General features: G+C 36.3%; 2 protein-coding genes across 4 annotated transcripts in view; one reads left to right on the top strand and one right to left on the bottom strand.

The window, feature by feature from the left end:
* Positions 1-28,021, top strand: part of LOC121367911 — a 128,650-nt gene extending 100,629 nt beyond the window's left edge. For both annotated transcript variants that reach the window (XM_041492362.1, XM_041492361.1), the window contains 3 exons: positions 17,443-17,781; positions 25,290-25,436; positions 25,719-28,021. In XM_041492362.1, coding sequence (XP_041348296.1) covers positions 17,443-17,781; positions 25,290-25,436; positions 25,719-25,732 — 500 coding nt within the window. In that variant the 3' untranslated portion in view covers positions 25,733-28,021. The remainder of the gene's footprint in view (positions 1-17,442; positions 17,782-25,289; positions 25,437-25,718) is intronic.
* Positions 28,022-35,144: 7,123 nt separating this feature from the next.
* Positions 35,145-62,318, bottom strand: LOC121389864 (solute carrier family 13 member 5-like). 2 transcript variants are annotated; one of them, XR_005960107.1, is made up of 15 exons: positions 62,097-62,318; positions 61,823-61,972; positions 60,609-60,724; positions 59,812-59,966; positions 58,199-58,286; positions 57,837-58,043; positions 56,841-56,960; positions 56,243-56,344; positions 50,187-50,291; positions 46,807-46,904; positions 45,394-45,512; positions 39,768-39,929; positions 38,128-38,303; positions 37,761-37,898; positions 35,493-35,630 (listed from the first exon to the last, which is right to left on the bottom strand). XR_005960107.1 is itself a non-coding variant. In XM_041521516.1 (14 exons), exons 1-14 carry the CDS (start codon positions 62,193-62,195, stop codon positions 35,430-35,432), a joined length of 1,860 nt encoding a protein of 619 aa, XP_041377450.1. In that variant the 5' UTR covers positions 62,196-62,318; the 3' UTR covers positions 35,145-35,429. The 2 variants fall into 2 exon arrangements, 1 of the variants encoding a protein (XP_041377450.1); XM_041521516.1 differs by lacking the exon at positions 38,128-38,303 and having other exon boundaries at positions 35,145-35,630.
* Between the last annotated feature and the right edge of the window lie 9,771 nt (positions 62,319-72,089).

Below are 72,089 nucleotides of genomic sequence, written 5' to 3'. Positions count from 1 at the left end.
TTGCGCTGGACTCGCTGTCAAGTACGTTGCCTACAGAAGACTATTGATCATGATGCATGGTTCCAGTTTCATCTAGTGACACTACTGTGGACTCCAGTACAGGCGCAAAAACACCTACTATAGCTTTCGTAAACAGACACGTTTCAGTGAACACACGGATGGCATTAAATAATTCTAGAGTGGAACTGTAAGTATTTTACAGAAAAAAAATTCAAATTAATTTGAGGTCGAAGCATCGTTAATGCTAAGGGAAGCGGAGGCTTTGTTGTAATTTTCTATACTGAAGTGCCAGTCACCATCAAGTGATGAAGGTGGGATATCTAGTTTGACACATCCGAGCAGAAAGTACACTTGATGGCTCGTCAATTCAACAATCATGTTGTGAGTGCCCTAGTGTAGATGAATGTCAAGTGTTCGTCTTTCTTTTTCTCTCAGTTAACTTGCAAATCCAGCTTTTACCTAGGCATGTGTTGACCTTATCACTATATATACTATATACCTGTTGAAACATTCATCATTGTAACAGGAAGAGTGGTGCAAAGTGTTTTCAATTATACTCTCAAAGACTTTTGCATCAGATCCAGTGCATATATAAAGATGTATATCGAGCTTGTAACCATCCTTAGAATACAAATGTGTTTTTACAGTTTCCTCTTTAACTCAGTATCATCATCTACAGTATGTGCAACATGTGGAAATAACAATATCCGTGTATCTAGTAACAAAAATAGCAACATCAGTTATACCAGACATTCTAAGTTGGGTATAGATGTGTAAAATGTAATATATGTTCATGCTGACAGTGGGATTTAACTAATTTTGTGTCACCTACATCAACAGATTAATTCCAATAGCTATTTTGTACTGAATAAGCAAATAATAAACTGCACGGCAAAATAGTTATCATATTCAAAATAGATTTATCTGTAAAACGAAGTCGAACAAACTAACCCGTGAAACACTGTAAAGTGTTTCATCTGTAGAAGGAATACTCCCGATTCCTGGATCATACATTCGCCCTACTTTTTTCCAAATGAAGATTACTACTACCGTATTGTAAAAAGTCTCTGAACAGTGGGCAAAAACCAGTTAATTTGGCGAACACCAATTGTGTAATAAGTGATATTCTGTTGGGGAAATAACTATATGTTTAGCATTTTTAAGATAATTTGGCGAAATATTCTGATCACTCTGAGCAAACCCTGTATTTAGACTAGTGATGACACCAACTTATAAACCATAGTCAGAAGAATGGTGATACAAAGTGTTTGTGAAAGATGAGTATAATCTGCGGCTACCTCACTGATGGCATCCGTCATGACCACAGTTTACAGTTGAAAAATATGTTGTTATACTCAGTGATGAAACACATATGCACACTATATTAAATATAACCATTATGTGAATGTTCTCAAACTAGACTATAAAACAAATGTGTAGATTTCAGATCTGCAACTCTTACTTGCCTAAACCTGTAATGGTACGTCAGTCAGTTCGATCTGCTATGGAGGCAGCGAGTCAGGTTGTAGGCAATCATTGTCGCCCAGTGTTTTCACGAACGGTTAGGAGGAATTGGTTGGGGGAGTTCAACGTAAGGACACGACGTCCCTACTTTGTTCCGCAACTTACAATCAGGCGACGTCAAAGTCGATTGCAGTGGCTGTGTACACATGCTCCACATCGGTTTCACTTGGCCCACTGGGAACTTGTGTTATTCATTGACGAGTCTTGGTTCTGGCTTTACAGGTCAGATGAACGACAACGTGTCTATCGATGTCGAGATCAGCGATATTCAGACGTGTGCGTTAAGGAAAACGACAGATTTGAGGGAGTGTCTGTTATCGTTTGGGGGCGGGGGAAATTTCAGGCCTCACGTCCTTCCACTTATCCATGCACAGGAAATGGCGTGGGGTACCATATTTCAACGTTATACATGCAAATTTCGTCTGTGATAACACAACAAAACTTGTCAAAATTTATTCAGTAATGAAGACAACTTAAAAATCTAAATAATGAAATATAATCGTCAATAAAATATTTGAAATATTTACCACCGAAACAAAACTTTCGTTTGTTTTTCCATCAGTATAGTAGCTTTAAATTTAATGGATCGACGTTTCTGCTGGCGGGTTATTAATCCTCGAGTGCAGTAGGTTCGAAACTTGCCAATTAACACTTGCTGTTTTTAAATTTCGTAAAGTATTTTTTTAAATATCCGAAATGGATCTGTTATATAACTTGGCCTAAATAGTTATATAAATGGATTGAACACAGAAAGAGTTTCGAGCATCGAAATGTCACATACATGTACTTTTGAATGTTTCTATCTTTAGTTTTGTTATCTCTGAAAGGTGGGTGGTAAATGAATATAGTTTCGCATATGAGAGAGAGAGAGAGAGAGAGAGAGAGAGAGAGAGAGAGAGAGAGAGAGAGAGAGAGAGAGAGAGAGAGAGAGAGGATTAACACCCAAAGCATTTCTCATGTCCCTGTTATGCTGATAGGCCATGATCCAGAACCAAAATGTGTCCAATAGGCACCACCTGGGACCGGCAAATGTTCACACAGAAGAGAACGATGCATCGATAGTACATATATTTGTAAAATGTTCAAAAGTGACTTTTATTGTGGCGACATGTGAAATCATGCATTTTTGACGTTATTGGATGCCGTATTATTATAAACGATATAAAAATAATATTTAGTATCCAAACAGGACAAAAATACTTAATCATTTAATAACAAAGCTATATGCTGTTGGCATAATGTTTTGTTTTTAATTGTATTTTGTAAAATATGTTTTGTAAACTGTAGCATTCAAATATAAACAACAAATCAGTTACAAATTAAATATAAATATATATAGTCGAGCATCGTTATGTGGAACTTGTTTGAGTCAATATATCGCTTGTGTGTATATGGCTGGCCCGTCCTGGTCAAGGAATGTATTAACTACCTTTTTTTTTCGGTTAAGTCGATATATTTTTGGGGTCCCACCGTACACTTTTATAACGAAAAATGTCTGTATGTGTCGATATTAATAAACGCGAAATTTGCCAATTAACACTTGGTGTTTTTAAATTTTGAAAATATCTGAAATGGATCAGTGTTAAATAACTTGGCCTAAATAGTTGTATAAATGGATTGAACATGGAAAGAGTTGTGTTTTCTAGCGTCGAAATGTCACATACATGTTCTTTGGAATGTTTCTATGTTTATTTTTGTTATTTATCAAAGGTGGGTGGTAAATGAATATATTCTCATATATGGACAGAATAAACATTATATAAAATATAATGTAAATGTATTGCCACATGCATACACACATTACAGGGCCAGGGGACACAGGGTATAATCACAATAGTACCCGGTAAACCAACACTAGGTCAAATTAAATCCCAGTAATTGGATTATACTGACTAGAGAAAACAACTCTTTATGACAGCAATTTCTTTCACATAACTTACCAATGGCTGACATTATAGTATTCGGTGCTCAATTTAAAACTGCCACCAATGAGACGGTGACATGCATTCGATATATATATGTCAACATTCTTAAAGATACTCTATCAAGATTTGCCCTAAAACAATATATGAGATAACGGTATATAGCTAGAATAAGCAAAATATTGTTGATTTGGGAGGTTGTTTTCAGGTATACGTGATATGGAAAGCTGCAGAAGGTTTCGATGCATTTTTTAATGCAATGTCATCGCCTGAAACTATTCAGTGTGGGGTACTAAATATTTACCTTGGCATGCTAAAGTATTGTGGGTAAAAGTATAATTATTTTAATCAAATGCATCAGAGTATTCTGTAATCTAAACTGATTAAACTCTTAAACAGATATAATATAAAAAAATATTTTTATTAAAACCAACCATGTCTTACAAATAAATTCAAAGCATAAAAAAACTTCAAAATTGTATTCCAGGGACCACATAACACCAAGACGTAATTGCTCTTAATTTCAATAAAGAACTGACCTAAACATTGTCGGTAGCATCACCTCATACATAATGACAAGGGTGTCATTTTAATCACTGTCTACAATTAATACGGCTTCGATGCTATCACAGTAATTTAAGAGTGTATACCGTCTTAGTTGCCCTAATGTTCACAAAAGTCTGTCTTCTGCGGGTGATTTTGCCATCTTTACCTGTATTGCGGTTGAGATATAGCTCAGAAGTAGAGTACTTGCTCCAAGTGTAATGGGTCATACGATCCATCGCCCTTTGCAGACCTGTCATTTGTTATACCAATATCACAAAGGAATATCAAAGTTGATGTCCATGGTGCGTTCATTCCTGTTTTTAGTAAAGAGTATATACAAAATATCATATTACCAATCAGTAGGAGTAGCATTTGTGATTAGTCGTGTATGTGTAGGTCAGAATACCGTACTAAATTAAAAGCTTCTAATTAAGGTAGGCAATTAAAAGTAGTTGGTAAATTATGCTTTCTTGGGCATAAGTATTTCGTAATTGCAGAATTGTAAATGATAAAATTTAAATTATCACCTTATTAAAAATGTGACATCATAGTGAATACAGAATTATTTTGATTCCTAATATATGATACTGATAATACAGAAACACACTAGGGTAATACTTTCTTTATCAAATAATGTCAAGCTTACAGCCACGTGGTTTTGTAAACTGTATACGCAACTTGACTTCAAGTCAGACATGACTAAATATTCAACCTGGAAACTACATTAACTGAGACAGATTCAACTGGATACGAGAGCCAATCAGAACATAAGGCGTTGTCGCAGGAATTAACGTTACTATCTGGTTTACAATTAGTCGAGATCTATAGATAATGCTCGTGACTGCAAACAACAACCACATGGTAAGATTCCCATATAATTGTTAACGGTAGAAATCAAATTCTTAACAGGTTTTAGACAAGTGTTTGTGGCTCTTTTTTCGTCCTTTGGTAATGGTGGTGGTGGTGGTGGTGGTGGTGGTGGTAGTAGTAGTAGTAGTAGTAGTAGTAGTAGTAGTAGTAGTAGTAGTAGTAGTAGTAGTAGTAGTAGTAGTAGTAGTAGTAGTAGTAACAGTGATAACAGTAATAATAGTGATAGTGGTATGATTATTAGGAATCTGATTATGGCGTGAGTTACTCAGTTACCTGGGTATTTAAAAACCCGGCAACTTACATTTATATAGTTTGCCGTCTTCTTCAATATGTTTATTCTCTTACTGCTCAGTAATTCTTTATATGGGTATGTACTTGGACTTTTATAATAAAAATAATGATGTAAAACCTCAACTCTGGAATTGTGAAAATATTCATCAACAATATCACTTTCATTGCATACAGTTCACGTTCTATCTTGAATATCTTCAAGCAATATGTTATTCTACCTTCCAGTAAATAGTGCTTTGATGATATCAATTTATTAAAGCCCATAACCTTTAATGAATTATATTAAGATATTTTTCAAACATAAGGTTTCTTTTAAGAAGTTGATAGGTGTTCTATATTTGTAAATATTGAGCATATTTTCTGCACTTAATTTGTTGTGAATGCCAGTTTAACGATAAAAACGTATGTGAAATCCAAACATGGCTCATTCCTAAATGCTCAAAAATGTATTTCTGTAAAGAGAACGAGGCAACGATAAGGCCTTCCTGTAAAATCAGCTATACATACGTTTTAATTAGTTCGTTAATAATTGTCTGCTTTGTTTTTCTTTGTATTTTGTAACATATATTTTGTAAACTTCTCCATTGCAAATATAAACAAACAAACAAACAAAATAATAATATATATACAGTCAAACCTGTCCTAGCGGCCACCTGTACTCAGCGGTCACCTGCCTTAAGCAGCCACTTTTTTCTCTCCCAAACGATTTATAATGTAAATGCACCTGTAATAAGCGGTCACCTGTCTAACGCGGTCAGCGGCCCCGAAATCGGATCCCAAATCGCAAAAATATCTGTATTAAGCGGCCGCAGTAAAGTTTTACTATTATATAAAAAGAGATATTTTAACAACAGCGATAAGGTTCAGCAAATAATCGGTCTTCACACCATCAGGAATACTAGTACCCATTCAGTCTCGACATCTCTACTGTGTATCGATTATGAAAGTGTGAATCTGGAATGCATCTAATTGCATCTGGGCAGACTACGTTTGACAGTTGTAGATTCACATACTATGACAATACACCGCATGAAGTAGGAATTAAATAATTAAATGGAAAAAGAAAACAAACGGTTAATTTAATACATTCCATTTGCATTATTTCTGAAGGAGACGACATGTGAAATGTTGATTTAATGTCATCAGTGAAGAACACATCCGTTGACTAGCAGTACAGATGGTAAAACAAGAAACAACAATAAATGTTTTAAAGACTATATATGTGGCAACCTGTACTCAGAGGCCACCTGCCTTAACCGGCCACTTTTATCTACTTCTTGTGTGACCGCTTAAGACAGGTTTGACTATATGTTTGTGTGTGCGCGTGCGCGCGCTCATCTCTCTCTCTCTCTCTCTCTCTCTCTCTCTCTCTCTCTCTCTCTCTCTCTCTCTCTCTCTATATATATATATATATATATATATATATATATATATACAGCCAGAGAGAGAGAGACAGACACACAAGATTAACACCCCAAGCATTTTTCATGTCCCTGTTATGCTGATAGGCCATGACCCAGAACCAAAATTTGTCCAATAGGCACCACCTGGGGCCGGGGGGGGGGGGGGGGGGGGGGGATAACCAAAGGTTCATAGAGAAGAGAACGATGCATTGATAGTACATATTTTTGTAAAATGTTCAAAAGTGAGTTTTATTGTGGCGCCATGTGAAATCATGCATTTTTGACGTTATTGGATGCCGTACAATTATAAACGATTTAAAAATAATATTGAGTATCCAAAGAGGACAAAAATACTTAATCATTTAATTACAAAGCTACATGCTGTTGGCATAATGTTTTGTTTTTAATTGTATTTTGTAAAATATGTTTTGTAAACTGTAGCATTCAAATATAAACAAGAAATAAGTTACAAATTAAATATATATATATATATATATATATATATATATATGTAGTCGAGCATCGTTATGTAGAACTTGTTGAGTCAATATATCGCTTGTGTGTATATGGCTGGCCGGTCCTGGTCAAGACATGTATTAACTACCATGTTTTTATCTCGGTTGAGTCGATACCATTCAGTCAATAATAGATTTTTGTCGATATATTTTTGGGGTCCCAACGTACACTTTTATAACGAAAAATGTCTCTATGTGTCGATATTAATATTATGTGTTAAAATAAATAAAATATTTAAAAGGTAGATATGAATTGCGCGATCTGAAATCAGTGCCGTACCAGTGTTATGAGCATGTAAGCAGGCATCAAAAGAGTTGCCCGCATTTGACTGTACACACCTGATTTGTACATGTAGTTACTGTAACAGTTCACGTGTAAGATAAACGAATGAACCATTGAACAAGACACTAAAATGGTCCTATACTGCTGAAAAGAAAATGCCAGCAGACGACGATTGTTAAAGAATTCAACTAGTTTTGTGACTTTTAAAAAATTGTGGTCTAATAAAAGTTGGATTAATTTATCTTGATAGGTTAATTAGTTGTCAGTTGACAAAGAAGGCAGCGATCTCTGTGTTTATTCAGTAACAACACTGTTTCCTCTATGCTGAATTTCGTATGGCAACTGAGATTCGGGTATGAGGAGGAATATGTATGTGCCGATGACCGCCTAGCGATTTACCACCTCTGCTTCCCTATCGGACGACAGCATTGTCACGGAAAATGACGAGAAGTCGGTGTGTAAACGTTTTAGCTCTGAAACATTGGTGCCACGAACCATTGCGCGACAAACATTATTCCTAGACTATATATTAGCTGTGGAATTCTGTATTTATTCTTCTACAAAACATTTGGTGTAACTGTATTTTGTTATTATTTTATAACTTTCTAATAAATTCATGTTTTTTAAAAACAAAATTTAGATTGTTCTAACTAAAGTCGACTTTTATTTTAATTTTACAATTTCCGGAATTTTTTTAAGATGATTAACTTTGTTCAGAACGTGCACAGCGGTACAATAGATTGATTGATTAATTTATTCTTCATAGAAAAACTATTTTCATCGTCTTAAATAAAAAAAATTATGATTCAATAAAACTACATTTGTATTTCTTTTTTAATATTTGACTTTTTTTTTACATTATTCATTTTACACATTTCACGTAACGTTTGAGTCGATACTTGGTTAACTCGATATATATATATATATATATATATATATATATATATATATATATATATATATATATATATATATATATATATATCAAAGATAACAATTCAAAATATTGTGTTTATTTGTTTATTGGCTGAATTGGCCAAGGCTTAATTTAAGGTTACCACCCGAAAATAGGGCAATAGGGCAACCCAAATATAAATAAATGGACACAAATAGATAAATAGATAAAATGAGCAACAGTGTATACTGGAACCAGATGTCGAAAATATGCAAATAAATCATCAATGAAAATATAGCAAAATCCGATTCAAATAAAATCCAAATAAATAAACGGTACTGTTGTTGAGCGAGAAACTGCCACATGGCGAGATCTAGCGTCACCATGCGGCTCTCAGCCACCGTCAACAGAACCGCGCCGTGGCCAATTGTATATATGCTATGTCAGCCAGCGGCTACCCACAAAACTGCAATGGACCGACTTCTCCACATGAATGACATACATTATCGGTGGTAGTTACAAAGCACTGAAAAATGTGCAGTTGTTACCAGGAGAAAATAAATTAGAATTTGATGCTATAATTTCAAGGTATTTTATGTATCCATCCAAACGAATTTATTCTGCAACCTTAATTCTGGCTTTCTCAAGTACATCAAACCTCAATTTCATAATTAAAAAATCAATTAAATTTGTTCTCGTCTGCCTCATACTGGCTGCGGCATTGGTTCTGTGTATTTTTCGACCACCAAATAAATAATCATATAAATAATCCATCAGTTTCCTTTTGTTAATGAAATTTAAATATTCATTCTAAATATGAAGAACAAGGCACATAATGAACAGCCTATTGGCAAACATTTAATATTATAAACAAATATATGTTCAAAATCTGATGGAAATTGTGAAAGTGTTATAAGCTGATTTGATATCCATCTTGCCTTTAAAAGTACCATGTCCCAAACTATTTAACACTTTGATTGCATTATCAAATGTGCAATAATTAACGAAACTGCGGTCTGGGTAAATGAAATTATTCATCCAATTCAATAAATAGGCAAATAAATAAATAAATAAATAAACGGTACTGTTGTTGAGCGAGAAACTGCCGGTTCCTTATATAGTAAATATGATTAAACTCTCATCCAGGCTAGATCCCCAGTTTATAGACGTAAGACAGACATGTATACCAACTAACCAAAACTGTGCTTACGTGCCTAAATCAACTGAGGGTTCGTGTACGTCCATCCCGATCTCGATTGCGACATGAACATATTATATACAGACTATGATGTATACAAACGTGTACAATATACACTAAGAAAAATAAATAAATTAATGTGTTGTACATCAATAGCAAATGTGTAGCTTACATTTATGTAATATTTACACATGTATACACTCCGTTTTCACGTGTGATGATCTGTTTTGTATTTGGTAGCTTAATCAGAAATCCACATAGTTTAATCAACTGTCGTGTTATTAATGGACAGTAGTTGATTTAATTTATATATTGATAGTTTATTGTAAAGGAAATGTGGGTTTTCTCAGCTATTCTTGGAAGTAGCAGTAATCCTACATGTTACGAATCTCCTAAAGTTTTCCTAAGGACGAGCACTTGATATTGGATCATGGAAGCAATAATCTATTAAATACTTTGCGTAATATATTTTCGACTGCGTTGTACAGAGATATGATTTGTTTTGGTTTAATCTATCTGCCTCACAAATACTCTAAAACTATGATGAAATGCTAATTGTTCTTTACACCATTGATATTACAGAGAGTTGATTCTACCATGTATGTCTATACTATATCTGCTGTTTATATAGAAAGGCTACATGCAAGTATCTTGTATTTACAAAACACTGTTTGTATTTAAATGCAGTAGGTGTCTGTAGATAAGATTTAAAGGATACACTATTAGCAATATGTTTGTAAATTCATTACGGTGATGTATCTAGTACAGTAAACTAGTGAAGTTCCAGTGATCGATTATAACTGTAAACTGATCGGTTTGGCTGTACCGATGTGATGGTAGATTATAAAATTCATAATCGATTTTCGCGGAAAATGTTAACAATAATTGTTCCTACAGTTCAGACGATGGAACTGATGTAAATACGATTCCCAACACGACAGTAACACAGACCGGATAAACTGAACTGCTATCCTCTGTTTTAATTGTGAAGAAATACATTTCTCAGCACTTCTGTTGACCGTGATGCAAACGTTGAACAATAAATTCCGCACTTGACTGACCCAGTTACATCTAGTTGTGTGTACTTTTCTTATACATTCAACAACAAGTTATCGGCGTTTATTGGTTTTAACCAATATTTTACAATGCGGATATTTCTTCTTATATAAGGGGGGAACGGACTAATTCATCATATACTATCATGTGTGATGTGCTTCGTTTTACATCTAAGATTTGTTTACAGAATTGCATGTGTACACGTTCGTGACGATTGACTTAATCCCCACTTTTCACAGTCATCATTTAATACTGTGTAGGTGTCATCTTTCTTTGATTGCAAACCTATAGGAGATAGCTTTACATGTGCAATGTGCGATTAACAATTGGCTCACCAATGGCAACTCTACATATATCTCTATTGACACTTTCTTGAAAGGCTGATATTTCATCAGTGTAGACAAATAATAGATTATTACAATTAGTTGAGTTTTGGAGTTGGGTTTAACCTTGGTGGTGTAAAATGAAGTATTTCTCTCACAAATAACCAGGTGTGTGTGCCGCCTGTTGAACGGAATGGTCTACTCTGTGGTTACAAGACTGTATTTAGCTAAAGTGACGGAAAGTGTAATGCCACCCGATCTGAATTACATTTATAATAGAACTGTTTTTCTGATACCAATTCATAAACAGATGATTACCTGAATAGTCCAGGCATTTGTAATAACAAACTGGTTTGGAGACAGGTACCCCCAAACAAAAACTCCTATATCAATACATATATAAAGATTATATAACGTTACTATAACATATCTGACGTTATTGTTCAGGGATACCTATGGTTTGAAACAGGTGTCAGCATTCTTAAATGTATAACATTTCAAATACTTGCATAGAATATATGTAAACGTCCTATTAAATATATGTGCCCATCCCTTAAAAATATGTTTTTGTCTTCAAGGAACGTAGATTTAGTTAAGAGTTAGTTACCATTAGTTTATGCCTTATACATATCTGATACACGGACTCAAATTATCAAACACACGGGCTATGTGTTACACATCGTCATTTATGCCTACTCTAAGAGATGCACTGTTTCAATCTGTTTTACTGTACACGTAGGCCTACTTTGAAGCTCTAATAACGGGTAAGGAAATTACTAATCTCACCTTTATGTAACATAAGCGCCGCAAAGTAATTTACAAAATACCTACATGTACGGTATAGACATACCAAACATTATTCGAAAAAAGATGTGACGTCATTTTTATCTACTTTTTTTTTTTCAATTTGAACACCACACAACCGCAGCTGGTGAAAAAATACGGACGAGTAATTATACAATGGTCCTTTTACCAGCAAATTTTCGATAATTTTATAAACTTTATTGGAAATAAAACATCACAGTTAATGTTATTTGAGTACAACGTCCTGGGGCATAGCCAGAGAGGAAAAAACGCCGAAGGAAACCCAGACCTGTAAAATAAATATCAGCGTTATGGCGAAAAATTAAATAAATCTGGGGGAAATCCAGACGAGGCGAGCGCCTCGTCTGCCTCATGCTGGCTTCGCCATTGACGTCTTATAAATATATGACCGCCCTTTTATAAATTGATCGACGCGGACAGAAGAAGACAGCGGAGGCGGCTACCATTGCCATTGAAATTATAGAATTTATCTTTGTACACAATATTTTGCACGATGTGAATACGGTACCTGAGAGAAAAAGATCCTTGGGAAGTGCGGTATCGGGTAAGAACAAAGATGAATGTCGGCAAATCAAAAGAGAAGCAGTCACAACGATAGGAAATATAAAACGACCTTGCTTATTGTATAGGTCTTTATTATTATAACCATAATAATAATAATAATAATAATAATAATTATTATTATTATTATTATTATTATTATTATTATTATTATTATTATTATTATTATTATTATTTTATTATTATTATTTTAAATAAAAATTATTATTATTATTATTATTATTATTATTATATTATTTTGACTTAACTTTAAAGACATTTGCGTATACCTGTAGCAGGAGTTAGACTCGGTGATAAGGATTCCACACTTGACATTAAACACGTCACAAACTTTGCAGCTACTTCTATATCAGGTCCAGGGAGGCTGTGCAGATTTCAATGGTTCTACTGATGAAAATAAAGATGACTGCAGCGCTCGTTTGGAATTCCCTTTGTTCAAAAGATTATTCCCTTTTAAAACTGAAACACTTCTCCATCAATGATGTTGTGTTCAACTTTTAACACATGATAACGAAAACTTTCTTTAACGCCGTTGTTTGAAAAATACAATCCTTTCATTTGTTTGTAAATACTCGGCCAACACTTGAATTGTTTTACGTTTAAAAGTTTAAATAACTAAGTTACGTCATACCTCAATATGACGTCACTCATAACAATGTGATGTGACGTCACAATTGACAGCACACAAACCCTAACAATGTGTTATTTCAAGCCTCTGAATCTGCATCTATTACAATAGGTAAGAGTCAATAAAACAATTTAATTGGCAAATAATTATATCGTTGTTACTTTGATAACTTCATTTAATAGAAATATAGAAATTACCTGTACGTGTGTGTGTGTGTGTGATTGCAGACAAGGTTTGCACTCCCATTTCACAATCATTTTTCATGTCCCTGTTATGCTGATATGCCATGAGGCAGGACCCGAAATTTGACCAAGATAGCAGAGACAAAATAATACAGTTCCGTGACCAATTTTTGGGGACAAAGGTTTTAAGGTGTTTTTCATATCTTGAAAGCCTTCTAATTCAAAGTAGCGTCTGCGACCCTCTCAAACGTTTGGGGTAACTCCGCCAGGTGGCAAAATCCAAGATGGCAGCCAACATTATCAGAGCATATGTTTATCAGCTTCTTCTTGTCGTATGAAGACGGGTTTGATGTCAAAATATATGTTTTGGGATTCAAATGTTTTAATAGTACACACTAAAACAATAAGGAATAATAAATGCAATTAGTTCAGATGACAATACATAGTAGTTGCCAAAAGTCACAATTCGTTTCATTTTCATACGGCTGATCTGAAAAAGGTTGCATATGCAGTTGCTGTGTTATTCGTATTTGCATTCTACCTGATTTGGATACAATGGAAATGTAATAAAACTTATCCAATAAATGCATAATACATCAACAGTAAAATAAATCAGGATAACACTGTCCGACTCGGGCTCTGAATCAGTTAAGGGGCGGGACGTAGCCCAGTGGTAAAGTGCTCACTCGATGCGCGGTCGGTCTGGGATCGATCCCCGTCGGTGGGCCCATTGGGCTATTTCTCGTTCCAGCCAGTGCACCACGACTGGTATATTAAAGGCCGCGATATGTACTACACTATCTGCTAATCAAAAAAGAGTAACCCATGAAGTGGCGATAGCGGGTTTGCTCTCTCAATATATGTGTGGTCGTTAACTATATGTCTGATGCCATATAACCGTAAATAAAATGTGATGAGTGCGTCGTTAAGTAAAATATTTCCTTCCTTCTTTTACCTGACATGCTTCTGCAAGGGCGTATCCGCCGCCAATCAGGAACACAACAAGTTGATTGTGTCGTTAGATAATACATTTTCTGAATCAGTTAGTAAATATGACTATTTTTCTTATTCTGCATCATCTACCTCTTAAAGGTATTTCTCCTTCAAGCCAAAGGTATTTAAAACAAAATAATTTGCTTTAAATAACGTTCTGCCATTATAGCATGTTTTCGACTAAAATAGTATTTTTAACAAATAAAATTACATTTTAAATACATGTTATTGCTTAAAATATCAGTGTCTGTATATGCAATGTGTTTCGTATTGTCTTAATGTCTGTAGATAGCCGAAACTACATTTCGCCGTCAATAATGTCGTATATACGGAAATCCCCCATTAAATTATGAAGTAAAAAGAAAATTGAGCTACTACAAACATTATGATGGCAAGAATATAATAGAATAGATGTTTAACGATCACGAAAAATGCATCGGCTATTGGGTATGAAACTATGGTAAATGCAAACATTAACTTAAATAAAAATACAACAGTTAAATTAAAACACAGTGTAAATAACTACAAATATACAATATCACAGATAGATAAAATTAAAATTTGGAATAGAAGTATATTTGGAATAGATATATAATCACGTAGAAATTGTAATACGAGTCCTGGATGTAATCGCAATGATTCCATCACATTTCGTTGTCCAAATATATCTTTTTGTAGTTTCTTTGAGATGATTTAGGATGATCAGAAACATATTCGACATGGAGAAACTGATATTATTAACAATAAACTGTATCTAAACTGTACCTTCGGTTATTAAAAGTTTTTTCTTAATTAAATATATGTTGCAATGGTGGCAAACTTAGGATAGTCCATTTAATATACTAACCAGTAATTCACTAAAGCAATATTAAACTTAAGTTTGTGCTATAGAAGCCATAACATATAGAGCTATTATTAGTCTGCCATTAGCTTGTTCAATGCACTATTTCTGGACAAAATTGATTGCAAAAGAAGACATAATAGTCGCAAAGGTATCCAGCTGTCAAGTGCGTTGTCTTCAGATATATTGTTCCAGTTTCATCTATAGGACAGTGACTATACTGTGTATGCCAGTAAAGGCGCAAAAACACATACCATAGCTTCCGTAAACAGACACGTTTCAATGAACAGACGGATGGCATTAAAAATATTTCAAGAGTAGAACTGTAAGTATTTTACAGAAATATTGTTCAAATTAATTTGAGGTCGAAGCACCGTTAATGCTAAAGGAAACGGATGCTTTGTGTAGCTGCGGTTTTCTATCATGAGGTGCCAGTCACCATCAAGTGAGGAAGGTGGGATATCAAGTTTGACACGTCTGAGCAGAAGGTACACTTGATGGCTCGTCAATTCAACATTGATGTTGTGAGTGTCCTGGTTTAGATGAATGCCAAGTGTTGCCTTTCTTTTGCTCACTGTTAACTTGCAAATCCAGCTTTCAGCTAGGCATTTGTTGTGTTGACCGTATCACTATATATACTATATACTTGTTGAAACAGTCATCATTTTAGCAGGAATAGTGGTGCAAAATGTTTTCAATTACACCCTCAAAGACATGAAGATGTATATCGATCTTGTAACCATCCTTAGAAAAAATGTGTTTTTACAGTTTCCTCTTTATCCCAGTATCATCTACATTGTGTGCGACATGTGGAAATAACAACATCCGTGTATCTAGTATCAAAAATAACAACATCAGTTATACCAGACATTCTAAGTTGGGTATAGATGTATAAAATGTAATATATGTTCATACTAACAGTGGGATTTAACTAATTTGGTTTCACCTACATCAACAGATTAGTTCCAACAGCTATTTCGTACCGAATAAGCAAATAATAAATTGAACGATAAAATAGTTATCATATTCAAAATAGATTATCTGTAAAAGGAAGTCGAACAAGCGAACCTGTGAATCACTGTAAAGTGTTTCATCTGTAGAAGAAATACTATCGAGTCCAGGATCATACATTCTTCCTACTTTTTCTGAATGAGAATTGCTACTACCGTATTGTACAAAGTCTGACTTGACAAACCTGTATAAACATACTTTGATGGACATTTCAGGGCTATCTCTGCCACTGCAAATTTGCCAATTGCGAATTTTCTGAACAGTGGTTAAAAACCTATTAATTTATCAAACACCAATCGTGTAATAATTGATATTATGTTTAGCATTTAAAAAATAATTTGGCGAAATATTCTCATCACCCTGAGCAAGCCCTTTATATAGACTAGTGATGGCAGCAACTTATAAACCATAGTGGTACGTTTAATGGTACGCAGAGTAAGTTTTTGTTCGATCTGCAAATGTCTGTTATTCATTGACGAGTCTTGGTTCTCGCTTTACAGGTCAGATGAACAACAATGTGTTTATCGATGTCGTGACGAGCGATATTCAGACGTGAGCGTTAAGGAAATTAACAGATTTGGTGGAATGGCTGTTATGGTTTGGGGGCGGGAGAATTTCTCATGGCGAAAAAACATCTCTCGTGGTCACCCAGGGCAATCTAACATCCATGAGATATCGGGATCAGGACATCAGACCTCACGTCATTCCACTTATCCATGCACAGGAAATGGCGTGGGGTATCATATTTCAACCGTATACATGCAATTTCCGTCTGTGATAACACAACACAACTTGTCAAATTTTATTCAGTAATGAAGACAACTTAAAAATCTAAGCAATGCAATATAATCATGAATAAAATATTTGAAATATTTACCACCGAAACAAAATTTTCGTTTGCTTTTCCATCAGTATAGTAGCTTTAAATTTAATGGATCGGCGTTTCTGCTGGCGTGTTATTAATCCTCGAGTGTAGTAGGTTCGAAACTTGCCAATTAACACTTGGTGTTTTTAAATTTCGTAAAGTATTTTTAAAATATCCGAAATGGATCTGTTACATAACTTGGCCTAAATAGTTATATAAATGGATTGAACATGGAAAGAGTTTCGAGTATGGGAATGTCACATACATGTACTTTTGAATATTTCTGTTTAGTTTTGTTATCTCTGAAAGGTGGGTGGTAAATAAATATATTTTCGCATATGAACAGAATAAACATTATATAAAATATAATGTAAATATATTGTCACGTGCATATACACATTACAGGGCCAGAGGACACTTGGTATAAACGCAATCGTACCCGGTAAACCAACACTAGGTCAAATTAAATCACAGTAATTAGATTATACGGACTAGAGAAAACAACTCTTTATGACAGCAATTTCTGCCACATAACTTACCAATGGCTGACATTATAGTATTCAGTGCTTGATTTAAAACTACCACCAATGAGATGGTGACATGCATTCGATATATATATATATATAAGATAACGATATATAGCTGAAATACGCAAAATATTTTATTAATTGTATATATTTTGTGATTTTTACTGAATATATTATTTGCAGTGCGTACAGGGAGCATGACGACGAATGTACAGTTTGGGAAACTTAACACCATGACATCCAATAATACGAAAGCCCTTGAGACTGGTGAAGACAGAAATTCGTCGGATTCACGAAGCATTGTCTGTGGTGAAGACGTCAAAGAAGAGAGAAACGTTGACGAAGAATCAAACCAAGCAGCGTCACAGGATATGTCAAAACTAAGACATAGTAACGAATATGTATCTACAGCAAAGGACAATGAACTCGAAAATATTGAAAACTTCAAGTCATTAAATACTGAGCCGGGTAGAGAGGTCAACAGTGAAAGTCTGAATAACTCTGAAAAAGGAGAATCATTCGGTAAGCGTTCAAAGTATCATTTGTTAACACAAATGCATAACGTATATTAGTGGGTTTTATTTTGCAGATAGAGAAGTACTGTAGGAAATGTCTCTGTGGTAACCACAACAGCGAAATATTTTATCTTTATAGTTTGTGTCTATGATACTGTTTAATATTGCTACGTTGATGACATAGATGGGTATGCTATTTGATACGGATGTCGAATCATTATATTCTGTTAATGATAGGCTACAAGTTAGTCCAAGCTCCAAAATCCATTTTTCAGGTTTACCTGATATGGAAGCTGCAGAAGGTTTCGATGCATTGTGGAATGCAATGTCATCACCTGAAACTATTCAGGGTGGGGTACTAAATATTTACCTCGGCATGTTAAGGTGTTTTGGGTAAAAATATAGTTATTTTAATCACATGCATCAGAGTATTCTGTAATCTAAACTGATTAAACTCGTAAACAGAAATAATGTAAATAAATAATAAATAAAACCAACCATGTGATACAAATTCAAAGCATAAAAATCTTTAAAATAGCATTCCAGGGACCACATAACCCCAACACGTAATTTCGCTCCCCTTCCCCACCCCAGTTGCTATTAGTAATTGCGATCAATAACAAACTACCATTAGTAGCATCACCTCCTACATAATGACACGGGTATCATTGTAATCAATGTCTAAAATTAGTAGGGATTCGGTGGCATCGTTGTTAGGCCACCGGTATACAGGCTGGTACTGGTTCGGATCCCAGTCGAGGCATGGGATTTTTTATTCAGATATTGACTCCAAACCCTGAGTGAGTGTTCCGCAAGGCTCAATGGGTAGGTGTAAACCACTTGCACCGACCAGTGATCCATAACTGATTCAACAAAGGCGATGGTTTGTGCTATCCTGCCTGTGGGAAGCGAAACTAAAAGATCCTTTGATGTCTGTCGTAAACGAGTAGCCTATATGGCGACAGTGGGTTTCCTCTAAAAAACAGTGTCGGAATGACCATATGTTTGACGTCCAATAGCCGATGATAAGATAAGCTATACTAGACTATAACATCATATATCATTACAATAAATAATGTATTATAATTATAGAGAAATAGCATCGAAATATCTACAATAATCCTTTAAGACAGATTCAGGCATGCTTGAAAGATTTAATTCCAATGAAGTACGGGAGTCCAGTCAATTTATCTATGTTGGAGAGTCAGGAAGGTTTGTACATTGAATCTGATGTAAAATATGTGTAGATGTCAGATCTGCAACTCTTACTTGCCTGCGCATGTACGTTCACTTGTAATTTGCATACTTTTAACGGTACGTCAAAGTTAGCCCTTTGTTCAATCTGTTATGGAGATGGCGAGTCAGGTTGTAGGCACTCATGGTCGCCCAATGTGTCCACGAATGGTTAGCAATTGGTTGGGGAAATTCAACGTAAGGCCACGACGTCCCTACATTGTTCCGCAACTTACGCCCAGGCGATGTCAAAGTCGATTGCAATGGCTGCGTGCACATGCACCATATCGGTTTCACTTGGCCCACTGGAGACGTGTGTTATTCATTGACGAGTCTCAGTTCTCCAAGCAGAGTCACAGGATATGACAAAACTAAGACATTCTAACGAACATGTATCTACATCTGACATGTCAGCAAAGGACAATGAATTCGTAAATATTGAAAACCTCAAGTCATCAAATACTGAGCCTGGTAGAGAGTTCAATAGTGAAAGTCCAAGTAGCTCTGAAAAAACAGAATCATTCGGTAAGAGTTCAAAGTATAATATCATTTGTTAACACAAATGCATAACGTATATTAGTGGGTTTTATTTTGCAGATAGAGAAGTACTTTAGGTAATGTCTCTGTTGTGACCACAACAACGAAATATTTTATCTTTATAGTTTGAATTTATGTTGCTGTTTAGCATTGCTACGTTGATCTCATAGATGTGTATGCTATTTGATACGATATCGAATCATTATATTCTGTTAAAACTAGGCTACAAATTAGTCCAAGCTCCAAAACCCTATTTTGAGGTATACCTGACATGGAAAGATGCAGGTTTTGATGCATTATATATATATATATATATATATATATATATATATATATATATATATATATATATATATATATATATATGATAAAAAAAAACAAGTGTACAGTATATATGTATTTTAAAAAACAATTTAAAGAAATAATTATCCTTTTACATGTTTCAATCTTTACTTATCTTCAGAAAGGAACTAAATAACTGCTAAATATGACGTCATACATATTATGACGTTACTGTAGTAGAAGGGGATTGATTTAATTACGTCATTGTTGCTTTTATCTAACGAAGAGCATTAAGAAGTGGACAAAACTTTCTAATAAAATACATTTCCTTTGTTTTTCTTTTCATTTCATCATTGGTATCTATGTGATAAAATGGGAAAATGGTGAATTTAATATCTTTTTGTGCCTCACATGTATTTAAATGTGAACTCAAGGGTATGCATCGTGTTTCAGGTTGTTTTATTTGCTGTTTGTGTACGCGTACTCTGGCTCTCAGCTGAGTGGTATGACCAATGTATTGTTTTTTGCAACCTTGGCATTAATTATATAAATAACATTGTTAACCGAACAATCCATATCCCTGTGTACCCAAAATAAACCTTTGTGGTTGAATTCTATATATGTGCCTTCTAAAATATGTTTGCATGTACCACAGTTACTTCGGTTACACTTTTTGACACTGCATTTATGTTCTACTGTTGTAGATTCATATATTGGGACAGTATACACTCAAAAATTACTGTAATAGCATCGAAATATATATATATATATATATATATATATATATATATCAATCATCATCATCATCATCATCATAATAATCATCACCTAAAACTATTCAGTGTAGGGTACTAAATTTTTACCTTGGCATGTTACTTGTTTTGACTATCATTGTTTAGGTATTGTGGGTAAAAGTATAGCTATTTTAATCAAATGCATCAGAGTATTCTGTAATCTAAACTGATTAAAAGACATAAACAGAAATAATATAAATAATTAATTAATTAAACCAACCATGTGATACAAATTCAAAGCATACAAAACTGCAAAATTGCATTCCAGGGACCACATAACCCAAAACGTAATTCTCCCCCCCCCCCCCCCAACCCCACCCCCCTTACAGTTGCTATTAATTTCAATAACAAAATGACCTAAACACCATCAGTAGCATCACCTCCTAATTATTAACAAGGGTACCATTGTAATTAATGTCTAACATTAATAGGGCTTCGATGCTATTACAGTAATTTTTGAGTGTATACTGTCCCAATTGCCTTAATGTCCACGAAAGTCTGTCTTCTGCTGATGATTTTGCCATTTTTACCTGTATTGTGGTTGGAATATAGCTCAGAAGTAGAGTATTTGCTCCAGGTGTAATGGGTCATAAGATCCATTGCCCTTTCTAGACCTGTCATTTGTTATACCAATGTCACAAAATAATATTAAAATTGATGTTCATGGTGCTTTCATTCCTATTTTTTGGTAAATAATTTATACAAAATACTATCTCGGCCACGTTTCAAATAACTTTGTGTTAGATGTCAAGAGAAAACATACTTCAGAAACGTGCTGGGATTTGTCTGTTTTATTATCTTAGTTCAGTTATAACCATATCAAACAGAGAAGACAAAATAAATCAAGAAACATGTTTTAACGTCAAATATAATGGAAACAAGGTAATGTACGCAAAATCTTGTGGCTGCCATTGTGGATTATGCGGCCAAAATAGGCAATGTACGGTTGATACAATATTAACTTTTACCTTTTAACACAACTAAATGACAAAATTAGACATCACATTTCATATGCAAATTATATTTCCATGTTTAAAGAAACAGAATGCATATGGTCACTATATATATATATATATATATATATATATATATATATATATATATATATATATATATATATATATATATATATATACTTGTTGAAACAGTCATCATTTTAACAGAAAGTGTGGTGCAAAGTGTTACACTTTGAAATTTTTTGCATCAGATCCAGTGCATATAGGAAGATGCATATCGATCCCTAGAATACAAATGTGTTTTTACAGTTTCCTCTTTATCCCAGTATCATTATCTACATTATGTGCAACATGTGGTAATAACAACATCTGTGTATCTAGTAACAAAATTAACAACATCAGTTATACCAGACATTCTAAGTTGGGTATAGATGTATAAAATGTGATATATGTTTGTGCTGACAATGAGATTTAACTAATTTGGTGTCACTTACATCAACAGATATTTCGTACTAAATAAGCAAATAATAAACTGAACGATAAAATTGTTATCATATTCAAAATAGATTATCTGTAAAAGAAAGTCAAACAAACGAACCCGTGAATCACTGTAAAGTGTTTCATCTGTAGAAAGAATACCACCCGAGTCCAGGATCATACATTCTTCCTACTCTTTCAGAATGAGGATTGCTACTACCGTATTGTACAAAGTATGATTTGACAAACTTGCATAAACCTAGTTCGATGGACTTTTCAGGGCTATTTTTGCCACTCCACTCACCAAATTCGCCAATTGCGAATTTTCTGAACAGCTGGGAAACAAAAAATTAATATGGCGAAAAACAGTTGTCTAATAATTGATATTGTGTTGACAAATGACTATAAGTTTAGCATTTTTAAGAAAATTCGGCGAAATATTTAAGAGTGGTGACGACACCAACCATCGTCAGCAGAATGGTTATACCAGGTGTTTGTGAAAGATGCGCATATTCTGCGGCTACCCCACTGCTGGCACCCGTCAGGAGCACAGTCTACAGTTGTAAAATATGTTGTTAAAATCCGCGATGAAACAAATATGCACACTATATTAATTATTATGTGAACGTTCAAACTAGACTATCATCATATATCATTACAATAAATAATGTATAATAATTATCGAGAAATAGCATCGAAATATCTACAATAATCCTTTAAGACAGATTCGGGTATGCTTGAAAGATTTAATTCCATTGAAGCATCTAGTATGGGAGTCAGGTCCATTTATCTATGCCGGAGAGTCAGGAAGGTTTGAACATTCATTCTTTTGTAAAAATACACTTAGATGTCAGATCTGAAACACTTACGTAACTAAACATGTACGTTAATTGTGAATTTGCATACGTTTAATGGTACGTCAAAGTCAGTTTTTGTTCGATCTGCTAAGGAGACGGCGAGTCAGGTTGTAAGCACTCATGGTCGCCCAGTGTTTCCACGAACGGTTAGGAATTGGTTGGGAGAGTTCAACGTAACGTCACGACGTCCCTACGTTGGTCCGCAACTTACACCCAGGCGACGTCAAAACCGAATGCAATGGCTGCGTGCACATGCACCACATCGGTTTCACTTGGCCCACTGGAGACGTGTATTATTCATTGACGAGTCTCAGTTCTCGCTTTACAGGTTAGATGGATGAAAAGGAATACATCGACAGTCTTTACCATCACAAATTTCGTCCAAAATAATAAGGTTCCCATTATTTGATTTTAGTATCCCCCACCCTAGTTTCCTTCAGGGGATGGGTACAAATGATAAAATAATGATAAAGCTTCTGCAGCTCGCCATGTCAGGTCCAACTAGAAAGAGCGTACATGCAGAATCTGGAGCTTTGATTAAATGTTAGTATTCTGCATAAAATTAAAGTGCACTTATAACATTTTGAAAACATGTGCAGGATACACCGATAAGGCAAATCCAAACGCACTCGGTATTAAACTGCATGGAACTACCTAGCCCGAGTACTCTGACTGTAAGAGAGCTAGACGGACATTTGGACATAAACACGCTCTCATTACAGTCAGAGACCAACCTATGTCTTTTTTTGGCAATTCCTGACTACCAAACGGTAGGCAACGAGTCCCGCTCTAATACCACAACAATCCTATGTTTGACGTCAAATACCTTTACATCAATCATTTTCGAGTTAAGTGATACCAAAAAATCCACATATTAATCACTAATGCACATACTACAGAAACAAACCCGACAGCACCCACATTCAGCTACGCTTCGTGACACTCCGTCGCAACAATTACAAAGTTCGGCGATCTATTTCGAGACTGGGCGATTCCGCCTTGTGCAGCAGTTACAGGGGTCGTCTCATAAGAGGAGGCAGTACGTAGCACATACTTTTGCCGTATCCTGTCGATAACACCCCAAATGTATCCTTCAAATTCAAAATGGAATCAATAATGTGTAATTGTTTTGGTTTAATGACGTAATGAAATCCAAATTCATCCAAAACGGCATTAGCCAACTCTTCCATGTTGTAACTTCGCTTGATATGAGACGGCTCCTGTAACTGCTGCACAAGGCGGAATCGCCCAGTGCGCGATCACGTGGTCTACGTCTCGAAATAGATCGCCGAGCTTTGCAATTGTTGCGACGGAGTGTCACGAAGCGTAGCTGAATGTGGGTGCTGTCGGGTTTCTTTCTGTAGTATGTGCATTAGTGATTAATATGTGGATTTTTTGGTATCACTTAACTCGAAAATGATTGATGTAAAGGTATTTGACGTCAAACATAGGATTGTTGTGGTATTAGAGCGGGACTCGTTGCCTACCGTTTGGTAGTCAGGAATTGCCAAAAAAAGACATAGGTTGGTCTCTGACTGTAATGAGAGCGTGTTTATGTCCAAATGTCCGTCTAGCTCTCTTACAGTCAGAGTACTCGGGCTAGGAACTACCATGTGTGAAATTCTAAGTTATTACTAAAAGGATTATGACATTTCCCTATATTTGTGTTTTATGTGACCGTTAAGCCCACGGAAACAACCGGTAATGTCACATTTTTATTAAGGTGATATTTTTGTTAATTTTAACATTTACAACTCGTGGAATATTAATGCCTAAGAAAGCATATTTACCAACTGTTTTAATGGCTTACCACAATTATAGGTTTCTAATTTAGTGTGTCATTGTAACTTTGATATACACGACCGCTATAATACTGACTTTCTGTTTGGACATGATAGGTTACTCAACACATTTTTATAGGCCTATCCGGTGGAACTTTCAAGCAGAGATAATCACACGAAGTCCTTTAACCACGTAAAACCACGGGCGTTCGGGTCCTGGTCTGCGGTTATAGGTGTATGATTAGTACCAGTCGATAGAACACCAATGCGCGTAACACTATGTAGCTGTTGTTCATGTAACACTACTAACAGGCAAATCATAAAGGGGTCCAAATGCCCAAGCTCTGGGTTTTGTGCAAAGTTCAAACGTTCTGCGTTGCATACTTGTTCTACTATTCAATTTTCAAACATGGATGTTTTTTTGTGAATCACCCAACGCACGCGCGCACGCACACATAGAAAGAAATATGTGTTGTATTTTACGTCGCTCACTTTGTAATCACGGTTATATTATATGACGTGGGACACCAACAGAGATATGCATGCATGCTTTTCCAGTCATCTTCATTTTGGTAACAATTTGCCTCTTACTTTACAGACAACACCAAGAGATCTACACAGAATCCACAGTTAGAAAATAATAATAATGAAAAATGTCGCCAGTACAAATCTGAAAACAAACCAGTGCCAGAAGAAAATAAAGGACAAAACATCGCGGACAGCCTCGTGGAACGACAAGCAGATGGTAGGAACCCAATATCAGAATTCGAATTTTATAATACTATGAAATTTTTTTTTTTTCCAGTTGCGTTTTAAAAAATGCTAAACTCTTTCTCATTTTTAAAAATATATTATATATTTCCATTTTAATACAAACATTAATAATATACGGTGGAAGCTAATGTTGTTTTAGTTTATGACCTACCGTTTGAAAAAATGTATCATGTTCATACATTTTATGTTTTCTTATATTTTGTTAGTGTTTTTATGGGCAGGTGCTGATCTTTCATTTCTACATTTCTTTCAGAGACTGAAAATTAAAATGATGAAATACAACCATGTTTGACAAATAAAATATCCACCGATGAAATTTCAGCAAATGAGATGGAGATGTCCGACAAGCAATTTTTGATCACATCTGGTTTGAATGTTCAACTGTTAAATCAAGACATAAAATCCACTCCGAGCAACACATTAGTAAATGAGGGCTACAATTCTTAAAAAGATATATCATTTTAAATTTAATTACAGATGAGCATACTTTGTTAGGCTGATAAAAAGATAATACATTTTATTACACACCAGTGTAAGATATTACTCATGTCATAACAATTACTCAATATCTAACTAGTGTAATATTAGCACGCGCAGACTGGCGGGGTAATTTTTTAATTGGAATGACGTCGATATTGGAATGACGTCAGTTTGCATCTCCCTGCAATAAGATAAACTGGGTGCATGACGCGTTCTTTTCCCGAACGCTAGAAAACATTTCAGTGCAAAACTGCTGTTGAAAATGTTTTGTTCAGACACTATTAACGTATCTAACCGTGTTTGTACAAAATAGTATAATTTAAAAGTATATCATTACGAAATACGGCCAGTAATGGAAATTGCGATAAGATAGGCCGTTATATTTGGACCCACTGTGTACAAAGCCAAAACGATGTCGACATGCTACTTTTTGACGGCCTTAGGTATAAAATGTCATTGTCACATATAGTCAATCCCATTAACTCAGCTCAATCTTTGCTGGTCTGATCTACAATTCAGTCATTATTGTGAATTTAAAAACATTAACTAACAATTATTAATGCAAGCTTCGCGCCAAAATCTAAACTGTACATTGATGACGTCGCGTTTCTCACTATGACGTCGTATATGTTTACGTGTGACGTAGATCACTTGCTGACCCAGTTTGTTGAAAAATAACCTGTAGCAGATCTCGACATCTGTTTACTTCTGCGATGTGGCTTGTTTGTAATAAATAAAATACTAAACGAGCTTGCCTGTCATACCATTTTTATGACAGCCAAGCTCGTTTAGTATTCTATATTTATCACCCACCTGAGAGAGAGAGAGAGAGAGAGAGAGAGAGAGAGAGAGAGAGAGAGAGAGAGAGAGAGAGAGAGCACAATGTAATAACAGTTCCGTTCGTCATATTCAGTGGCGGATCCAGAAAATCCATTTTGGGGGGCCCAATGAGATTTCTGAAAAACACTATCGTGAAATCAGCTCTTTGGTTATGTTGATGTCACTGACCCCAGACGGTCAAGTAGACAGAACCCACATACACAAGCACAGCAGACTTCAAAATATAAAAGCATACTGGCCTGTAAACGGCGTTGTCTGCTCAATATAGAACTTGGAATTATCTTGATAGGGATCAAGGAAAGTAGACCAGTTTTATTTTAATGTGGCGCAGCATTGTATTAATATACCTAATTTTGAATTTGAATGATATCAGTTTTCCAATGATGTCACATGACATCGCCTTACAATAGCAATAAACTGGGTACATGGCGTTTCCGTTTTCAGAACGCTGGAACATTCCAGTGCAAAATTGCTATTGGAATGTTTTTGTTTGAGAATTACTAAAGCACCTGGGTGTTTGAGGAAAATCTTGTAAAATACTATTTACGAAATATGGATTTGAGCTGAAATTACTGTAAGATATGTAATATTTAGGCATATTATGTATTTTCTTAATGAATTTGGCTTTGCAATCTAACGAAAAAAAACCCATTTCTAACAGATTCCGTGTTGTCTGTTGATATCGATACTAATATTAGTTTTTATTTTAATCAATCGGTGCATTTTAAATATTTCAAAATAATTTATAAAACGCATTTTGTCAAATAAAATGACGTGGGGGTTTTTTTTGCTTGGTTTTTTTTTTTTCATTTCGCTACTATTACGAGTTATTTGTAAGTTCGCTGAAGTAGACTTCTATGTTAAACGGATACTCCATTAACATCAGCTGATGTATTCATGTGCCAGAAAAATGAGGTAATGGCGTCGTAAATGTTTATATTTTCAAGAGATACAACAAATTCCACGGTAATTGTCGGTGGGTGATAAACAGAATACTAAATTCGTAGCCGTTTGATGTGATTTATCTTACAACTCGTGCCCTAAAAACCCCAAAAACATTTTAAGCAACTCGTTGTAAGATAAATGGTATCAAACACATTTACTATCCTCTATATGTCTGCCTGAAACAGATGTATCAAATATTGCTTCTATGTCGTAGCGACAAATGTTGCTAGAAAGAATGAATGAATGAATGTTTAACGACACCCCAGCACGAAAAATACATCGGCTATTGGGTGTCAAACTATGGTAATGCACATAAATAAAGTGATGATCAACATCAATATAAAAATTCAAGGTTTAAACAAAAACAGTGTAAAGAACTGTGCCAAAAATACAAATACAAATATCACAGAATTTTACGGACACCGAATTTTACTCTAAACTTCAATTTGTGCTGTATTGGCCATTCTCAAAGAGAATGTTACACCCCTGCACCACGGTGAGGTTACAGCACGCGCAGGGGTAGAAAGAATGAAGAAACCTTTTTCTTGTATCAACCAGAACATAACCAAACAAAACCTACCGAATTTTGGTCAAAACGTATTATGTATACGTTGTATTTAATGTATTTTAATCACTTAGTAACATTATAAATTTACAATGTAGTACAGTACGATTACGCTGTATTTTTGTATATTGAAACAATGTTTTATATTCAATGTTAGATTGTTTAATAATCTGGTCTTTATTGTAATTTAACAAAATTGCTAAGAAATGTATTTAGGCCTGTGCACTATTATTATTATTATTATTATTATTATTATTATTACCTTTTTATACTTGAAATGTGACTTTGTACAATTTCAACATGTTTAGTTAGTTGTCTAATGTCTGTTCTCACGTCAATTTTGTTATGCATTAATATGCTAATTTTAGACTACGTTTGCATCTACTACAGATCCTCAGGGGCAGTGAAAAGGTAGATTCAGCTGCCAAGTCTGCTTTGGATTTGCCTCATGCCAGGGTTGGTGTGCCTAATACTGATTTTACATATAGTATCAACCAATTTATCTTTTTCACTTGGCAACATGATTGGGACGGTGTGGTTGCGAACTTGTAAGCTTCATGCCATCAAGCCAGTCTTGGGAGAGTGGCAGTCCTGCTATAGGCAGTACAGGAAGGATGAAATAGTCTTGTGTCGTGCTCGCATCGGCCATACTTACTTGACCCATTCATTTATCTTGAAGAAAGATCCTCCACCTCGGTGTGTGCACTGTCAGTGTATTCCGATAATACGCCACATTTTGGTGGAGTGTAAGTATCTGAATGAAACTCGAAAATATATATTTCGTCAAAGAAATGTGATGGAATCATTTCGATTTCCTCCAGAATTTTTATTACAATTTGTACGTGATACTGACTTTTACTCTACATTTTAATTTGATCTATCTGTGATATTTGTATTTTTGCAAAGTTCTTTACATTGTGTTTATATTGTACTCTTGAATTGTTATATTGATGTTGATTATCACTTCATGTTTTGAATTACCATAGTTTGACACCCAGTAGCCGATGTATTTTTCGTGCTGGGGTGTCGTTAAACATCCATTCATTCATTCATTCATTCATTCATTTTAATTCTACTAAAGATCCTGAATATAATTATAAAATGATATTACAGTGAAACCCCTCTAAACCGGACACCCAGTTGAGTTTCTACTTCTCCGGCGTGTGTGCCTTTCTTGTCAATAACGTTGCAGGCGCGTGTGCATAGAGAGTGGAGTTTCGGGGTTCAAAATTACCTCCCCAGAAAATAAAGTTCCACTTGCCAGTACAGACAACCCTGCATGATTTCGTACACACGCGACTGTGTAATCTATTTTACCCATTTACAAAACCTAATTTGCCTTAACATGTTACATCAGACACTGTGCTGTGTGACTTCCTAGAATGAGCCCACCATATTACCAGGTAACACTAAAAATATCAATGCATAAGACTGGGTTTTAACAGGTGAATAGGACACTATGCCCAAAGTTTTGTTTTTATAGACCTATTTATCCAGCACAGTGCACAAGCTGGCTAATTCAGTCCAGTGGGCAAGAATAGTATTTCTGTCATTGGTGTAAAGGGAATTTAGGTCCGGTAGGAATACAAGTCATAGAAAAGGAACCCATAAAAAAAATAAACCAAGTATGAACGTCCGGGCAAGACTATGCTTTCTAAAAAAATGGGGGTCCGATAGGATTACTCTTCCTAGGAACCGATGCCCGTATGACCTCGGTCCCATCTCGCCACGCCAGTGAGAATACATGTTTTGTTTTGTTTGTTTGGAGTGTTTTCTTTTTTCCATGCAGATCTACAAACATTTAGATGTGAATTTGAGTTCTGTGTATGATGCTTGGTGGTGGGTTTTGTTTATACATGTATTATTTAAATAGCTATTATAATATGTTATGATATACTGAACACAATTAATTAAGTGGCAGTAGACTGTTGGGTAATTACTTGCATATTATTTAAGCGATGATATCTAAACATTATTTTAGGAATATTTTATCCGTGATACACCCAAAACTTGCAGTCTGTACTGCTAATTAATGACTATAAATCAACTTTCGACACGTCGCCTCCTTCAGAAATAAGGTGATTGGGATGTATTATTTTAACCGTTCTCAGTAAGATTGTTTTCTTTTTCCACTGAATTATTTAATTTCTACTTGTGTATTGTCATGGTAAGTGAATATACAAATGTCAAGCTTAATCTACCCAGAGGCAATTAGATGCATTCCAGAGGCATACATTTTTTTAATTGATACACAGTAAAGATGTCGGGACTAAATGGGTACTAATATTACTGAAGGTGTGAAGATCGGTTATTTGCTGCACCTTGTCGCTGTTTTTCATTTCAACTTATTTCCGTGCGTATATCCAATTAAGGTTCAAGCAAGCCTTCTTGGGCACACACCTCAGCTATATGTCCAGGACAGAGGGTTAATGGTTAGTGGAAGAGAAGAGGGTGTAGTGGCCATTAAAACTCGCTGGGAGCCGGAACCGGGCTGCGAACCCTGTACCTACCAGCCTTATGTCCAGTGGCTTAACCAGGACACCACCGGGGTCGGTCACTGTTGTTAAAATATCCCTTTTCTATAGTAGTAAACATTTACAGTGACCGCTCAATGCAGGTTTTTAGCGATCTCGGATCCGATTTACAATTAGGTGGCCTCTGGCTGCTGAAGGCAGGTGACCGCTGATTACAGGTGGCCGCTAGAATAGGTTTCACTATACGTAAATGCAGTTCATAAAACAAACGAATATACACTTCACTATTTATAAATAAAGGGTTATTCAAGAGATTTACATTAAAACCCCCAAAAGTACCTAGTTTTTTGTGAAAAGCAAGACGCAGTACACCCTCCGTTCAATTAACAGTACACTACTAAATAATATAAATGCAATGCGCGGTACACATTTGTTTGGGGTTTTAGACAAATATTTATAAAACTACAAAATCTTGTATAGTACAACTTACACAATATATTTAAGATAAAAATAAAAAAAAGAACAATTTCAAAATAATCGTAGTATATTAAACAGGTTGATAATGTCAGTTACAAAATTAATTTGACAAATGAAAAATAATATAGAAATCACTTTTCTCAAAATAGGTCAGAATAGAATTTGTGTTCTAATATTTTTCATTGTGATATTAATGTGACATGTATGTGTAGCATATATGTAAACATGGTCGCTATAATCAGTGGATCATGATCGCGGTTGATTGCCGACCACTTAGTTGTTAATCTTAGCGCACCTGTCGAGTTGACCAACTCCGTCGTCACAGTTGACAGTCTGGACTAGCATTACACGATACTTGCCCTATCGTGCATTCTATATTGATGTTTAAATCATTACGTTCAAGGACACGCCACAACGTCGACACCTTACAACGGAAGAAGCTGTATTTTGTCTATCAATTTTACAGAAAAATATTTACTTGCTCTTAATTAATTTTGTTGAGTATATTATAGTTTTTTTATTCGAAATATATATTTTCGGCAGAATGCTTAATTATACATATAGCAGACTTGTATAAATGTATTTTGGATGCTATTTGATTATTTTGTCATATTACATAATACATGTCCTACTGACCGGAAGTGTTGTATTAATTTTGGCTCTTATCCAGATATTCAGAAATGGTGTCTGGTGTCTGATTAAGCAGTTGTTCCGGTTCCCCGTCTTTCCTGTTTAACCAACATAAACTACCAGAATTAATTACCTCACAAGTATATAGATATTAGACCTTAAGCTCATAACAAGGTGGTGGTGTTTCGATCAAAAGAACGAGATATAAATTAGTTTGAATCAACTGCTAGAAAGAAAAAAATGTTTAACATATATATGAAACGCCTTCATGCAAATCAAGGGAAATCCACTTGTTTTCAAATTTGAGTTAGGTATCTATTAAAATTGTCCACATATTTTGAATAGAATAAATTAGTAAACATATTTGAAAGTTTGTTCCCACCTCATCATCTATCTACACATTTTCTTTACGGCCCTTGGTTCCCATCTTCACTTACCACTATTAGAACCCAATAATAAACCAGAACACGCATAGTTGTACCTAACCAGTCCACACAGAGTTTGATCTAACCAGTCCACACATAGCTTGGAAGGACACGGTACGTCATCGGTATTTGTTATATTAGTATGTCCCTCTACAGAGTACAGGTACACCCCCCCCCCCCCCACCAAGTAACAACCGCGGGGTGGGGGCAATGCTACGTATAGATAATAAAAGGTATATATGACGATAGCATTATGGTTTGGGGATACATGTACCTCAGAAGTATGGAGTTCGTTAAGACGAATTCGAAGATGCGTTTGCTAAATATAAATCATTTGTGTGACGCTTTTTTTTCAAGCTTCTCTATGTTAAAATTTACGAGAAGGGATTTAACTTTTGAATTTTTAAATTGATGTTGATTATCACTTAATTTTTGCATTTACCTTAGTTTGACACCCGGTAGCCGACGTATCTTTGGTGCTGGGGTATTGTTAAGCACTCATTCATTCATTCGTTTATTTCGTTCATTCATTCACAATAAAGGTATAAGCAAGGGTGGTGGACGGGGGAGGAGCGGTAATTAAAAAATGAAGATAGCATTTTAAACTTTCACTCTTCAAAACAGTTAATGTTTCATCAAAATTTAATATGTTCATAAACATTTCAATGAATATAAATTTGTTCTTAATGTTTGTTTTAATTTCTGGACCAACAATACAGCATTATTTTAATATAAATCTTATATCACTGTACTTATCGTGGATATCTTAATACGTATGGTATCGTTACACTCCTAGCAAATATCCTTTCAGCCAGTCAGACATGATATTAAGCATTGCATGGCTATTCAGAATAAAACTGAAAGCTGCTTGTAAATATGTTATGTTTGCACATTCATGTACACAGCTACCTCCTTCCCATTTATATCATAGCTACTAGTTTAACGATGAGGATCTGACTTCGGAAAATTGATCGAGTCATTAAAATTACTACATTGGGAAAGTCATTTTATCAAAGTAAAGTCAATTTTACCACCAGTTGGTCTGACGCATTTCTCATTCCTTTCTTACCCGTAAAGTCGTACAGTCACAAAACAGTAGATGTTTATTAAAAATGTAATCAAATGACTCTGCCTTGATTTGCATGAATGATCTTCATATTTTATAGGATATTTAGAGAGATTCCATTTTGTATCGACCCGACTGACATAGTGTATAGATTTCATGAGTTTTAACAAAGGTCATATTTCGAGGGACACACAAATTAATACAATAATATAAGGATATTTTATTTGTTAGTATCGTGATATGTTGAACCAGTTGTGTAATACAATATTCTTGTTACACGAACAATGTTTAGATTGTTAACCTCACTGACCCTAGTTCACGATGTGCATAAAATTCTGTCTGGCCTAAAAAATTAAATATTTCGATTAAAACGATATTATAATTTAAGCCTAAAGTTGGAAGTAATATGTAATTTAGCGGTATAAAAAGCTGCAATAAAATTATATATCAAAACATATTTTACACTGCTTGTTAGTTAATAATTAGCGTCAGTGTGGTTAACATCGTTACAATTTCTAAGTTGCAGGCGAGAGATACATTTGACATTGGACTAATAATGGAATTTCTTACACAATATAATCAGATCATTTAGCTTGTGTTTGTTTTGGGATTTTTAACTTGTAATAAAATAATTAAATGGACATTCCTGAGTTTGCTGCAATTTTTAAGGTGTTATCGACCAACAGAGGCATTTTAACGATTGTAATTACATTTTTTAAATATTTTTTTTGCATACAATATTATCGGCTGTATATTAAACGTGTTTGTGATCGTTGTAATATTTGTACTAGGTTAATTTTCATTTTATTTTCTAAAATATTTTTTTTTCGTACGTACAAAATTATTGAAGACGAAATCCAGTTTGGGCTTGTTTTGTTACAAATATTAAGACGACCAGAAACACATTGAATATACTGATATTTTAAACAAGAAAATATATTTAATATGTAAGTTTAATTGTAGAAATATTTTATTAGTCGGAAACATCTTACAATGCACAAACTCAGGAATGTCCCTTTAGTAAAACTACCCACAGTGTTGTTGTTCTTCTGTAACAATAAGAAATTGTACAAACGTTTTTCTTCTTTGTTAAATATAGGACAAATAGCCAAACTTGTTTTAATTGATATCAAACTATGTTCTGTTTTACGACACCACTTAGACTGGAGTCACATGGTGACATATGTCTTCTAAACGAAGACCCTTTCTCTTCCAGGCTAGTCTTTGTAATTTGCTGTGAGACGTTTCTGTAGCGAGCTAGGAATGATAGCCAGACACATGCCTCCCCCTTGCTCTTTCGAGAGTGGGGCCGATCACAGCTAATTACAACTAGAGAATATTGATTAACTAGTCATCGAGTATTCAATGTCGAACATTTGGTAAATCTGAAAGGTAGTCTTCAGCACAAACCCTCTACATTAGCAGATAGGTAAATTTGATATGCACTTTTCCAAATAAAGGACATTACATACCACGTATTTTGATATATTTGCCGTGGGTACTGCTTGGGATGGAGGAAAACATATATATCCGCTGAAGACGCTTGATCCTATGACCTAACCACGTCAAGCGAGCGCTCTACGCCCAGATCTAAATTCCGCTCCTGACGTATATACATGTAGTTTGTTGTTTGAAAGCTACATAGTTAAATGTATTCACTTTATGTCAATCCTTACTGGTTGAAAGATGCTTACATGTTTGCTTTCATGTCTCAATATACTGAAAACAATACGAAAGTTAAGCTATTTCAAACAAGACAAATAAAACAAATATTCTGAACAAGAAAATATGTTTAATATAATTGTAGTTGTTAAAAAGACTGTTAGCCGAAAACGTCTTAATAACGGTTGATAATTGAGGACAGTCGACATTCTCTTACAGAAAAGGTAAGAAATTTCAAGAGAACACATGGAAGATGCAAAACGTAAATCAATCATGACTTCATAGTACATGTAGCATGCTAATCAACATCTTCTGTATGCACTGAAAAGGGTAGTCGATTAGCTCACCATATTTTACCATAGGCTGTTTTGTTGTTTTTTTCTTTCGTTTTTTTTTTTGGTCATAAGATACTAGATGATGTGTTGTATACAAGTCCATGTATTTGTGTTGTTCCATTGAGGCCTGACTCAACAGCTTCAATATACATCCTTTGAGCCCAGTCAGGAAACTGATCTAGATGAAAATATGCTGTTCCCCATGTATTGATAGCCATTGTCACAGAGAAGATGTTGACAATATTTAAAATGGCTCCAGTTTTCACCTGCAAAATTAAATTGAATAAGCTAAGAACCAACTGAAAACTCGAAATGTATTATTTAATAAATGATTGTTTTAGTTGTTACTTCGTTAATTTACATTCGTTGAGTGGCGCTACAGTTCACCCGATCTACGTGACTGGATATTCATACACTATTAATAATAATAATAATAATAATAATAATAATAATCGTTATCATCATTATAATAACCATATGGTTTGGCTGCTTTTGTTTTCTTTACTTTGTATTTAAAAAAAGATTATGACACTTGGCATCTCAAGAAACATGTTTCAGTTCATTCGATCTACATGACTGAATATTCATACTCTAATAATAATAATTAGTAGTAGTAGTAGTAGTAGTAGTAGTAGTAGTAGTAGTAGTAGTAGTATAAACACATTGTTTGGCTTTGTTTTAAGTATATATCTTAGCCAAAATCGTTTAGCAATTTGGTAAATTGGAGAGTTACAAAATAAAATCAGACACTGGATTTAATTGAATCGTCCTTTTGTCATTATAAGTAACACGATATTTTCAATACAGAATGAAATGTGTGACTGTCACGTCGTTAAATGGTGTTTGGGGGTCCACACACGAAAATCTGAAAATTGTCAGCAACGTGTCTTAGCACATTTGGCATTGACAGTGGTACAATGTCGCATCATGTACTGACTGCGACCGATATGGTAGTGGTAGCGTCATGGTGTGATCAGGAATTTATTACCTCATTTTGATCATTCATGAGAATCTGAATGCTCAGCATTAGTGACGAAATCATCACACCAGTTGTTGGCTTGCAAAATCGCCTGGCTTGTTCCCTATTGTGCAGGTATGGGATGTGTTGGGTAGGCGTCGACAACTTTAAACATGTTTTAACTCATAAATGGATCTCTATCACTATTCCATAGATCCACGGTCTCATCAGAAGCATGAGCCAATGTTGTACTTGTAGTGCCCAAGGTGCTCAGACACGTTTCAGATTTTCGTGTATGGTGCCCCAAGCACCATTTAAAGCCGCACGCCCTAGTTCCATCCAGCAAAAATAAATTATAATTTGGTTTATCTACAAACCTGTAACACACTTAGATCACGTTTTTATCAAATGGAGTGAAAAAGCAGGTTTTATATCGATAAATACCATGGGAATCCCCATGTCCCAATTGCTTGAAATAATTTTGAAAGTTAGTATTCTGATGTCACCGGTAGATGTCGCTCGAAGCACAACAATGCCTACGTCACGACAAATTTCACACAGTGCGCACAGACTTGGGGTGCGTTCCTTTCACCTCTCCTGGACATGTTCCAACTGTTCTGTCCTGATTGTATCCCCTCTCCAGATATCGTAAGACTTAGCAAAAGTATTGGTTTTAAGGATTTGAAACGTTTTGTATTGAGACACTTACTTGTCTGAACTTTATTGTTACTGAAAATGTTCACGAACTGTGAAGAAAAATCTCACAAATGAACAACAAGCAAACGACAACAAATCGGATGTTGATTGCGCGAACCGTGCACGAGAAAACAAACTGAACCAAAATGATAACGGTTACGTGGTATACCAACGTCTGTGACGTTTACACAGGAATATTCCCTCTAAAAACAGATTGGACTTCGCTTGCTTAACGGTTTTTTCTCGAGTGCGCGCGGCTTTTTAAGAAATACAAAAAATGCATTTCGTGGTTTTACAAACATCAGGATTATCAGGATTACCAAAAAGCACTTCAGGTGAATGGAATTGTGTATTCTAAATAATAAAATGTAAGTAAAGTGCAATTTTATTTGTGAAAAAATGGGTTTAATAGCGAAAAACAACGCCGTAATGGTTAACAACTAGCCGTAACTAGGGCGTGTCCCTTTAAAGACGTGAGAGTCACACATTTCATTTTGTATTGAAAATCTATCTCGTGTTACGTATTTTGATAAATAATGCCTCCATTAAATCCAGTGTGTGATTTTATTTTGTACGTCACTCGTTTTCTTTTATTTAAGCACATTTACCAAATTGCCAAACGTGTTTGGCTAAGTATATATATATATATATATATATATATATATATATATATATATATATATATATATATATATATATATATATACTAAGTAACCACTAGCATATTATAGACTGTACTAACCATATCCACGACCTTGACGTCACCGTACGCAAAGACCAAAGCATTGGGTGGTGTGGCAACTGGAAACATGAATGCGAACGAAGCTGACACTGCAGATGGCAACATGAAGTACAGAGGGTGTACTTTCATTGAAATGGCCTGAAAACAAATCATAGCCTATTTCTGTCGAGAAAGTGAGTTAATACAAATAAAATATTATGCTGCTGTGTCAAATATTTTAAGTGAGTTTGATTGTCTTTCGTTATCATTATCATCACCACCATGACCTTCCACATGATTCATCATTAAATGTCAGAATGTGTAAACTGATGTCACCATTGTTGATTGATCAAACGAAATGTCACTGGACACAATATACAGAACATACCTGAATAGAACTTCACCATTGGTGACAGAGGAATATGTATAACAATATGCTGACTTTGTGGTGCACTGGTTGGAACGAGAAAAAACCAAATCAGTTGAACAGATCCACTGAGTGGTTCGATCCGACGAGGCAAGCACGTCAGCCGAGCGCTCAACGACTTGGCTAACTCCCGCTCCCTTCGAACATATAAATAAATAATGAAATTAATCTTCAACATTAATATTACAGTATGTGCAATTTCTATTTTCATATAAAACGTGTCCACCTTCACCTTTCAAATGGTAAAAGGTGATTAAAAATACGAAATCGAAAAAATAAATGTGATATACATCGTTTTCACCAGGATACTATAGTAGAATTTCCAATGATTCTTAAAATATTCTACAACTTATTTCTTTGCTAAATGTAAAAATGTTAATTTTCTTGGTTTACAGGACCTGATCCAATACTCTTCTTTTTAACTACTTGTTTTAACCAATTCACTAATTAAAATGTCTGCTGGTCCCAAATATTATTCAAATCGAATTGTTAAAATTATATCTGATATTTGTAATCCATTTATAATTTGTGTCAAATTGAATAAAATAAAAATATAATAGCTGGTAAATTCTTACTGACGGGTTTCGACTTTTATCTGTTGAGAGTCGAGATCAAAAACACACAATTTGTAGATGTATGATCAAACACACCATACAGCATATATATAGGGGTACTTTTCCTCACAGGTGCTAAATATCGTAAGAACTGGATATGAATAGTTTCCACAATAACAATAGCATTGGGTTCATTTAGATTTACCAATGGAAAACCTACAGTGAACTATGATTTTAATTATAGCCAAATTCAAAAAAATTCGTTATTCTACGTTCACTGTTAATAGTCGTACGTTTACGAGTAGTCAGTATGTATTCCACGTTTTTAAAATGGTTTTCAATATAATTTCACTCTAATACAGCAGTCCTTTAACCAGTTTAAATTCACGATTATGTGAAAACTAGGCCACTAAATCCACGAGTAAAAACAAATAATCATTTTAATTATAATGAATTCATGTTGAAATATGTATAATTCTATTCCGTCTTTACCGTGATCCATATTAAATAGATACCAAACACAATCATGTAAACCGTAAAGTTACGATGATTTTTGAATTTGACCCCTGACTTGGAGTATTTTCGATCAGTAGGGTTAATTTATACTCACCATCCCACAAACAGAATAATACCACGGCCTTTGTTACACTAGATAAACGGCTAGATCGAGAAATACTCCAATGGGACTAAAAACGGGTATCGATCCTAGACTGACCACTCATCGGGCGAGCGCTTTACCATCGAGTTACGTCCAGTGCACCGTCCCAACCAATGTCCTACGACTGGTATATCAAAGGCCGTGAATGTACGTGTTCTATCTGTGCGAAAGTGCATAAAAAAGAGACCTTGCTGCTGATGCAAAAATATAGTGAGTTACTTCTGAACATTACATCTTACAATTACCAAATGTTTAACATCCAATAGCCGATGATTAATATAAAAATTATTAATAAATCAGTGCTCTAATGGTTTTGTGAAAGAAAACCTTTTTACCATTGCGCACAGGGCATGCCAACATATTCCTGATAATGAAGTATACTGACTTACTACTTCGGCTAATATTGGCATAAATATTGTTGTTATGACGGAATTGCTGGTTATTTCTGTTGTTAAGCACGTCAATGTTATGACAACAAGACTAGCCAACCAGAGCGGAAGATTTCCAATAAAGGACAGTTGCAAAGCCACGACTCGGGATAACCCAGATATCTGAAAAGAATTCAAATCATTATATCTATATATCAGTTATTACCTTTAAGATTTTTTATTTTATAAGTAAACTAAAATTACACTAATAGTCAAACTTTTAAATAAAGTAGACACACATTTTGTGTTTGAGTTTAATAATAACATTGCATAACATCAAATTCCTCAAAATATATTCGATTTGTTTTGTTTTTTTTGTAAACAAATAACTCAGTTACTATTCAAGTTATTTACAGCGTTTTTTGTTAGCTGTTTGGGTATTAAGAGTGCCAACAAGGATTCGGTGGTTTTACCCTCAAACTATTTCGAGACCTGTGTTTCGCAAAAGGAGACAACTCTTAGCGCCTTATCTTGCGTGTTTTAAACGTTTACGATTAAGTTGTAATCGTATCAGAAAACCAAATCTGAAAACAGCCGCAGCCGAACAAAAATATTTATCGTGTTGTACTAACTTGTAGAACATATAAAAAAAAGCATGTAGAGTTATTACTTAAAATATGTTCGTAATAATTCAGGCCCGTACACCCCCCATAGTCTGCCGAGGTCCGTCCGTCGATGTGTAAAAAATATAAAAATATGGGGTAATAACCTTTCTTCTACAATTTCTGTATAAAAAAATTTGACATATTTTGAGGCAAAGAAACATTTCAAATTTACTTCCCCATATAAAAAAAATTCTGAGTACGGGCCTGTAATTAGCCCAAATTCTACCACGGTAACTGATTACGCAATGCTATGTTCTCGCATTAGATTTTAATACGCGAAAAACTACAATCTAGCATAGTTTTTAGCCAAACGTGCTCAAGAAATCTTCAAATAAACAGAATTTTATTTTTTTTATCGAATTGTGGTATTCCCATTCATAATGAATTTAAGTCTTTTAACAAATTTAATCAGTGTGGCGTGTTGGAGAAAATTTTGTCGGTTTCATCCGCAGTTTGTATTTTCGTACAACCAGTAGAGCAAGTCACATGACATTTCGTGCACCCGGGAAATACTGTATTTTGCCGCAAATGAGACGGTGTACTTGTGGTATGCATTGGTTACTGACCAATCAAAATGCATAAAAATTATATATATACTGAACAAAATAAGAAACTTTCGCTAACTTTGCTTGAACATAACTTGATGAAAACAAACCGGGGGAATAATTGTTATATATGCGTTTAAAGAGTGTTCCATGATGCATCGTTTGGTGCAAAAATCATGGCCATAGGTTAACAGAAACTGGGAGAAAGTTTGACCAAGTGTGGTAGGGGTTAAAAAAAACCCACCCACTTAACGGGTATGACCACCTCTTGAATTGACCACTGCAGTGCATCGCAGGCGCATAGAATTGACTAAAGTGTTGATTTCTGCCTGTGGAATATTGTTCCATTCCTGAATGAGCGCTTGACGAAGTTCGTTGAGGTTAGCGGGTCGGTTGGGACGACGCCTCAATCGTCTGTCCAGACTATCCCAGACATGCTCGATGGGGTTGAGATCAGGACTTTTAGCGGGCCAGTCATCAATGAAATCAGTGTTATTTGTCCTAAGAAAATTTACAGTGTCTCTAGCTGTATGAAAGGTGGCATTATCATGCTGAAAAATCGAGATGTTGGCGTTGTTATGGAACAGAGGAATGACGTGATGAGCGAGAATGTCATCGCGGTAACGTTGAGCATTTAAATTGCCATCAATGATGACTAGTGGTGAACGATAACCATGGGCAATGGCTGCCCAGACCATCACACAACCCCCACCCCCGAAACGATATCGTTCAAGAACACAACAGTCTGCATAGCGTTCATTTCTCCTACGGTAGACGCGCACCCTGCCATCACCACGTTGTAAAGAAAATCTGGATTCGTCCGAAAAAAGAACGGTATACCAGCGTCGCCGTATCCAACGAGTGTGTACACGTGCCCAATTAAGACGATTTAGACGATGACGTTGCGTTAAAACGCATCCGACGTAAGGACGTCGTGCATGTAAACCGTTCTCCCGCAGACGATTACGAACAGTTTGCCCACGGATTCGGATATTACGAAGCCCAGGTGTGTTAGCAGCAGTAGCAGTGGCAGTTTGGAATCGATTGCGCAAATGCGTGTTCATGATATAGCGGTCTTGACCACGCGTTGTAACACGCGGATGTCCACGACGTGGCAAGTCGTTGGTGCTTCCTGTCGTTCGAAATCTTACGCGAAGATTTCGTATCGCTCGACTAGAACTCCCAACATGCCTTGCAACGTCTTCTGTCGACATGCCAGCATCAAGCATGCCAATCGCCCGTTCGCGTAAATTATTGGGTATTCTTGGCATACTAAAAATGCTACAATGTAAAAAACGTTAATTTTTTACAAATTTTGAAGCGTTTTCGTTCACTTGACAACAATGTCAGTAAGACAAGTAAAACAAATTGACCGAATACTACACGGGACATGTCGAACCATGCATGCACGTGCAAATTGAATTTCACGTTGTCGACGATTAACTGTGCAAAAATAATCGATAAAATTCATGAATCCTGATAATACAGCTCAAGGCTAATACTACCTATATAATTTCATTACACAATGAATTCTTTAACACAACAAATACTATATGTACAAATCGGAAGTTTCTTTTTTTTGTTCAGTATATATATATATACTACTCAAAAGAATTTAAGGGTCAGACGATATTTTCGACATTATTTTCTGAATGTCAATTATGAATGTCACGCATGGTATTGTTCCATTTTGACGAAAGTGGGTCTAAGCAACCCATAAATGAATTAAAATCCACTGTCATTGACACTGTCGACTAGTTCTAATAGCGAAAATATGCTTACATTTGCACGTAAATTAGGGCGAAAGCGAAAGGTCTGCTAAGTGCCCATAACTTGCTTTTTCACAAAGCGCTTCATTTGCACGCTTTGCACGTGTATTCCATGTTCCCAATGCTGAATTTCCGTATAATTGGAGCTTGCGTTCGTGTACCGTGCACACTCCAAATTCGACAATGGTACGACTTCAACTGACTATCGAAGATCGAGGAAGGGCTATTGCTTGGCTTCAGGATGGCAAAACGCAAAGAAATGTTGCTCTGAGACTTGGTGTCAGTCAGAGTGTCGTTGGCCGACTGTGGCAACGGTACCAAGCAACGAATTCTGTTCGAAATCGTCCACGTTCGGGAAGACCCCGAAGCACTACAAATAGAGAGGACCGCTACATCACCAATATGGCTCTACGTCAACGCACAACCACTGCACGCCGATTACGTGACAATCTGCGGACTGGAACTCGAGTGTCTGATCAAACCATACGCAATCGTCTGAGAGCCAATAATCTACGCTGCCGTCGCCAGGCTGTTCGACCACCACTCCTACCACGTCACAGAACGACGTCACTGGTGCACGCTTCATCTGCGGTGGCAACGTGTTCAGTGGGGTCGAGTGATGTTCACTGATGAGTCCAGGTTTAGTCTCCAGTTCAACGACGGTCGGGTTCGTGTCTACAGACGTCCTGGGGAGCGCTTCGCTGACGTTAACGTTAGACAACGTCACCGGTTCGGTGGTGGCAGCGTCATGGTGTGGGGCGGCATCTATATCCACCACAGGACCCCCCTCTATGTGGTGGATGGCAATCTGAATGGAATCCGCTATCTGAATGAGATTATCCGGCCGTTGGTTCTCCCAGGCCTTCAGCAGATTGGCGGCGGGGCAGTTCTGCAGGATGACAATGCCAGACCCCACCGCGCCAGGGTGGTAACGGACTTTCTCAGACAACAAGGTATCGCCAGGATGGATTGGCCAGCATATTCGCCTGACTTGGCCCCAATAGAGCACGCCTGGGACGAATTAGGCAGGAGAGTTCGGGATAACCATGCCCCTCCGGCCAACCTTCATGATCTGGGTCAACTTCTTATGGCAGAGTGGCAGGCCATTCCCCAAGAGTTCTTCAGACGTCTGATCAACAGCATGAGGCAACGATGTGTCGAGTGTATTCGCGCCAGGGGTGGATTCACACACTATTAAACGAATGTTCTAATGTGTAAAATCCATGTTTGACAACCTTCAACTTTGACAGCATGTCATGTGACTTTCTTGTATACAGTGACGTTTATTTGTGGTTTTTTGTAAATATGGAACAATAAATAAAAAAAATTGGTGTAGTTTACATCATCAATCTAATACACTCTGAAACTTATTTGGTTATAAATTTTTGACCCTTAAATTCTTTTGAGTAGTACTCTTCAAAAAAAGCAGGGGAACCTGATATATTAATGTTAATATCAACCATTAGACCGAACATACGTTTTAACCACAGACATCCTAGTAAAGAACGTTCAGGTCTGTTTATCAACACACCGAAACACATTCCATAGTTTGCACATGCATCACGCAGTTGCCCCGTACACGTGTGTGGGGTGTCATTCTCGATTTTGACCATTTCCAGGAAGGTCCATTTATCACTGTGAAACATTATTTCTGTCAATCTTTTTCATTCTGTTTATCATACAGTTGTTATAGTTTTGTTTTTAGTCATTTTTATTGTTTGAATTAGCGATTTACTTATAAAAAAAAACCCGTCAACTTTCAAATTTCACTTCTGACCCCAATCGTCCTTCACGATCTTTGGTGGTCATAAAACCTACTGTAATACTGAACTACCGGTTGTATTGTTTGCCCAATTAATTCACTATTATCATACAACCATTCCCCACAGCTAATATACTTTAGAATTTTGAAGAGTATATGTGTATGTGGGTGTGCGGGATAGATATATATATATATATATATATATATATATATATATATATATATATATATATATATATAAATGCATGCATGCATAGATAGACAAATAGATGCATACATGCATACATACATACATACATACATACATACGTACGTACATACATACATAGATAGTTGTCAACACAGAAATGTAAGTTGATTTATTTTGCATTATAATAATTATTGTAAAGGAGGTCAGCTTTTGAAAAACGGGGGAGGGGCTCACCTTACCCGCTCCCGACGCTTATTGTGCAGTAATACATTTATATCAAATATATTTTTTTTTAATATATACAGAGACAAAACAAACGAAATATAACAAGATAATAAATTATCATTGACGCCAATGAGACTATCAATATTTCATTTTACCAGACAGGGTGCGGAACGTAGCTCAGTGGTACAGCACTCGCCTGATGCGCGATCGATCTAGGATCGATTCCCGTCGGTGGGCCCATTGGGCTATTTCTCTTTCCAGCCAGTGCTCCACAACAAAGGCGGTGGTATGTTCTATCCTGTCTGTGGCATGGTGCATATAAAATACCCCTTGCTACTTGTCGAAAAAGAGTAGCCCATGAAGTGGCGACATCGGGTTTCCTCTCTCAATACTTGTGTGGTCCTTAACCATATGTCCGACGCCACATATCCATAAATAAAATGTGTTGAGTGCGTCGTTAAATGAAACATTTCCTTCCTTCCTTCTTTTACCTGGCATGCCTCTGCAAGAGCGTATCCGCCGCCAATAAGGAACACAACTCCCCAGGGGAAGGTCTTGCTGACTTGTGACCATTGCAAGATACCTGGTGTCTCCGTTGGAATATTGGTATCTATAAAGGAAACAGCGTTTTCATATATAATTAATTTCTAGTAGAGACAAATGTACAAAAACTCATAAAGTCATCAGTAGCTAATCTACATGCTATTAATTCTTTTCGTTTCCTTTTTCCCCCCTTTTTTTAAATATAAATTTGTAACATATTCAACCAAATTAATTAAGGGCCAATAGATGTTTGGTCATTCTTTGCAAGAGTCGCGTTGTTTTAGTCAATTTTGATCGCAGACGATTTATGTACAATGTTTCTTTAAAATATTATCCATGCTACACGTAGGGGCCTGATGTAGCCCAGTGGTAAACCGCTCGGTCGATGCACTGTCGGTGTGGGATCGATCCCCGTCGGTGGGCCCATTGGGCTATTTCTGGTTCCACAACTGGTATATTAAAGGCCGTGGTATGTACTACCCTGTATGTGGGGTGGTGCATCTAACGTTTGTTTTGGGGGTGTTGTGGTTTTTTAATGATTAAAGGGACAGACCCTAGTTTCAACCCGTGAAAATTAACACTACGTTTAGTTAATCTACAAACCTGTAACACATTTGGATAAAGTTGCAACTAAATGAAACATGAGTCTGTGATATTGAAATTGTGAAATACCGTCTAAAAATAGACTACAATTCGACTCCATAACTGTTACTTCTCAGACGCAAGTGCGTTTTTCAAAATATGAGAAATGTCTTTTGTGGTATTAAAAACACCAGAATGACCAAAAACACTTCGAATGTACGTAAATTGATAATCTAAACCATAAAATCTAAGTAAAATATTATTTCAGTTACCAAAAACGGCTATAATAGTCAAAACTATGCCTTAGTGTTTAAAAACTAGGGTATATCCCTTTAAGTCTAAGAACAAACCACAACCTCGATATCTAACACAGGATGAAACTGGTTTTTGACAACATTTAAAACACGTTCAAACGTATCAGATTCTACTGGCTCTTAATTGATTTTGTATATATACATGTAAGATATAGAAGGACAGAACACTTAACGCTATTTGCAATACACTCCGGACACGGACTTTTAAACAACAGTGAACTACTTGATAAATGCAAAAACACTGGTTTACAAAAAGGATTTTTCTGTTAGAATGAAATTATATTTAAGGGGCTGGAAACATTATTCCCACTGGACAAGACACTAATATACGGAACAAGACAGCACGGTTTATTGTGCTAAAATGGACAAGAAGACCATGTATTTGTTATGTTAATACACTTGGAGAGGACACACTATATTTTGTTTTGTTAATGCACCGAACACAATATCATAAGTAACATTTACCTCCTTTACGACGGAAGCACCAGCTGTTGGGTCTCCTTACTGGGAAAATGAAAAGGCTGACGGCAATCAAAATGGCAGGAACCGCCCCTGATATATACCTGTATGCAAGCAAAATAATATGTGATATTTAACTGTGTTCCTTTTGAGAGTGTTCCTCCTTACTAAATATGTAATGACATAATTACTGCAATTAGTAGAAGCACACTATGTTCGCCAAAACATTTTAAAAGCCAACCTATATGACAATTTTTAAAATTAAAATGTAACCTTGTGTTTCATTGTCTAAACCTTTATAGGGTAAGATAGTGTCGTTTGGCATGTTGCCTGTTACATTATGAGGCATGATTGAGCTCAGTCGGGGTTTAGCGCTCGACTGAGGTGGATCGATTCATCTGATTGGTTATATTCTCGTTACAACCAGTGCACCACAACTAGTCAAAGACCGTCGTATGTGCGTTCCTGTCTACGGGAAAGTGCATATAAAAGATCCCTTGCTGCTAATAGAAAAATGTAGCGGGTTTCCTCTGAAGACTACGAGTCATAATTATCAAATGTTTGACATCCAATAGCCGATGATTAATTAATCAATGTGCTCTAGTGGTGTCGTTAAACAACACAAACATTTAAATTACTTTATGGTGCTTCCTGCAAGTACTCCAATAGGTATGTAATTTCGTTTCGTTTAGGCCATCTAAACGTTTATTAAATATGTAAACGTTTAAACGAAAATATGTATTATATATACTCTGTCAAAAAAGAAACGCAAAGGTGATAGCGAAAGAAGAAACGTGTTTGATGTTACAAAATATCGGTTTGTTTTGTACAATGTTGCTGAATGACCATGTTTGTTAATGTTCCTGGAATGGGACAGCATGCCCAAATGCACCGTAAAACAAATTTAACGCACGTTGTGGCACGTTGTGCGACAATTGCAGGAAATCGGCGTGAAATGGTCAGATTTTGGCGAATGCTTGTGAAACTCGGGGAAAATATTGGGGTAGTGATGGGTATTTAACGCTGCTATGCTCGCAATGATGCCTCATTTCCATTTCGACGTAGACGAGTTACAAGATGCCAAGACTAAATCTGCCGAATCGAAACATTGCAACAGGCCGCCTCCAGTTAGGTGAATCGCAGTCAGCAGTCGCACGCCACATGAACGTCCATCAGAGCACCATTTCACGTCTCTGGGACAGGTACCAGCAGTTTCAATCAACTGAAGACCGGCCCAGAACTTGGGCCCAGAACTGACGGCGAGTATGGTTTAGCGACAAGTCACGTTTCCTTCTACAGCGACGTGATGGACGACAACGTGTTTACAGATGCCACAATGAACGTTTTGCCAAAAACTGCGTCGCCCAAGTTGACAGATTCGGTGGAGGAAGTGTCATGATGTGGGGAGCCATCTCATACACCGGTAGAATGAGAACATTAATGTGCTGCCATGGCCATCAAGATCGCCAGATCTCAACCCCATTGAACATCTATGGGACGAACTGGACAGACAGTGATTGCTGCTGATTACCGTCAGTCCATAGCAAGAACATTGTCACATACTTATGTCAAATTTGACTATGATACGATCATAAATAATGAAATTATGCCACTTTGTATTAAAGAGATAATTTCATGAATATTTCGCCTATGCGTTTCTTTTTTGACAGAGTATATATATGACTGGTCTTTGGTATTTTTCTCAGTTTCCTAAATAGGTAAACAAGATATAGGGTTTTTTTATAATGCAAGAATCTAGTGTTTTTATTTTTATAATAATTTTCTTCTTTTTTTCTCTTTTTATTAATATTTTCCAAAGGTAGCCTTGATTTTGTTTTCAAGCATTGCTGTTTTGTAAACATAAAATTATTTAGATATGGTATTATAACTAGATGATTGTTACGGTTCACAAATACAGTGACAACAAGTTTTTTAGTTTCATTTACTTTATACTGTTACTGTATTGGCACATGATGATAAAAGGTTAAAGCAGGGAATCCCGTATATCATTAGAGTTGTACTTTAAAGTTTATTAACCCCAGAAACAAGTTTGGTAGTGTCAGGGTTGGAGGACCCTAATATCACTACCTTACAGTCATGTTATAGGTTAGAAATTGTACATAATATATAAACTGATATAGTATATTACACTAGTAATAATGAATATTCGTACGTGAAAAAATAGAGATTTCTGGGGTTAACAGAAAAGGAAGAAAGAAAGATAGAAGAAAAGATAGATTGAATTTAAACATTCTATTTCAAAATAGAGAATAGTACAATTTATTGGATTAGTCCATGCCTATGGGGATACTGTTAAATGATATAATTTAACAAGAGAAAAGATGAGTCAATAGAGTTAATTTGATTCGCTTAATCGTATAATATAGTTGAGTTAAAGATTATAATAAAATAGTATTTTCCCTCAGTTTCAGATGCATTATAGGATTCCATGCCTATGGGGATAATATTAAATGATATAATTTAACCAGAGAAAAGAGGAGTTAACAGAGTTAATTTGATTCGCTTAATCGTATAATATAGTTGAGTTAAAGATTATAATAAAATAGTATTTTCTCTCAATTTCAGATGCTGTATAGGATAAAGGCTATAAGTAGTTGAGATATCGACTTTATTCTGGTTTGGCTGAAAGGGAATTCTCCATTATTGCCTTCACAGGATATATCAGATATCCTACGTTATTAACTATCTGTGTCATATCGTAAAATATACACATTTGATGTGGCTCCATTGCTATTATGCAGAAAATACCCTCAATGTGTTAAGCACATTCAGATAGTCATAGTACCACATTCAGTAATTTTCCATTTTTGAGGTTTGCGACTTGCGGTTGACATTCTATCTCGAAATATAACGTATTCAGTTTAATTGGTGATAAAATCGAGCTAGTCAAAAAAAGGAAATAAAGCAAAAGGCTAGTTGAAGCAAGATCGCAAGTGGAAACTCAATATACTTCACCATTCAACTGTACATGTTTTCTGTAAAGTTGAGGTATGGTATATATATTTAAGAAATAATTATTGTATACTGTATTATTCTTAGTAATTTGGTATGTCTATTTTGTCATCTAGCTTACTCAGCTAACATTGGTATGCACACCTTAGCATGAAGAGGAGCCCTGCATATCGACAAACGGTTTTTATGCAGCGGAATTGTTATAGCTGTATCAATGGAATAACTGTATCAATGGAACTGAATCTGACCACAAGTGAACCGACCTAAGAAACCCCAAAACCAAGTAACAAATCTTCACTTCATTCATTTTATCACTACACTATACTTCCTAACTTCTGATAATACTACAATTCAACATAAAAACATGAAAATAGCCACCCCATACACACAAAGAAACAGACGTTTAAACGTACCCATTGTTGAAGAGCTCGGCGTACCCAGGGAGGAATCCAGGATTGCGTGTGATCCACAGTATTATCAACAGCAAGAAGTGACACATAACAACACGCTCAGCAAAACTAAAAAAAATATTATTATTATTGTGCGTTTTATTTATGTATTTATTATTATTATTATTATAATTGTTTGGGGTTGGGGTTTTTTTTTGCATGAACATGAACATGAACTTTGCCACACATAAATGATGCAACTGAACAATAACTAATAAAGGTGGACATAAGTTTTAAAAAATAGTGTAGACTTCCTGTACCAAGTGTGTTAACATGTATTAATGCCATAAAATCAACCGTTTTCCATTACAACCAAAGTATATGTAATTACTTATTATTTCTTTGATCAAGGGTGCATATGTGTCCAGTGTTCTGTTTTATGGTAATGGCCGCTATATGCCATATAAACGTTTGTGCAGGGTCCTTTTGAAACTGGCACTACTGAACATAAAAAGTATCATCTTCAGCCCTATTTTGGATAATTATCCCTCGGTGCAATATTGAAAATAAATTAATCCATTATCTTTTCAATGGATAGGGAAATATTTAAATTTTTATACTATTTTATTTTCCAGTTAGGGTATTCACTTTGGAATGTGATAGTAGTCAGATAATTAGTAGTATAATTGCAAAACAGAGAGTGCCAATTCATGTAAAATTATTGCAGCACAAGCAATTGTTTCTAAAACTCCGATCAACTGACTCTTTCCCTTGGTGCATTTGCACATGCTAAGGCAAAGTAAAAGCACCTAGTTGGCACACTATATGACTGTTTAATATGACAGATTTCGTTGTATCTTTCCAGAACTAACTAACGCGGCCAATAACAAGTTCAGCAGTTTTGGAACAATGTTTCAATCTTCACCAAATAATGATGTATACTTTTCAAAAAAGTAGGGGAATGTAGGAAATAACAGCCAATTATAGAAGTACCAAAAGGTATCACTGCCTAGGAACAGATTCACGATAATACTAAAGGAACTGGGAATAAATGACTACCGACAATTTATGTTGGCAGCAGATTGTATGGCTGCAAACGATTGTGAAACAAGATAGGGATGATATCTGAAAATTTAACGTTCACGTCGTTTGATCAATAATGGGTAATACCCCCCACGATGCGTCAAACATTCTTTTATTTGACGTGGCATGCTACGTATGAATCTCCCAATGAAGATTTGAGGAACTGTACCACTCCTCTTGCAGTCTGGCCAAGTTCAACTAAAGTAGCTGGCGGTCGTTGACGTCGTCGTACACGTCTTCCGACCATGACCCAGATGTACTCTATGGAGGAAAGGTCAGGGTTGGTTGCTGGTCATGACATTCTGGTAACGTTTTGCTACTGAAGGTAGTCACTGCACGGCGAACAAACGGGACACCAATCAGTGCCAGTATGTTATTCCGGTAATACTGACCAGTGGCCCTCTTTTGAAAAATATGGTGTGGTGTTCTGTCAGTCAGACATGCCACACCACATCATAGCTGAACCACCACCGAATCTGTCATGTGGCCTGAGGTTGACGTTTGCTTGGCGGTGAATCTGGACTCCTCATAAAAATTACAAAACCAACGGCGATTCCACCAGTTTCCACGCCGTGTACACCATTGGCGCCTGTTTACCATGTGGCAACACGTGGTCGCCGAGGATGCAGATGAGCTGCATGTAGACAATTTCTAATTTTCTAACCAGTCACTTGGACCCAAGTAGCCTGGAATAACTGTGCCTCGATTTGAATCGCTTTTGGAGCTCGATTTCGTAGAACCTGTGTTTTTATGAATAGATCCTGGTCTCGTGTGGTTGACCTAGGACGCCATGAACGGAATCGACCATCAACATCTTGGGTCTGTTGGTATATGTTCCATAGTCTGCAGATCACAGACAGCGAAACATTGAACATATTGCCTTCATCACTACATCAAGTTGAAGCATACCAATAATCCGAAGGCGTTCGTTACGTCATAGACGCCGCATCACTAATTCAAAGACAAACAATGCATAGCATGCAAAGAACAGATATTAATTAATCAGGAGATTCAGCAAAATTAATAATAGTAATCAAACAGATTTATCGACCGGTCTGTGAAGTGTCAAAATCACAAATGCCTCCCTAGTCACGTATACGGGGTTACTGCGTGTTGCACGTGCACATTTTCGGGCATTTTTGGATGTTAGGTTGTGCAGCCATGAACATTCATTCCTAGGCAGTCATTATTGAAAGCTGATATCTGTTCCAATCATTGGTAATAACATTTGCATTTTAAATTCCCCCACTTTTTAAAAATAATATATACTAGTATATTGAACATTGCCATTTAATAGCATTGATCAATCCATAACACCAGGATCTTTCCATAAAACCAATATACATATACAGCATGTGGTAGAACTGAACAAGCAGAGCCTCATAGACAGAATGATACGAACGTATTAGAAGTCAACGTACTATATTGTCCCATGCGTAATTCGTGACTATGGTTAAGCATAATTGTTGTATGATACACGTAGCTATAGAAGAAAAATACAGTTTATGTGAATTAGTCAGTATTGTCACTGGCACGGAACATTACAATGGGGTCCATGTACATTGAACACAACATACTTCTAAGGCAGTCAAAGAACCTCTGTTTCTATTCTTCGATTAATCGAATCAATTACTATGATTCAGCACTCAATGGGCATAGTAGACGATGCAGTAACAATTCAATACTGGATAAGTTCATATGTGATTGTAAAATACATCCAGTGGATGTGGCTGGATACGTTTGGGGCTGATTGCTTTATTGTCATGATGGGTTGTCCCTGTGTAAAGATGTCGTTCTTAAAAAAAACCCAAAAAAAAAACCAACATTGGTTCACTTCTGAACGAGAATGACTGGACTTTGACACTGGTCGAAGCTGTAATTGCCACACTAGGACCTGCTGACTGTCTCCTGAAGGAGCTCACATCAGGAGTACAGCTTTTGCACATAAGGTTACTGCTTGAGCACAATGCCTTTTACAGGACTGAATGGTCAACATGTTTTTTTAATGTGACTCTGAAATGTTTTGAAGAGTATAACGAAGATTAAAGTTTGAATTGTGGAAACTGGAATAAAGGTGGATGTGCTGAAAAGATAGAGCCACGAAGAACGTCAATATCCTAACAAATATGCAATGACTTTCACGCGCTATGCACATGCTGTGATATGATTACACACACACACACACACACACACACACACACACACACACGAGGCATGAGGATTCTGTACTAGAATAGGGTAGTGACAGTACACTACTGACCTTTCATGCCCTGAGTGTTTTATTTTAGTTTTTAAATAATAAATATAAGGTTTTGAGTTATGGCCAAATATGGTAAAAGCCCTTATTGTGGGGTTCCAAAGCGTCTCATTCAGTATACACGGCCACAATCTACATGTATATGTGGGGTTGCTCCAGACAGACTGGTTCGAAAGTGAAGCACATCACTCGGTATGGTGCATTTTGCATATAACATTCACTTACGGACGATAAGCGATAATATTTCATACTGGTCAACATTAACCTATTTACGACAGAAACAAAATCGGCATGTTTAACGATAATAGGTTATATGCGGACACTTGTGATGACATAAGTTACGTTCTTGCGTCCTTTCAGAAAGTCTACGTTCGAGTTTATTTACCTTCAATGTGGTCTAGATAAATAAGCTGTATATGAAAATGCATACAGAACCCCTCTCAGCGACTAGACTAAATTAATTTGATACATTGATAACTATACATATTGAGGTCTTAATAATGTTTTCGTGGCTAAACCATACGGCGGAGACATGTTCAATAAAGTAATAAAAGTAATATTGGTATTAATTTTAACAGCAAAAAGATTTCAAAGTAGAACGACAGCTCTGTCATTGCAGTTAAACCCCAATGCAATTAACCAAAATAATACATTTTGTTTTTCAAATTTAGAGCTCTATTTGCACCTACATCTACAATCCAATGTTGTAAGCGTAACGCAATATTTAGTTCCTTCCACATGGTTTGGGTTGCTCTAGCCTCAGTCGATATCATAGTTGTCAATGGCATACACCGATGTCACATAAGTCTGCACGGCATAAAAGTCTGCAAATGTTCATTACGTTAGATTACGTCTTGAAACAAGGGCTATGTTTGTAAACAAACAACATTAATTGAATTAATAAAAAATGTCAAAACAACACTTCTTGATTGTGAATATATGTATAAAACTGATAGATAACAATTTGATTGAATAAAACTCTGAATAAATGCACTAAAGGCACACTTTGGCCAGCCTCGATCAAAGTGTTTTTGTATCACCTGTCAACAGAAGTTTACATAAAAGCTGCAGTATATACCTTATTGTAATTTATGAATCCATAGGAAGGTACGATTGTCGATAACACGTTGTCAGATCAATTCGGTTTTAACGAACGACTAGTACCGTATCCTCAACCGAACGTTCTTCGTACAGCGCAAGATTTCTCATTTCATTTTTTGAGACGAACCCTACAATTTGAAATCGGCAAACGCACGTGCTAACTGAAACTGATAACAGGCTGTCGTTTGTGCTTTGCCGAGCAATGGCGGCACAGGCGACGAATCGAGTGTATACCTTTGACAATCTCCGTTCATAGCGAACACACACGAGTTGTTTAAAAGTGCATTTCAGCTTGTATTTCATATTTGTACATGATTTTATAATATGGTACCCAGAGACTGTAACTTTAATAGTTGCCGTCGTGAAGGCCGGTAAATACAGGGGGGTGCCACAAAAAAACCCGCTCATTACTGGAGTTTGAAAAAAACCCGCTCATTACTGGAGTTACTTATTTTTTTACTTTCAGTAGTAACACGTTTATTGTTCGTTTGTATTGTGGCGGTAAAACAAATATGTTTAAAACTAGATTTTGCCTCTAAATATGACACAAATGCTTATGGTGCGCAGACTTTAGTGTCAACAGTGTAACCACAGTGCCTTGTCTGGGGACAGATGTCATGGCAGTGTTTTACGTCAGTGTCTTTTAGAACAAAAACAAGGGACTTGACTGTAACTAGTGGTGTCTGCCGGTGGTATGGGATACGCTTATTTAAAAACCAAATCTGTAAGACTTGGTTTCGTCACATTTGTAAGTGATTCTCGAGTCATAACGTGCCATCCACTCAGAACTGTCCAGATACCTCCTTGTTTATGGTAATCGTTTTGTCTTTCAAATTGTGTTTAGCGACCTGTCAGTCCTGTTATTGACAACACTAAAATACCCTACATTATTGGTACGGGGTGAGTTGTTTTTTTTATTGCTGGACGGGGGGAGGGGGTTGGGTGGGTAAGAGAGAACACGTGGACTATATGGACAGTTTATGCGGGGACAATCATTGGATCCCATGCCCCTTCGCTTGATCTCTTTTCTCGGTCATGACCTTACAAGAAGCAACTAATACCCAGAGCTTCATGTGCATTTGTATACAAATATAATGTGTGCCATGAAAACAATATACGTCACTATGTCACAAAGGATATGTAGATATTTTTAACAAACTAAATGGAAGCCATTACTAATTTTACAAACCTAATGGAAGCCAGTATTAATTTAACAAACCTAATGGAAGCCATTACTAATTTAACAAACCTAATGGAAGCCATTACTAATTTAACAAACCTAATGGAAGCCATTACTAATTTAACAAACCTACTACAACCCATTACTAATTTAATAAACCTAATGGAACCCATTACTAATTTAACAAACCTAATGGAACCCATTATTAATTTAACAAACCTAATGGAATCCATTACTAGTTTAACAATCTTAATGGAAGCCATTACTAATTTAACAAACCTAATGGAACCCATTTCTAATTTAACAAACCTACTACAACCTATTACTAATTTAACAAACCTAATGGAACCCATTAATAATTTAACAAACCTAATGGAACTCATTTCTAATTTAACAAACCTACTACAACTCATTACTAATTTAACAAACCTAATGGAACCCATTACTAATTTAACAAACCTAATGGAACCCATTTTGGCATACTCTCTTTCTATATACTCAGTGGAACTCTTCTCTGCTTCGGCATCATTATCCTTCCTTTTACTGCATCTGAACGTTTCTCTGAAATTGAAATTATGGAAACAAGAAAACTTCTCTAATTTAATCACCGGTTGTGCATATGATTTTTCTAGAAAATGAAATAGAAGATTGTGTACCCAGATTTATGTCTTGCTACTGTCGTTGTTTTGATGAGTTTGGTTAAAGTGTATTGTGGCGTTTTGGCTTCATTTAGTTTGCTGTTAGTTTTTTGTGTTTGTTTAGTTGTTGATTGTGTTTAGAAGGTCGCAATGTGAGTATTCTTACCACAAATATTGTGGTTATTTAGATTTGTGGCTACTGATATACATGCTTGTCTAATAACAGTATTTTATTTAAATAAATAGTGATTTATTTTTATTTTTTATTATTAAAAACATTTATTTTAATTTTATTTGTTTTTAATTTATATATTTATTATTATTATTATTATTATTATTATTATTATTATTTATATACGTATTTGTGAACAATGTATGGTTGTAGTGCAAATGAAAAAAAAAAAAAAAACAAATCGTACCTTGGTCCAAGAAAGACAATCTGCACCCAAATCCAAACCAGGAAGACACCAATGACCGACACCGGAAATGAGAATATCATCCACGATGTGAAGGTAATTGCTGAACTTCCGCCTTCGAGTCTTAACATAAATATTAAATAAATCAATATCAAAAAGGCTGCATGTAATTGTACTGTCCTAAAGTATCACATTTGATACTTACACCTCTAAATAATGTACACACTGGTGGTTTTGCAACCAAACAGTTAAAAGATAAAACAGAGGAGATTCACAAAAATGCTCTGATAATTAATGTTGTCATGTACACTCCATTTAACTCCCTATTTAGCAGGACAGCACACCAGCCTCTATTACAATCTAGCAATACCAGGGATGAATCTAGCCTAACAGTATTAGGGGGAGAGGGTAGTAAAATAAAGAATCGAGTCACAGTAATGTAGTCTTTTCAACATGACACACACACACGCGCACGCACACACACACATACACACACACACACACACACACACACACACTGATTTGTACACTTTCAATGACACAATTTTCGTATTTTTCTAAGGGTCAGTTGCTTCTCTTACCCACTCCCATTCCATGTTAGATACAGTTCTGAAAATGTTAACATAAATGGTCGTAATTTAGTGCAGACAGGTAATCATATTCGTAACAGCCCACATATACCACGCACTCACCGTATCATGTTGAGTCTGAAGATGGGGAAAACAGAAAAAGTTAAAGTTTGTTTTGTTTAACGACACCACTAGAGCAGATTGATTTATTATTCATCGGCTATTGGATGTCAAACATTTGGTAATTTTGACGTACAGTCTTAGAGAGGAACCCCGCTTCGGTTCTGCAATAGTAGCAAGGGGTGTTTTATATGCACTGTCCCACAGACGGGATAGCATATAACACAGCTTTTGATATACCAGTTACGGTGCACTGGCTGGAACGAGAAATAGCCCAGTGGGCACACTGATGGGGATCCAAAACACGTACTTGTCTGCATAGCCCTTTGCTATCATGTTGGGTCCTGTCCCAGTCAGTGTTCCAATCCCGCCGCAGTTTGCAGAATAACAGACACACAGAGAGACGGCCTTTACCAGGTTCTTTGATTCTGGGTCTAGATTCGAGAAGTCCGTTTCTTCGTCATCGTCGTCGTAGTTAACACCTTCAATGACTATAGTATCCTTGGTAGTCTTTTCGCTAAAACAAAGTAGAAAACGTTGAGTTATGTTGTGTACTACTAGTCTGAAAGGAGAGGTAAATTAGGTTATATAATGGATAGAAATCGAGTTTTCAGCGAAGTATGATTGATATCTTACATCTCACAAAGTCTGTAATTTTATAAAAACACTCACCTCATGGCACTTTGTAGAGGTTCTTCAATCACTATTTCAATGGCTTTGTTTTGTTCATTCGGTGGTGAGTCTGTCCCAAGAAGAGCTTCTAAAAGCGCAACACAAATACAATGCCAGTATGAATATATGAGGCTTTAAAATAGCATATTATGACTGGTTAGTTATTCTTAAAATTTAATCTGAAAATAGTGACTAATGCAGTGAAAAGGGTTGTCAGGAAGATATTTGTGCCTGGGTTCCATGGGTAGAGAACAGAAAAATAAACTGTCAGTTTAATTAGTCAACCAGGAATTATTGGTTTCATGTTATAATAATGTAAAAAAAATATATAGTACCATGGCAGGTAGTAGCGTCATTGGACAAGGTTCCTCTGGCCTTAACTCTCATTAAATGTCAGAGGGCATTCAGATTATGTGGCCGTGTGACGCTAGATGATAAATAATTGCATACTGCACTTCTGGTTTAGACTTGCAGTTTCTGGATTAAAATATTCGTTTCTGTCCATCAGACGCATAGTCAGGAGGTCGATCGATTTTAGTCATTCGCTAAACTGTTTTGGTTTGGGATTGTTTTGTTATTGACACTTTTTTCTCTCTTTTTTTCTGGGGTAGGAAGATTGGGGGTTTTGGCGACAAATGTGCCTACAGTGTCTGACCATGTGGCACGCACTAGAATTTAAATTGTATCGTACTAGGGTTCTGTAAGTACCTTTTAAAATAAATATATAACCTATTGAATTTAGGATTATGGTCGTCTGCAGATGGGGTAAGGGATAATTTGCCCACCCTAGATCTGGATCTGAAATTACTTGTCGTATATCAATACCGGTATTTGTTAGTAATAAATTAGCGTTACACTGTATTTCTGTCTGTCGGTCTGTCTGTCTGCTTCTCTCTCTCTCTCTCTCTCTCTCTCTCTCTCTCTCTCTCTCTCTCTCTCTCTCTCTCTCTCTCTCTCTCTCTCTCTCTCTCTCTCTCTCTCTCCGTATGTTTTGGTGTGTTATTTGTTTTGTAGCTTTGACTTGTTGGAATCCTTTACCCCTTTGTGTCATTTATGTCGCATTAGTATCAAACTTATTTTTGGTAATCTGAATGGAAACAACGACACATTAACATTTTATGCACATAGCAAAGTCAAAGGGAGGATTTGTCAATGCCATGACAGTTCCAGTGAATCGCTGTCAGATGATTCACACATCTGGTGAACAGCCTGGTCCAAGGACATACATGCTCCATACGTTGCCTGTATGATGACCAGGTTGGACAAATATTAAACTGCATAAGTGAAGCTCATTAGAAATTTAGACAGTTTTGATGGCATGAACACATGGATCACTGGTCGAAATCGTGATGAAATAGTAATAACTTAAGCAAATCCTGCGCCGAAAGACGTGCCCGCCATAAGTACATCCATTTTAATTTGTTTTAATTAAAACAATGAACATCGTGCACAAGGTTTTCACATAAAATATGGAAAAGAATGTACATAGTCAAAATCGGGTATAGCATCAGACATTATTTTAGTCAATTACGTGGCATGTTGGAATATAGCCTTTAAATTATTAACATATAACGTTTTGAATGTATAATTGTATTTTAATCATTTATACAAACCTGAACCACTGTATACTGCTCTTTTCGTTCTAGACTGAATCTTGAGGAGTCGGGAGAGCACGGCTCTAGCTATAGGAATCATCATGGCTGTTGACGCCGTATTACTAATCCACATGGACAGAAAGCTAGTGCCTACCGCAAAGGCCAGCAACAGTCTGAACAAAAACAAACAATGCTAACCGAAACACACTGAATGATGCATTATAATAATAATATGAAATTTACGGGGCATATGTCAATTTACTTGTATCGGTATACATCATGTCTTAATATTTATAAAGATATTGCGACGTATTGTCAAATAACTAAAACTCAGTGACTGATGTTGAGGTATAAAATACAAATAATAATCAATATTGATAACGTAGCCTATATTTTAATAGAACACCAGCCTTAAAGCTTGTGGTGTAGCAGTAGTTAAGCCATTATTCTAAACGTTAGAAAGTATTGGGAATCGTATTGGCTCCCAGCCAGTGGACGTGTAAGGGATTAAACATACATATCTTTCAGTAAGCATTAATAGGTAATACCCCCCCCCCCCCCCCCCTATTCTGGACATATAGCTGATGTGTGTACCTAGGAACGTGTACTCAAACCTTAATACATATAAAGCCAGACCTAGCATGTATGAATGTTAAATCCTCATTGGAGCATTTTGGAATCAAATTTGTATTACCATTTTTAAAACTGCAGCATAATTATGTAATTAAAACATTGAAGAGTGCCACGTCTCCTCGGCTATCAAGACCCTGTGATTATATTTTAGAATACTCCATTATGTCATGTGTATTGTTTACCTCTTAGGTCTGACCCCAAACAGAAGAAGAAGTTTCAGAGCAAATCGTCTGTGAAGATTACTTTTCTCTATGGCTAGCGCCACCAGCAGTCCACCAATCAGAAGAAACATGACATCCTGGCAAGAGTAAATTGTATCACTGCGATATAAGTATTCAACTTCTACTTGTAAAAGTTCTGTACTTATAACGTTTTAACAACTTTTTAAAAGAATCTATTAGCAGACATTTTGCGGAGTTCATAGAAGCTCGCATTACTTGAACCAGACATCTAGTAACTCAAACTTTGGACTTGGTTTAAACTGTAAACTGAGTCTCTAAGCTATATTCCTGATATGAAATGGGGTTTTCACGTTCCAGCCAGTGTATCACAACTGGACAAAGGCCATGGTATGTTTGACATCCAATAGCCGATGATTAATAAATCAATGTGCTCTAGTGGTGTCGTTAAACAAATCAAACAAACTGAGGAGAATGCAAACGAAGTTATAATTTTATGTAGTTGCATGTTAATAATTTAACAAATAGATGCTTTGGACTTATGATAATGATTAATAACTTATAATGGCGAAACAATATTTTAACAGACTTCGTTATTAAAAAGATATTGATGGTGGTGACTAATTGCTACCCTAACTTAGAATGTGGTCAGCTATTTAAAATGCCATATACATTAACAGAGAGCTAATAATTACTCTCATTGAACTAGTCTCAGTGATGGAGTTATGGTATCGGATTTGCAAAATATAATAATGCAAGGTAAAAACAGTAAGCACTACAGTTTTTTTTATAGTTCGCGTAAAATCGTTGTTATATTGAAATAGCATAGTACAGTGGTGTAATTGGTAATATGTATTAATTGTTTACAGTTATATAACGGGTTTTTTTTAGTAGCACCATGCGAATGACAATGACATGCATTTCTGCTGATTATGGTGTGAGACTGTCAGGATTACAATTGAAAAATTGAAAAACAATACAATACATTTGTCCTTAATTACATTAGCTTTCGTCGATTTGATAATGAGAGTAAATAGAAGAATCATCGTTTCGGATTCATCTGAGAAGGAAGTATTTCAATCCACTGGACTCAAAACATTTTATAATATAATATGCGCATCCTTCCAAGCAGCGAGTCCCATTATCTGGGAATCCGTTCATTATAATATAAATAGTGCCATGTGGATGTAAATGAACTTTGGATAATTCATACCAACCTTAAAATATTGAAGAGCCAGTATTTTGGTAGGGGCTACTCCTAAAATAGGAAATAACACAATTGGTAAAAGCGAAGTCACAGGAAGCGGTAGTGCTTCGCTCATCCAGTACACTGCCATCAAAAGTAAACCAAAGGCGCATCGAGATACCTGCAACAAATGATACTTTTCGTAATTATTCGTACGGCAAAACTGTAAAATATATGTCGACACAAGACACGGAAGTTAAATAGACATATAATAATTAAATATTGACAGTGGACATGCAACTTACTGAAGTCGATCCTGGAAGTACTAAAGGTATTAAAATCAATGGTGTAATAATTATCACCAATGACCTCCATGTTGCTTTTATATGCGAAGATAAAGCCATTAGTCTCAGTTTTTAGGGGACTAAACGAAACTCCTAGGTACACAAATCAGCAGAAGGAATCACCAGTATAACAGACGTCCTTATATTTAAGTTAACTGTGTACACATCACGAAAACCACTAACGGCAACAAATGTTCAGCATCCGTTTACTCAGCCCATTTGAAGGTAAATTACTTTTACTAACTCTTCTCCAAATGGATATTGCAAGGGAGGGGCCAGGGATTTTGAAAGGGTGTGTGCAACATCAGTTGTTTTACATGACTTGCCATATTTGTATATTCGATATGTCTATCTACATTTCAGATGTACTCGCAATTCCTAGACGCGGATTTAGGTGGAATCACAATGGGCTCGGACCCTGGATTGGGTTTGAAGTGATACGTCTTGCGCATCAATACTGCACTATATTAATATTACGAACCCTCTATTCAAAGAAAAGAAGATAATTTTTAAAAGCCCACCTAGAACTGCAACTTTATCCGCCCTTATATTGTAACCATGTGCGTGTCCATGCAAGACGTCTATTTAAATAAACTGGCCTTCCTCTGTCTAGCATGCCTGTGATATGTCACGCCTGACGGTTGAAAATTGTAGATTATATGGATTACCATGAATGTGTGTACATCGAAACTGTCTTGAGAACAAACCCATTAGCGCATTTAAAATCATACTTCTGCACAAGGTAGATTCTATAGGACGTTTTCACAGGGTCATGATTGCCACTCCCCAGGGCGATACATCATGAATATTGTAGAAGGCCTGCCACCCAGGATGATACAACACGAGTTTTGTATGAAGACTGCCACTCCCAGGACCATACAACATGGTTTGTGTGGAAGTCAATTATTTATATGTGAAAAATATTTGTTGCCATTAATTTAAACCCGTATTTTTGATCACACGAAGCACAATTTATTTACTTTATTAAATACTTCACCAAAGTGTATTTTATATAAGCATGTTGTTGATAACTTGTGTTTACAGTATTATTTACAAAAATATATATTCCTAAATAAAAGCGTATATTGCTAACTAAATTAAGATTATCAGCACACGTTTTGGCTGTGGAAACGGGAAAGTATAAGAATATAGAAAGAACAGAAAGAACGATACCTCATGATTACTGTAGGAGGACTCACTCCCCAGGACGATACATGATTTCTGTAGGAGGACTCACTCTCCAGGACGATACATGATTGCTGTAGGACGACTGCGACTCTCCAGGACGATACATGATTGCTGTAGGACGACTGCGACTCTTCAGGACGATACGACATGATTGATGTAGGACGACTGCGACTCTCCAGGACGATGCATGATTACTGTAGGACGAATGCGACTCTCTAGGACGATACATGATTGTTGTAGGACGACTGCGATTCTCCTGGACGATACATCATTGCTGTAGGACGACTGCGACTCTCCAGGACGATACGACATGACTGATGTAGGACGACTGCGACTCTCCAGGACGATACATGATTGCTGTAGGACGACTGCGACTCTCCAGGACAATACATGTTTGCTGTAGGACGACTGTGACTCTCCAGGACGATACGACATGATTGATGTAGGACAACTGCGACTCTCCAGGACGATACATGATTGCTGTAGGATGACTGCGACTCTTCCGGACGATACGACATGATTGATGTAGGACGACTGCGACTCTCCAGGACGATACATGATTACTGTAGGACGAATGCGACTCTCCAGGACGATACATGATTGTTGTAGGACGAATGCGATTCTCCTGGACGATACATTATTGCTGTAGGACGACTGCGACTCTCCAGGACGATACGACATGACTGATGTAGGACGACTGCGACTGTCCAGGATGATACATGATTGTTGTAGGACGACTGCGACTCTCCAGGACGATACATGATTGCTGTAGGACGACTGCGACTCTCCAGGACGATACGACATGACAGATGTAGGACGACTGCGACTCTCCAGGACAATACATGATTGCTGTAGGAATACTGCGACTCTCCAGGACGATACGACACGATTGCTGTAGGACGACTGCGACTCTCCAGAACGATACGACATGATTGCTGTAGGAGACTGCGACTCTCCAGGACGATACGACATGACTGATGTAGGACGACTGCGACTCTCCAGGACGATACGACATGACTGATGTAGGACGACTGCGACTCTCCAGGACGATACGACATGATTGCTGTATGAAGACCCACTCCCCAAGACGATACAACATGATTGCTGTATGAAGACTCACTCCCCAAGACGATACAACATGACTGCTGTAGGAAGACTCACTCCCCAGGAAGATACAACATGATTGTTGTAGGACGACTGCGACTGTTCAGGACGATACGACATGATTGATGTAGGGGGAATGCCAATGCCACGTTTGGTTTGACCAAATTCAAGTTCGTTTTATTACAGGCAATCACAGCAGAACACGAGTTATTTCATCCTTAGTTATATAATGAATGAATGAATGTTTACCCACACCCCAGCACGAAAAATGCATCGGCTATTGGGTGTCAAACTATGGTAATGCAAACAAATAAAGTGATCATCAACATCAATATAAAAATTCAAGATTTAAACAAAAACACAGTGTAAAGAACTATGCAAAAACACAAATATCACAGATAAATACTGACTTTTACTCAAAACTTCAATTTTGTGCTGTATTGGCCATTCTCAAAGAGAATGTTACATCCCTGCACCACGGTGAGGTTACAGCATGCGCAGGGGCCTTAGTTATATAAGACATAAAAGAAAGCTATCTCACATGGGATATCACGCATTTACGCTTAACATGGCGTCGTTTTTAATATATTCATAACGTCATATTAATGAAAGATGGGTGATGTGGGATCATTACAGCTTTAGATTGATAGTTTGTTATTTATAGTGTTAAAACAAACACGGCAAATGCGATAGTGTCGTTTATTTATAATAAAATTATCAAATAAAAACGTTACTATTTAATTCATCTTTGTCTGTTCGTGTAAAATAATGGTTTATTTACCGAATGAATGAGAGAAAATGAATCGTCCCAGGTCGGCACTCGCTTGATGCGCGGTTGACCTCGGATCGATCCCCATTTGGGCTATTTTTCGTTCCAACCAGTGCACCACGAATGGTATATCAAAGGTCATGGTATGTGCTATCCTCTCTGTGGGATGGTGCATATGAAAGATCCCTTGCAACCAATGGAAAAAAATGTAACGGGTTTCCTTTCTACGACTATGTAAAAAAACATTACCAAATGTTTCACAGTCAGTAGCTGATGATTTATAAATCAATGTGCTTTAGTGGTGTCGGTAAACAAAACAAACAAACATCCCAGGTCCAAATTTCCACCAATTCGGGTGTACTTTTTCTATCCCACAAGACCGCATTTGTTGGAACCTTGTAATCCAGAGAGTGAAGAGAGACCTTATGGTAATTGCGACACTTGGTCAACAGAATGAGAGCACACACTACGGCGTATAGATCTAGGGACCGTTTTACGAAGATATCTTAGTGACTGACCCTAGTTTCAGCCCGTGGAAATTGACCTAGTAATCTAAACACCTGCAACACATCTAAATAAGGTTTATAACAGAGAAAAGCTAGTCTGTGATATTAAAAGGGAACATGCCCTCTAAAATAGACTGGAGCTCGACTCAATAACCGTTACTTCCCAGACATACGAGCGCTTTTAGAATTATGAAAAATGCATTTCGGGGTATTACATAAACCAGGATAACTAGAACCATTTCAGATGTACGAAAATTAATATTTTAAATAATAAAATGTAAGTATTTCTAATTTAAACAACCAAAAACGACTTTAATAGTGACAAATATGTTATATTGTTTAAAAACTATGGTCTGTCACTTTTATCTTAGCGCTAAGATCGCTTCGTAAAACGGGACCCTGAACGCATATGTAGGCTACATAAATCATGGACATTAATAATCGGCAATTGGATGTGTAACATTTGGTAATTTTGAGAGGAAACCCATTACATTTTCTTATTAGTAGCAAGGGATCCGTTATATGCACGATCACATAGACAGGACAGCACATACCACGACCTTTGATATATCAGCCGTGGTGCCCTATAACCGTAAATAAAATGTGTTGAGTGCATCGTTAAATAAAACATTTCCTTACCTCCCTCCCCTACTCTTTTTTTTTTAATTATAACAGCAAGGGATATTTTATATGCACAATCCCACAGACACTGGCTGGAATAAGAAATAACCCAATGGGATAAACAAAAAACAAAACTCAACAAAACAAAATCGAAAACATTGGTTGGACCTTAAATCTCGGGAAGGGCCTGGATAAAAATCTACGATTTATTTTATAATGGCCTAAGCCCATTGGGCTCTTTCCCGTTACAGCCAGTGCTTTACAACTGGTGTAACAAAGGTCATGGTAGGTACCATCCTGTCTGTGGGATACTGCATATAAAAGATCCATTGCTACTCATCGGAAATAGTAGCCCATTGCTTGGCGGTAGCGGGTTTTCTCTCTCATTATCTGTGTGGTCCTTAACCATATGTCCGACGCCACATAACCGTAGTCAAAATGTGTCGAGTGCCTCGTTAAATAAAACATTTCGTTCTTTCGTTCGTTATAATGGCCAAACTAAATAGAAAATAATACGTCCTATATTCACTTAGATAACTGTGTACGTATTGCATTGTGAAATGACAATCCATATTCGCCCGTTTATTGTGATCATAACCGCCCGTGTGTTACAATTATGTGCGTATCTGATCTAGACGACGCGAGGGAGCTATTCATTATGTCGGTACAGTTGTCCTTTCCTTAGGGTGAACGTCGGTCATATATCACGCATGACAGACAACCAATTCGAAAATTGTGTGCCCATTGGAAGACCATGCATGAATGTACAATGAAATTGGTTCGTGTGGTTATACAAGCAATACAGGCACAGTAAAAGAACATCCATAACTAAGGGTGGAGAGAGCCGCGGCTAAATTCATAAAACCATTCGAAGCCTATAACATACCGTATGGGATGTTACTTTGCAAATAAGTTCAGTCTTACTCGACGTAAGAAGAAAAGGAAATATGTTTTGGAAAAACAAAAACAAAACAAATGTTCTATATTTATGTTTAATATGTCAAAAACAAAAACCCAACATTGGTCAGGATATACATGTAAATAAGACAACAAATAATAATGTCGCCTCGTCCATGGAGAATGACATATTATGTAGATTGGTTTATCCTTGTAGTTAATAAAACGGGTCTTCAACAATTATAGACGACTGGTACACAAAAGGCTGTGGAATGTTCTGTCCTGCCTATAGGACCCTTCCTCGAAAAAGAGCATACAATCTTCTAACGCCATATAACCATAAATAAAAATGTACTGAGTACATCGTTAAATAAAAATACCGTTCTGACTTTTATTCTAAATTTTAATTTTACCTATCTGTGATATTTGTATTTTTTGCACAGTTCTTTACACTGTTTTTATTTAACTGTTGAATTTGTATCTTGATGTTGATTATCAGATTATTTTAGCATTTACCATAGTCTGACACCCAATAGCCGAAGTCTTTTTCGTACTGGGGTGTCGTTTTCAAGTTCAAGTTCCGTTTTATTGCCTTAAGTTTTACAACTCATCAGCATGATACAAACAATATAGCATATATTATACAGATATGTACACAGTAATGTACAGGATAATGGTGGAGAGTGATTTAACATTATAGACATATATAATACAAAGTATCACAGTACCACACCCCCTTTGAAACTCGCTCTGGAAGGGAGCCGGTGTGGCATGACATATGGCCCGCCGTGACATACGGCGCGGTGAATACATTTGACCAATTAGAACTCAGCTAAGAAATTACGTCACAGGTTTTCCCAACCTGTCAATTTCGGCGTGACAAATGGCCCGGTCTTGCGGATTTGTTGTGATTTTATCGAAATTAGGTAACAAAGAAATCAAAGTTGTTATATTTCGTTATTACTTCATTATGCTCCATATATAAATATATCAGAGGAAAAGCAGCTCTATACAGTTTAGAGTTTATATATTGTTGAAATACTTTTTGAAGTGTTGTTTACATTACGTTTCTATTCACTTCAGGAAGTTACTGCTCGAATGAAACTGTGACTGTGAGCTTTACTGATTGGCTTTGCAATGTTGTCTTAATTATATTTTTCTAAGTTGTTAAACAACAAAATATTGTTGTTATAACATGAAGCTTAGCTACTCGGTCTCCAATCCAAGCCAAGATAATTTGAGAGGACAAATTCAGGGAGAAACTCAAACTGCTCGAACGAAACTGAGCTTTATTGATTGGCTTTGCAGTACGGTCTTACTTATATTTCTATAAGTTGTTAATCCACAAAGTCTTGTTATTATAACACGAAGCTTAGCTACTCCATCTCCAATCTGAGATGGCATTCTATACTTTCGATTCTTGCATTCTATACTTTCGATTCCCAGTCATGCAGCCCTTGGAGTCAAACGTTGTCGACTGTGCTGTACGATTACCCCCCCCCCCCCCCCACCTGGGGGGACTTATCGCAACCTACGGCGCTCTACTGGAGTATCGAATCTCGTACACCGGGTCACGGGCAACCGTGACCTTGGTGTACGGAGATAGAGTTCCGAAGAAAGGAAGGTGGAGAAAGAGGAGACGTGCGCCAGCGGCGGCGCAGGGGGAGTCAAAACCGGCGGCTAAACCGCCGGCAGCGACTCCGTCTGCTGGACCGCCCAACGCCGACCCCCCGAAGAAGAAGACGAAGAAGGAAGTGGCCCCGGCTCCATCCATCGCAGTCTCTTCGACGGAGAATGAGGATCTGAACGAGTTTGACACAGCGATCTGTGTCACACCCTACAACAGACCCGATCCACCGGCCTTTTCTTCTGGACCTCCGGATGTGTCGCCAATTCAACCGACGACGCCCGTAGAGATCCAGGCCCGGAAGACGGCAGTAGTGAAGAGGAAGGCGACCACTCCCCCGAGTGCCACCCCAGCCAGGCCATGTCGCCCCACTCAACCGCCGAAGCCAGAGCAACAACCAACCAGACAATGGACACTTAAGGCCAGCAAGTTACATCCGCGATTCCACCAACTCATCAAATCCAACCTGGAGGACGTTCGCCAACTCATCAGTGAGCCCAAACACAAAGCTTACCACCCTCTGCCCCCCCCCCCCCCCCCCTGCTCCGGAGTTAGTCACTGGCGAAGTCAGAGGCTAATTCCGTAGTGGGCGTGCCTGAACCTTCGTGGATAGGGGCACATAAATATAGTTGCCCATTGCCCACAATCTAAGATGGTTTTAGGGGACAAATTCAGGAAATAATCATTGTAAATCAAAGGAAATACTGTAGCGAGATATAAAGGGTGTAGTCTTTTTATCCTTTGTCATAAATATGTTTTTATTGGGTGAAGTTAAAAACGAAATTCAGTGAATTTTAGGCAAACTATAGAGATAATCCATTAATCTCCTAGTGATTTCACTGCAATTAATGACTTGGCCATCCAATTTTTTTTATCTTTATAAAAAGGCTCTCAACACATCCTGCCATACCCTCTATATATGTTTATGCAAGTATTCTGTCACACAAAAAAAAATATTCTCAATTATGTCACTACAGGTAGAAACACCACCGCCACATTCCAGTGCTGACAATCGGTCACTGTATATTTTTTATTACTTGAAGGAAGGAAAACATCACCCAGATGTAACTGTCGGTCACCAAAGTGGAATCAGAAAGGCCGTTAAAAATATTCCATTAAAGGTATGTTTTTGATTATTCCTCAAATCATATTTATCTATCAGCTACAATTCCTAAATATAATTTGTTAGATCTGCTTGTAGGATATCAGTATCCTGTTATAATATTTTAAAAGCCTGATGATAATAAAATAACTTAAATTACTTGTACGTATATGCAGATCTATATTTCATCCATGCAGGCCATTTGTCATGGTGCTGTGCGGGACCATGACATATGGCCCTCTGCTTTATATTACTATATATCCAAGTAATAAGTTTATAACATACTGTAGGTAGGTAGGAACTTTTTATTATTAGTAGTATTATTATTTATTTTTAATCGAATCAGACCGGAAAAGTGTGATCAGCAAAGGTGTTCTGAATCTAGTTTGCTGATTGCAAAAAATCAGAGATCTTGATTTTAAAAATTTTTTTTTTTTTTTTTTAATTGCTTCAAAAAATTTCAGAGTCACTACATAAAATTAGGGTAGATCAGGTTTTTCTATTTGTGTGTCATGTATTTCATTTATTCTTAATTTAATACTGGTTTTTCAGTAAAACCATATATGTGACCACAAATTTAACTTATGTTTCTCTGTCCCACACATTTCTTTGGATTTTAAAAAAGATATAGATTTACTTATTTTGTTCACAAGGATTCCATACAGTCACATTGTTATTGTGTTGATCCAGACAAAAATCAATTAATATTAACTGTTTATTCACTTCACAGATACATCTGCACCATGACTTGTCTGTTTTCCAAATTTGTATATGCCAAGCCGATTACTTGCAAGAGTTCTGCAGCAGTGTGCCAAGTTTTATTGGATTTCATATATTTATATGGCCCACCAAAGAGGTTTCTCAGTGACCAAGGCCGTGAATTTGTGAATGAGGTAACAGATATTAACACATTAACTTGCATGTATGTCAATCTAATTAAAATTAGCTCCACTATTACATGTGGATCTAACAGCAGCCCATTGGAGCTTATGTCCAGTTGACCTTTCATTTGACCAATCAAAACCTTACTTACTATAACATTTTATTATTTGGCGATATACACTTAACTAATCAGGAAAATATAGACATTTTAAAATCCGTTCATGACTTTATTGTAAGCACTAAACATTTTGAAACTTATTAGCACTGTTTCATTTCTCTACCTGTATTATTTCTATGTACGTACCTTTCCTTTCTGTAGCTCACTTTTATGTTATTCATCTACTATTATGTTTTATTAGTATTATTAGTTATTAATTGTATTATGTCTGTCATCTTGTCAGTTTGTCTGTAAAAATAATGTAGGTAAAGGTCCTAATATAGGCTTGTAGCCTGTCGACCAATCCCACCAGCAAAATAAAAATATTGTTTAAACTAAAACCTTACTTGCAAAAGAATTTGAAAACATTCGGGTTTATGCCGAGGGTACTAGTATATGAAATTATTTGGGTGAATTATGAAGTATGCCGGAAACTCATTTCAATATAAAATTTTATATAAAATTCATTTCAAGACGGAAAAAACAACCGTGATGATGGTATAGCCATAAAATCTGTTTATTACTGCACTTTTACCCCTGTTTTTGTCAATGTTGAAATAGACCAACAAGTTCGCCTATTGCATAAATAGTATCGCCGATATTTTTTGAATTTGTATGCTCCAGAATAACGCTATAAAAGGCGAAGTGTAATTGGTCGATATTTAAATTGCTATTTATAGATGAAATGTCACCTGGACATGGGAGTCCACGCAATGCTGTTAGATCTACTGTTGATTTTATAAATATTATTATTATGAATATAGTAATCATGTTACAAAATAGGTGATGATACGAGAAAAATGCATGACTTTAGATCTCATTAATTTGGGCACAACGGGGACTGTTGTCTTTTCTGACTGCAGGAAGGTCATTTTAGTTCAATACTATGATTAACAGTTACTGAAGAGTTGTCAATATTTAGAAATGCATTTTAATCTAATTAACTTTAACATTTCAGTGGTTTTGAGGTCAGCATGTTTGTAGTCAATTTGGGTACGATTATTTTAGGCATATGTTTTTTGGGGGCACAGTATTTATCGCTTCGACTTTGATGGAATCGAAAGCCCTGAAATGTTTTTCCAATCACTTCAAAAACCTATT

This window comes from Gigantopelta aegis, chromosome 3 (genome assembly GCF_016097555.1).
Source record: "Gigantopelta aegis isolate Gae_Host chromosome 3, Gae_host_genome, whole genome shotgun sequence".
Taxonomy (NCBI): Eukaryota; Metazoa; Mollusca; class Gastropoda; order Neomphalida; family Peltospiridae; genus Gigantopelta; species Gigantopelta aegis.
Note: the sequence above shows the minus strand (reverse complement) of the source record. Positions and strands in the feature narration are given on the sequence as shown.

Coding starts and splice junctions, on each gene's coding strand:
- LOC121389864 (XM_041521516.1), bottom strand. CDS start 62,195: ATGGCTTTATCTTCGCATATAAAAGCAACATGGAGGTCATTGGTGATA. Junction 56,345..56,840: donor ATTGTCTTTCTTGGACCAAG/GTACGATTTGTT, acceptor TTTCAATTTCAG/AGAAACGTTCAGATGCAGTA. Junction 45,513..46,806: donor GTGCTTCCGTCGTAAAGGAG/GTAAATGTTACT, acceptor TTTCCTTTATAG/ATACCAATATTCCAACGGAG.